The 72,089-nt window shown below is 38.1% G+C and overlaps 1 protein-coding gene and 1 long non-coding RNA gene across 5 annotated transcripts in view; one reads left to right on the plus strand and one right to left on the minus strand.

Moving 5' to 3' along the window:
- Positions 1–5,552: 5,552 nt before the first annotated feature.
- Positions 5,553–31,892, plus strand: LOC148677025 (uncharacterized). Of its 2 annotated transcripts, XR_015929535.1 has the most exons (6): positions 5,553–5,696; positions 17,646–17,778; positions 20,583–20,685; positions 29,147–29,338; positions 30,451–30,579; positions 31,280–31,892. It is a non-coding gene; the product is annotated as an uncharacterized LOC148677025 (long non-coding RNA). The 2 variants fall into 2 exon arrangements; XR_015929536.1 differs by lacking the exon at positions 29,147–29,338.
- A 23,827-nt stretch (positions 31,893–55,719) lies between these two features.
- Positions 55,720–72,089, minus strand: part of xxylt1 (xyloside xylosyltransferase 1) — a 50,372-nt gene continuing 34,002 nt past the window's right edge. For all 3 annotated transcript variants that reach the window (XM_088616755.1, XM_088616747.1, XM_088616765.1), the window contains exon 5: positions 55,720–60,688. In XM_088616755.1, coding sequence (XP_088472881.1) covers positions 60,292–60,688 — 397 coding nt within the window. In that variant the 3' untranslated portion in view covers positions 55,720–60,291. The remainder of the gene's footprint in view (positions 60,689–72,089) is intronic.

The raw sequence follows: 72,089 nt of genomic DNA on the forward strand, positions 1-72,089 counted from the left end.
TGATTTTTCTTTGCTGCATGAGCTAAATGAACAGGTCCTCCATCTTTATTTTGTGCCCTAGGGAAAGCTATATACCATTTTTCTTGTTTTACATAAAAATAACTGCTAATATACCCAAATGCGTAAATAATTAATTCTGCTTAATGTTGAGACAGTAGAATGAACTTTCTAACCCACAAATTTCTTTATTAGAAACATGGATATGTTTCAGATACCACTGCAAATACAGGCTAGACCAGTCTGTGCTGAATTGAAAGTTTACTAGATGTGGCACATTAATTCTTTACTCAGCCTAGCCTGTTGGTATCACAGAACAATAATAAAGGCAGGACAGTTAATGTAGACACTGAAGCAAACCTCCATACCGAATTTCATACTGTATATGCTTACTTCTGATACACCACAAGCAGTCCAGTTCCATTCTGTTAATTGCATATAAAAGGTTCCAACAGGGCAATGTGTCACAGGAGGCAGCAGTTCTGTCCCTAATAAAACCATCATGTGATTTTCCATATGGAAAACCAGGCACCTCTAGAGGAGAGGGATTTCAATGTTACTGTATGTTCATCTTGCCACCACTTATTGTCATTTCTAGTAAGACTCTTTTGACACACACCAAGGTCTGTGAAAAATGGATTAATTCATAATTTTACTGTAATCTACTGAATATTACAATTAATTTGCAGAATTAAAGTTATACAATTTCTGCCTAAGTATGAAGTGAATCAGAACCCTCAAGAAATATTATAAATTAGCACTTTCCCATAAGGCAAATAAATATCAATAAAAAATCCTGCATTTTAACTATGAACATATAATCCTGCAGCATAAAACCTCCTAAGGAAGTCTCTTTCCTCCTGCACAGGTTGTACCTTAAATAAACCACATAACTATTGGTAGGGCTACCTATACTACAGTTATTTTTTGCAGGCATTATTGTAATAGGTTACGATGTCCTTAATTAATCTCAGCTATTTGACTGGTACTGTACATTCACATACGACTTTCATTACAGACCTCAGGACTATCACTGAAGGACGAGTACATTATGAGTGATCGAGAGTGCTTTTTTTCTCTCTCCGTTTCATTCTCAGCTTTTAAAACCAATTTTCCTTTCATTTGAGTTAAAGAAAGGTTTCAGAGCCTTTAGCTTTTAAAACCCAGACGTACAATTCTATGCATTTGCCCTTTGTCTCATGTTTAAAATCTGTGAGCATTTTGACAAAAGAGTGAAAAAAATATTTCAAGCAGCATGAAAAGAAATCTATAAAACAAGACAGCAGAGTGGTGCAAGTTCAACTTGAAACAATTTGGAATGATATTCATTCCTCCTGGGCATATGGCTAGCCCTGTTAGAGAAGCCAGCTATCAGATAAAAGGAGAAGAGTGATCAGAGTAGTCAAAGTAATATTCTATGTAAATCCCCAATGACAACAGGATACACCCAACAGCCCCTGGAAGATCACATTATTCTTTCCCAGAGCAGTATTTTGTTCAGCCATCACTGGCTTTGATACTGCTGATTTTTGTTTTACAAAATCTTTTAGCACTATACAGTATGTCTGATCATCATTGGGAATCCTTTACATATATGAAAATGGCTCTCTCTCATCCTAGCGTTAATCCCGCATCAGTTGGGTCCGCTTGTCGGCACGCCCGTCTGAACCAAATCTTTGAGCCGACGTCGCCATTAAATGCGACCGGGAATACTCCAACCGGCGCGTCGCTCCGCCTGCCGTCGGGGGGGGGGGGAGAACAAAGTAATGTACAGTAGCCAATTCATAGAGGGGATTATTAGGAGGCATGGGAAATTTGGCCAGGACGCCGGGGTAACACCCCTACTCTTTTCGAGAAACGCCGTGGGATTTTTAATGACCACAGAGAGTCAGGACCTCGGTTTTACATCTCATCCGAAAGACGGCGCCTGTTTACAGTCTAGTCTCCCCGTCACTATACTGGGGCATTAGGACCCACATGGACCACAGGGTGAGCGCCCCCTGCTGGCCCCACTAACACCTCTTCCAGCAGCAGCCTTAGTTTTTCCCAGGAGGTCTCCCATCCAGGTACTGACCAGGCTCACACCTGCTTAGCTTCAGTGGGTTGCCAATTGTAAGTTGCAGGGTGACATGGCTGCTGGCACATATATGAAAATGGCTAATTTTCCTATTTACAGTACCAGCAACTACAAGATACTTTATACTGTATATATATATTGTCTTGTTCTCTCTTGCATTGGCCCAACCACCACAATTTTGCTTAAAGTTCTGGGCATCATGATTGATTAATATATTATAATGTATCTAGATAGATTCCACAGATATGTAGCTTCCAATATGCATTCAATTATCTAAATAGATATAATTGCTGCATTTCTTGAATCAACAAGCCTACTGTGCCACAGTCATAAATGCAGACCATCATTATTCCAAATATTTTTTAGATATGAGCTCATCTGTTCTCCAGCTACAATGCAGCTCTATATTTTGTGCTTAAAAAGCCTTTCACTTTCACTGCCTATAACTCTGAATTAAAAACTGTATTGAATCCAAATTTAACAAGGAAATGCCACTGAAATTAGTATCTCTTTCAGAAGGAAGGCTTTGGGATTTGAGAAAAAGAAACAGATGTTTAATAATATCTTAAATGCATGATTACACCATTCAGAATAAATCTGATCAATCATACTGAAGCAATCAATTTAATTCCAGCTCACATTTTTTATTCATTGTAACTAATTACGCAACTGTTTTAAAATACTACGTGGTTTTAGAATGGGTACTTGACCTTCAGGAGAAGAACATTTTTTGTTTCTTTGCATTTGTTATCTTTTTTATGTGTTTTACATGTTTGCTACTTTTAATGCCACATTTTGACTATATGGGGTGTTGCCGTCCTGGGTGTGTGTGTGGGAGTGATGCTTGATGTACCACCGTTAGCTGTATTCTGTTTTTTCAAACAATTAAAAATTACTCACAAAAAAGAACAACATCCCTGGACCAACTCATTCTATCAATAGGTTCCAGCAGCTGCATCACATACTGTATCACTGCGACATGTTTTCCAAACAAAGCACATGAGTTTTCATGTTAGTCATTGAGCATCCTCAATTTTAGGTTCCATGAGGACTATTGCTTGATTGCAGTACAAGCAAAACGGCACATCAGTTGCTCTTTAAAGAAAAACAAAATTGACAAATAAACAAAGATTCCTTTTTATTCTCTTTGGCATGTGGTCTGTTGAAACAGGGGATAGGAAATAACCACACATAAGCACCTGGTTAAAGATATTTGGCTAGACAGAATTTCATTTTCAATTCTTGATTATAGAAATAACAGTAACAAGAAGAAACTCTTTAAAAGCAAAGCCCACAAGTTCATACGAATGCTGAGTGAATATCCCTGGAGCAGCACAAATTCGGAATATATGAAACTCTACGCTATCACCAGAAATAAGGATCTTCACAAAATAACTAATCTAGGTTTTAACAGTATGCATAAAATGCTTCTAAAATATATTGAATATATTCTTGCTGCAAAAGAAAAACTGTCCTTGTAAAATTGAGGAAGACGCACACAGAGCAGACCCATTTTGGTTTCTACGAGTGACAGAGAGAGTGTGTTAGTGTTTATAGTAAAGAAGAGAAGAACAGAGGCTGCAATCAGTCCTGCTGCCCTGAAAGGGTTTTAAACAGTTTCAGCTCGGCTGCTTCCCTGGGAAGGTGGTTAAGGAGGGCAGTATATTTGAGAGCTGTAAACATACAACTGACAGCAGATGAGTTCAGCCATTGAACAGCAGAAGAGCAAAGCCAGAGCCTAATGAAACAAAGAACTTTTTCTGTTAGCAAACTGATGACTAGTATGTCTGAAAGCTGTGAAGACAAAGCAGAACAAACAAATCTGTAAAATGTTCCTTCGTTAATTGGAATGTGCAAAAATTCTTGGGATCTCCTGCATTGAATCATTCAGCAATGTGGACAACTTGAACCCAGAAGTGAGAATGGAAGTACTTGTTTGTTACATACAGTATAGTTTCACCACACTTCATCTCAGCCAATAGGTTGAAAAGCTATCCTTGAAACAGCTTATCTCACTATTCAACAGAAAAAATAGCCACTTGCGGTGCAAAGTGCAGGTGGGAGTCCCAACTAACAGAGGCCAGTAATTTCAGGGTGAGAACCTGAGGCCACAGACCCAGATAAGTTCCCATGTATCCCAGCATGCTCTCTAGAGGCTGACATCACAAGCCCCACTGTTTGACTGTTCGGTGCCCCATCAAAGCCTGATGAGGGCTCTGCAATTCATTTCTTCTATCCTCTAAAAAAAAGTGGTACAGTACGTTAGGCTCCACCGCCAAAATGTTGTGTCTCTTCTTTTCCTTTCAGCATGGCATAACCTATACCTGTTGCATTGGGCGATGTATTTTGGGTAATAATAATGAGGCGATATCATGTAGATACTGAAGAAAATGGACTGGAGGCTTAAGATGAAATTAATTATCATCTTATTGATGTGGTTGAAACTACACATGGTTACAGGAGGAGTTCCCAGTCCTGTTCCTCATGATGCACACACCTGCTGGTTCTCTTTCCACTCGAGCTCATTACTTAATCGAATCCTTAATTGAACTGGAAGTTGCTTGATTGGGACTTTTGCACTTTTTCTATTCTAAAATTGGAGATCTTAGGTTATGAGACGCAATAGTTAGCGACACTGAATTACAAGGTGATATAGTGCAGCAGCCAAATATATCAGGTTTATTTCAGTTGGTCATGAAGGATCAATTATCAAAACAATGCCAAGAAATTTGTAGCAATGTCCAAAATCTGCATGCTTTTTTGTTCTTAAAAAACGTTCATGCAAAAGAGTTATAGCTACAGTATATTAGGAAGCTCAGCATGGTTATTCGGGATAGAAAAAACAGTGACAACATTTTTCTACTAATTCCTCAAGATAGCACATTCGCATTTAGAGCATATTGCAACAAACATATTAAAATGTGTAAAGGACCAGTCAGCTAGAATAAAAATTAAATGTATTTTAGGCATCCAAGAAAGCACATATTATATATGTGAAACAATTGTGTTAAAATTCTGTCAATGGCTTGGGAATGCTAGCCATGGTTGTGCTTGAAACCTGGTGAGTCGTTAGGAGAGTTTGAAGTTTACGTTTTTGGATTAGGACTGTAATTTTAAACACATCACTCTGGTATTATATGTACATGCATTTTCAAAAAATGTCAGACTAATATTTGAGTAAAAATAATCGAGCAAGCCTATATAATAATCAGCATCCTTTTTGGAATCACAGCATTTATTGTGTAAACCTAAGCCTTTGTTTCTACTATTCAAAAAATGTTAGTCTAATTACTAGAACTTAAAGAGTCATTTAAAAAGTATCTCAAACTGTCTCAGGGGTAAAGCATTCCTTTCTCAAGCATTTGCAGTAACATTTTTGTTTCTCAGTGAAAAAAGATTATTGACTTAACACCTGGACAACATTTCGATGTACAGTACAAATGTGAGTGAGTAGGTATGCAAAACTTAGCAGTTAAACCATTTGTGCTCCAGTCACTGACACACACTGACCTCAAATACTTGGCAGAACATCAAATTCCTGCACCAAACAGTTCCAGCACACGTCTTAAGGAAACCATCACTTTAACAAGACCGCAGCAAGAGACAGGCTACAAAATGAAAGGTCTGTAATTTTCATACTTATATATTAAAATTAAAACTGTTATGTACTGATTCCATTCATCTTTAACTGGCATTATATTTGTGGTGTATATATGCAGTAAAAATATACCTTTTACTCATTAGTAGAGCTATAGCTCAGAAATTGTTAAAGCGAGACAATTCCTTTTTCTTTATCAATGCAACCCCAACCAAATCTTAGGCAGACAAGGGTTACTGAGTGAAATTAACTTGAAAGAGGTTACTTGCACAGTTCAGGTCTGTTGATGCAAACTAAGAGTTAATACATTGCACTTCTATTCAGACAGGTAAAAGAGGGTTTTGGTATTATAACTTTTGGCCCAGTAGTTGAGGAGGAAAGATCCCTCCTGTTAAAATGCAGAAAAGTATCAGCAGATTTTTCCCACCCATGTAAAAGTCAGTTAAAAGCTGTTGTCTCCAACTGTGCCTTTAAAGCTCAGAGGAGTAGACAGCCTTACAGCAGTAATTGTAGCTTTGCAAAAACAACTCATTAGGACATGTATTTCAGAGAAGATTTAAGGGTACTCTTTATAACTTATGGAAGAGAGGCACAGACAGGCTGACAGATTCCAGTTCTATAACAACCACTTTCTATGGTTCAATCAGCTGTTTCTCCTCAGGAGAACTTTAAAAAGAAAATAACAATTTGCTGAATAATACAATATGAAAAAACAGAAAGCCATGCCATGCAGTCTGGTAATGAGTATATTCAAACATGTGAAGAAAAGTTTTAACTACCCTTTATAGAACACTAGGTGTGAGAATATTGTTACTTTTTGATACAGTAACGTGAGTTTGAAAGTCTATCATGTATAATGTACGCTATCTAATGTAATGTATTCGCTTCACATAATAATAAGAGTTATAAATAAAAATCATTTTTTAATCCATAGTAAATCTAATTTAAACTTTGCTTACATACTGGAAAAATATTTTGAGAGCTGTCTAATGCCTGTATTGAACTGAGCTGTGAGTGAAAACAGAATATACTTTATTGGAAGTGAAGGAAAGGTCAAGCATGGTGAATGATTGGCTCTTATGGAAGACTTCTGGGAGGTGATGTATTGAGCAGTGAGGTCAAGGGGTAATCACAAAAAAATATTGCTGCATAAAACACACATATTGACAGTCTCTACAGATGTGTTTTTTTCATCAACTCTGCTTTAGCTCAAAGGACAAGTTCTTCTGTGCTCATTTCGATGCTCTCAAAACTATCAGCGAGTCTGGTGTTTATTAGCATGTATTAGCAGCAGTGACATCCTGCATTTTGCAAAGTTTAGCACATTACAGCTGAAACTACCTTTCCTCATAACTACAAGACCCAGCTGCTGTGCAGAGCTGCTGATGTGATGTTGGTTTTTATTGTGTTACGTACTGTATTGTATGTGTACCACTAATCACTATTTCACAGATCATGTATCTTCTATGAATGCATTCAGGGCACTCTAATTCTTAAAGCTTCTTCAACTGCATTGACACATTATTAATTTTCAAAGAAGGATGGCCAGTAGCAAAGAGAAATTATACTGTACCATAAAGTTTAGACGGCATAAATCTGGTTCAAAGAACCCCCCCAAAAAATAAAAGAAAAATACTGTCCAGTAACACAGTGACTCAGCTGTTTTTGGTTATACAGTACATGCAAAATAAATTAGAACAGTAAAAAGAATTCTTCCTCTGGCATGGAATGGTTTTACCCTGATATCAACTTAAAAAAAAGCAAACAAAAATGCAAGGTCTTATAAAACTGCTAAAGCACAGATAAGCATGATGAGATATACTTCTGAGGTAATGACTTTCATTAAAAAACAGAACTGTTGCACAATCAGAGGATGCATACAACCTCCACTATAGCAAAAAGATTGTACAAAATCTCTTTTTGAACATCTAGCTCCAGGTCCAGCTCCTGCTTCTAGGATAAAAGGTTGCAAAGTAATTCTCTTTCACAGAAATGTCGACACATCACAGAGTAACTTTCTCTGTCCTATATCACCGTCTACATCAAAGCACGAGAGAGCGATCTGCCTCCAGACACCTCAATAATTACTCAGCAGGGACCAATGCAGACAGTAAAAGTGATCAAATATTCATGAGACATGAATCATTAAATCCAAAGTAAAAACAGGAATATTGAGAACAAGAGTGATATTTTATTGAGTGCCCAAGTCATGTTGTCATGGCCTGCAGTAGAGTACAATAACTATGATTGCAAGAGTGACATATCTGACATTTATCACCTTAAAATACTAAGGTTTTTAACTAAGGAAACATCATTTTCTGATTCTGAAATACTATCAAGAATGAACCTAAGAAGAATAAAAAAAATAAAAAGATAGTTATTCAGTTTTTGCCCCTGAAGAGAAAGTAGCATGAAAAAGCATTTCAGTGGTGCTCTTGTTTTAATAGTATATTCTCTGTTGCTTAGTATAGGACTTAGGACAATAAACATCCTGAGGCATATTCTCGTCAGATGCTAGAATTTAAGAAAATCCTGGCCTGGATAGTACTTGAGAATGAAATTCAAACTAACGGAAGTGGTACTGGTAGACCAGTAGGTGGCAGTCTTCTCTCCGGCCTATAACAACTATAATAACAGGTAGAATGGATTTGAGTTTTTTTTAGGAAGAATGATACTAAGCTGTTGGGAATCCAACCTCCAGTTGAAACCACAGCTATCCTTGTCTATTGGGGATTTCAATGACTACACTAGCTATATAATTACATGTTTATTTGTTTAAATTGTTCAAAGGTACCAGTAAAATTTAAAATGCATTAGACATATTTTGCATGCATAAGAATAAACTGGAAAATACAGTGAATTTAATCAAATGGTTTGCACTCTTTAGAAATGCCCCTTTTCTATGAAAGCTCTTAGCCTGACCTTGTTAGACCTCAGAAGCTCAGCAAGGTTGGGTCTGGTCAGTACTAGAAAACTCGTCTGCTTGAAATTCCATGCCGGTTCTCTGGTATGGTGACGAGGAGCAGACTGTATAGGAATAGGGTCATAGGAGGTGCCACTGATCTTAGGAAATGTTAAACAGAGATGCTCACTGAATAAATGTATTTCCAAGTGTAAAGGTGTTAACCCCTTTGTCCTGTCTAAATTACACATTGGGCTTCCACAATCTAGCTGCCCCAAATCTCCCCCAATTCACTATCTAATTGGTGAAGTAATTTCTCTCTTCACCATCTTTTCCACCTTGCAATGGGTTTGCTTACCCAGGTACGTGCTGCACATCATTGGTTTATGAAAGAGATCCCCTTCCTAATACATTAAACTATTAATACATAAATACAGCCTACAAATGCAAGCAATTTGATAATTCAATAATTATTATTCATCGGACCATGTTTATCACAGTAGCAAAATGTTTTTATTAGTGGTAGGAAATATTTGATAAAGTACTCGTACTGTAATATCAAACGGTACACTCAGATACATATAAATTAATGCATGGATAAAATCTTCTTTATCGGAGATTTTCCATTTATTTTCTAAGATTTTCTCAAACTACAAAGGTTCCTGCCTTTAATAATGCCAGAGGCCAATGAATGAGAGTGTATTTAAATCTGAAAGCTTTATGACATGTGAAATTGAATCTTGTTTGGTGTATAAAATTGAATTAAATGTTGTTCTCACTCACTATATAGAGCTTTTTGCATGTAGAATAGATACAGCAGTTCTGCCACACTAGTGCAGTGAAATTGCAAGAGCTGATTAATATTCACCCCCATAATTTACAGCAATCGCAAGTTCTTAAAAAAAACACAACAGACGTCTAAAGGATATCCTCGTAACACGCATTTATATGTCTGCTTCACTGAGTGGCACTGAACACTTGCAATGTCTTGCTGAAGTGCCCAAATAAGGGTGTAACACCCTTCCATGAGTGGTAACTCTGACTTTACAGTACATAAGAAAACGATGGAATTACAAGGTCTCCCAAGCGCAGTCATATGACACATTAATTCACATTACTTTTAAACTACTTGTTTTATCTCTTTTTTTACTAGAAAATCCTGTAACTTTGAAGTATCCTTCTTGATGACATCCATTGTTCTTTAATCTGCATTTTATTTTGATTACAGTGATAGCATAACAACCAGAAAATCAGACAAGACCATCTGGTTCTAAATAACACAGGCTAACCATTGTGACAGTAAAGTGTTTTCCAACAAGCTTTCTTCTTTTAGAATAAATCCTGAATAAATGCCAAGTTGAATTTGGAATGAAACTAGGTAAGTAGCTCAAGGTTTCACATTCAGAGATAATTATCCTATTGTGTCAACCTGAATGTGTATCAGAAAAGACCATCTCCTGTCCTTGAGGGCTGGGTTCTACTGTGTTTCTTGGGTATCTGTAAATCATTACCTGGAAATATAGAAAAAATAACGAGTTGAACAGGGTGATTGGCAATTTAACTCGAATTTGAAAGTCCCTGGCCTTTACAAAATTGTTCGCTTCTGATACATATAGATGGGCTTTGGATCAATACTTAACCTCTCACTGTAACCTCTCATTTTCAGTGCCTCGCCTTAAACAGTTTATCAGAAACATCACACAAGCTAGAATTAATCTCAGACGACAATCAGCAACAAACGTTAGGTGAAGTTGCTTCACAGAAAAGTTGTCATTTGTAACTGCTACCAACCGAAGAGAGAAGAGAACGCAATTAGAATTTATAGTGGAATAGTGCCCATCCACCTGTGAACTCATATCATTGATGCTGTTCTTTGCCCAGACAATCAGCTTGCTGTAAGCTTTTTGAAGAGCCTCAACCTCTGTATTATATAATGAAATTATAAGGTTCTTGTTTTTAAACCCCATCTTCAATCCATTTTCCAGCTTCTGTCTGTTAATCCTCAATCAAACTGGAATAATGCAGAGTCATGAGAGGGAGTTGTTTTGCAGACACTGCCAAACACATTCAGCTTGATCAACAAAGACGTTGCATTCTGATTTGTTCAAGCCGATTTTTAGTAAGGATCTTAAACACCTGAGAAGACAGGCACATAAAAAAGCTGTCTTTTCAACAGGACACACCAAAGAAAGATTTATGCAAGATCGAAGGGATTTTGCGGACTCCATTGTTCACTCAAAGAGAAATAATTTTTCTTTGAAAAACATTCATCACAGCCAAGGCTAGAAATGTTTGAAAAAAAATATTGACAAAAGCTTTAAAATAGTTGTGCACTGTATTTGATATGATTGTTTTTACATACAGTATAAAGGGGGACAGGCTACATCTAATAAAAATAATTTCAGCTATAGGATTATTATCATTATAATAATCACAATTGTGTTATACATAAGTATATGTTATGTTAAGTTATGTACGTTATGTTATACAAAGAAGTGCATGATGCACTCATTGTGACTAATATGTATAACTATTTTCAAAAATGTTTGAGCCAAACAGCCGGTAAGATTTCACCTGTTAATCAGATTTCAGTCACCTAAAGATTTCAAGCACTCAGGAGTTAATTAAGACCAAGCGTGACTTTAATCTCACCAAGTATGAACTTAATCTTCACACAGTGGAAAAGCTGCAAAGAGGAAAAACAGAAGGCCCAGTTAGAAAAACACTTAGCATACAAATTAATTCCAATTATTTCATTCTAGGTGGATCAAACCTATAGTTGTATATATTGTGCATAGGGTAAACTTCATGCATATGAATTATTAAAAGTTACATTGCATTAAATAATTTGTGGAAGTTATTCAGATGGGATCCTAAAATGGTAATATCCTAATAAGGATATCCTAAGATGTTAAGATAATACCCCAAGGACTTTCCTCAATGTTAAAGTCAAATATCTTCAATACATTTTGGATTCCACCCATGTCAGGAGTCGCCTGAAGTTTAGGTGTTTTGTCATTAAAGCAGTGATGGACTAAATCTACAGCAGCACTAAACGTACTTAAAACAAAGCAACAGGACTGGAAGAACAATAACAAAGAATGTCCAAATGCATACAGAAAATATAGTCAATGCAGCAATGTATAGTCTATTTTTACACTATACTCTAGATGTATTAAACATATTATTTTTTAATAAACCTTTCATAATATGCACCACTGTGAAAAGGCAATACTTGGTTGTAGGCATTACATTAATCTTAAAAATCAATTCAAATTTGGTTTTGCTCCAGATAAAAAATGGGGCATGAGCAATCCCGAGTAAAAGAATTATTGTCACGGTTGTAAGTGCCACTCAAGACGGCAAAGCCTGCATCCTTCTCCAGCCATCTATGAAATGACTATCATCTCTGTCTTCCTACATTTCTCCTGTGACCTTTTCCCACCTAGGATGTCTGATCATGCATTCTGTTCAAGTCCACATTCTGCATGCACAGAGTGGCAGTACAGATAGGGTAGCACGTCCTCTCAAAATCTATAGGGTTTTGCTTTGCTAGAACAAGAGTGGCTGTTTAAAAATAACTACGAAAAATGAAGAAAAGAATAAATGTAAAGAACATTTTAAACCCTTGTATTGCTTGTAAGGGTGTAATACAAGCTGCTATACTTTCCTAAGCTTTATAGGACTTTAAATATTTCTATGTATCTTAAAGTCTTGTTTTCTTATCTGCCAAATCTGTTATTCCACTGGGTTAAATCTAGTTTGTACAGGTAGCTGGTTTGGTAGAGCACAAATACATCAACAAGCCAATACCCTGGCATCTCTTAAAAACATCAGGATTCTTGGATAAATTAGCTACTTAAAATATAATTAGATGTAACATGATGGATGATAGATGTAACAAATAATCTTCTTTCATTTTAAACCATTCTTATAGTCCAATCATTATTATACTACTCCAACAGGCATTTATTTTGTTTATCAAAGACATCTACAATTCTAGAATCTATTCACAATATCAAACTTTAGAAAAACTCCAATGTATGGTACAAACAAATAGCCCATTTGTGATTTATCTCTGATCAACACTGATCAACTTTTGAATGTTATTGTGCACAACTAATATATAATATAGCTCATATACGTTATTAAATAAACATGTACCTATTAAGTTTAAATTCCTTCTGAATAAGTGGTGCACACACAAAACGTAGAAGCCCTATACAGTATTTCAAAGTTTATTATGTATGTGAAGTATTTATTCAGAATTTAAAAAATCATTGAAATTAAAATCTTCTGAAATCTGTTCAGGGGCCTTCCTTAAGTACTTCGTTGTTTTATGCACGATTGGACTGTACATGTAAGTCTGAGGGGTTTTTTTTATATGAAATTAGGTGCAGGGAATTCTGAAATCTGTGCCAAACACTGTTAATTAAGGGGCATTGCAGTACAGCTCATCCTTCATGCCTGTCCAATTACTGGGCTCTTTCCAGGTAAACAGTTAATTAGCACCAGTTGATAGGAGTTTAGTTATTGCATGCTGGACACATGCCACAATACAATTCAGAGGCATTCTAAAAGCCACATGTCAGGAAGAGTTTCTGTCACCTCTTGACCCCCCAGTTCAGAAGTACAGGAGGCTCCAATAATTCAGGCTTTTTTCTTGCCAAAATTGAGGGCCAGCCTACTTTCTCCGTCTTTTGTCCATTAAATACCACTACCAGTTCAAAGCTGGCAAGCCAATTCAGGAGCCAATTGGCATTAGCAGGCAACAGTATTCAGTGCAATAGTATATGTCTGTTAGCTTAAAAAGCTTGAAAGAAGAAAAAAAGCTAAACACTGCCGATAATAAATGACAATGAATATCTGGGTTTTGTTGCTCTTGCTTAGCCAGCAATAAAAATAAAATTCTGTATTTCTGTAAAGTACAGTGCTTAAATGTTCTAGAAAGGCAGATGTTGAAGTACTAATTCTTTATTCTTGTAATGCGTACAGTTGAAAAGAAACAAAAACGTTTTCCCTTGGGTGAATTGTTAAAGTGCAACTCTGAAATATAAATCATCATGTGTCTCTCTGCTCTTCTGCCTTCAGAAGTCTGTTCATTTTGCTGACAAATCAGATGAAAGCTACAGAGAATTATATAGAAAAAATAATTTAAATGCACAAATCACATGACATTAGTATAAAAATACACATGACATCACACATCTTTAAGGTCCTTAAGGTATGTTGATGATTTACAGTGACTGACTTTATTGTCATACTGTATGCTTGCTTATCTATAATGCCTTTTTTCCCCCTTATATCCTTATATGATCTTGTGAAGTGTAACATAATTATAATAACAGCAGGAAAGTGTTAATGAGAAGCCCAGTGCAACCTCATTGCATTCATAAAAAAAAATTAAATAGCCAGTATCCTTTCTTCACCTGTGCATTAGTGTTGCCTTAGTGTGTGCATGTAAGTGAATGGAGTCATTTTTATGATGGAGAATCTCCTATTGACCCACGAAGGATTTACAGTGGTCCCATTGCAGTACCATTTCACAAAAATATTTTCAAAACATTTTACATACATGATTGTTTTCTGATCTTTAACAAGTATCATAATGAGTATGATTAGTAAAATAGATTTAAATTGTACCTCTTTTTTGCTTTTTTATGTTGAGGCACCATTCTGATCTGAATCTTGTATGCCTGGTTATAGTTAATATTCTGAAGGACACTGGCTCTTAGTTCTTAGTCAGGCCCTGGGTGCAACCAAGTGCTAATGGACTTTAATTTGACCTCCAGAGCTGCTTCCTAATCAATGCCCCTTTCTGCATGGAAATTAGTGACTAAACAACTCACCGAGTCACACGTGGGCCTATTTCAGCCTGGCCCAGGAGCTGATCGATTTCGTGATGGAAAAGGCGGGTATTGATCATCGCCAGCATGCTGTTAAACAGCTCTCTCACGATGCGCCTCTGTGTGGAGGAATCCACTTCAGCTTCTGGAAGTGAAGAGAATGAGATAAACTGTTTATTGAGCCTAACAAGGAAACCAACCTGTATTTTGAAATTCTCATGGCTAAAATGAAGGAAGATAAGCCTCACTGATTCAGTGAGCTGCAGTAAAACGTGGTGAAGGTGATGTTTATGTTTTCATTACTCTCGGCAAAATAATTGCCAAACGAAAATTGGTTTCTCTCAGTGATCACTTGGGCCACTCAGCTCCTGTGTATATAAGGCGTTTTGAACTGTTTTGTTCTGCCAGAAGCCTTCAAACACAAAAATAAAGGACCACTTTGACGTCCGCTAGACTGTGTGACTGTAAATGGCTCTGTACTGCATTCATGTACTAAAAGCAATCCAAAATAATCATTCATAAGCATAAACATGTCCTAAGACAATGTACTGTTTTGGTAATTATTTTAGTAATGATCCACTGATCACAATGTTCTTACAGCTGCATACTACTTACGATGAGATGTGTCAGTGCTAGCAGTAATTGCAGCTGTAGAAGCATTGCAATATACGTACTGTAGATGGAAGTATCAATCTCGTGAGTGAAAGCAGGGACACAAGCAGGTACAACACCATCATGCCATTTCTGAAAATAAGAAATAAGGGTGAAATAAATGTGTTTACTAGTTTAACACAAATTCTGAAGAGACAATAGTTTAAATGAAAATATAAAGGAGCACACATGCATATTATGTTTAATGAAGTCTTACTTGGCTTTAACATATCTTTGGCAAAGGACATGAATGACTGTGGTGGCAGATTCTGCAAAGGGAGGTGAAAAGAGTGTGTGTACTTTTCACCTATGACAGTATCTAGAATCCCTGAGGCAAAGTAAGGGCTGATCAGTTAAAGAGCATCTCAAATCCCACAAGACAGAATTGAACCATATTAAGAAGTATGAGTGAAAGACATCACTCTGCAGTTTACAGTCAGCTTAATCCATTCAGTGTTTTCAGCTACATTACCTCCTCCAAGCTGTAGTCCTTAATGGACTCTACATCGTAAATGGCTGTCTTTGAAAAGTTTGATATGTAAGTTAAACTGAAAAGCAACTCTGTGAATCATCTAGCAGAGACTGTTACTTAATGGTTATAATGTTTTCCATGACGGGATCACAGTTGTGACCCTCATTAATGGTTGTGGCAACAGGCATATGTCCGTGTACCCCTATGAATTCCAATGTTCTCCTTCATTACAGCCCTGGTGGAAATAATGAATGCAGACAGATAAAAAGAGAAATCTAGTTTCCTGCCATGCAGTGCCTATCAAATTACTCTGGAAGGTAACTCTTTGCTAGTATCACAGCCTGCAGCGGGAATGTACTATATATTATCACCGTCTAATTATCAGAATTGTGGAACCTCTTATTGCAAAGTTCATTTAACACACATCATGTGACATTCTCCCACAGACAAGCCCAACCTAATGAAACGTGTCAGTCTTAGAAGAGGTCAGGAAATTCAGATTGATGAAAGGGAAAACTTGCTGGCTGAGCACAATCTCAACATCATTGAGCATCATTATTGTACACTGCAAAAAGTGAAAACGTCAGGAACTTCATTACTGTACTTTGTTTTAGTTTCATTTCTCCAGAATGTATTGACAACAGCAATTATACAGCAATTTCCTAATATAGTATCACTTATACTAGGCCTACAACCAGGATATACAGTATATACTGTATGTCATCTTGTAATTATTTTATTTTGTTAGGGCTTTTTTTCCTGTTTCAGAAGAAAGAACTTTAGTAAATATCTGATTAATCGATAAAGATAATGATTTCTTTTTTCTGGGATTAAGGGTAGCATGGGTGATTATATTCAGGGGTACAGTAATTATCATATTGTTTTATGTATACAAATTCTTGTACCTTAATAAACAATAAACATATTGCTAAAAAACAGCATCTGTAGTCAACCCTTCTGTATAGAAAAAGTGTTTATGACAGGAGGTTGCTTGAGAAGAGCACTGATACTGTATATACTGTATTAACACAAACAGGGAATAAATAAAGGCCATTAGCAGCCCAGGATGTCACCTTTAATTGATTCTCTCAGTTCACAGTTCAAAATGTGCAACAAAAGCATTTTATTTTTAAATCATATTATAATGATATAATCACATTTTATCATTTAACTTGTACCTTTTTTTTCTTTGCCTTGAGTACCAAAGGTTATAAACAGAACACTGAAGAAAATATTGATTGATATGTATTACTGTATATGCAAATCAAAATTCTTTCACATTATTAGGAGTGGCAGTGATAACAGCACTGAAATGTAAACTAAGAGCTCTGATTGTCCCCTAACGTGAATAACCACAGGAGGAGAAGTCTGAGCTGTTTATCTTACCTCTGAGAGCTTTAACCTTGCCTACGGGTATGAAAGGTCCCTTTCCTTTCTTCAGTTCAGTCCAGTTTATTGTCATATGCACAAGTGCAATGAAATGCTTATTTGCATGTATGCTCCAATACAAAGACATTGAGGAAACACCCAAAAACAAACATTTAACTTGCTGTTGCTGCTGCTGTTCAGTAACATACAACTTAAAAAAACACCAGTGTGAGCCAGTGGTGGGAGTAGAGTTCAGTAATCTGACAGCTTGTGGGAAGAAACTGTCTCTGAACCTGGAAGTTCATGCCTTTATGCTCCTATAAAGCTTACCAGAGGGAAGGGGGAAGAAAAATGAGAAACCAGGATGACTGGTATCCTTAGCGATACTTCCAGCCTTCCTGGGACACCGAGTTTTGTTTGATCTAAGAGGCACAGTCACTTTCAAAAGAACAGCTAGCTTTGATCATCATTTCCTACAAGCTGGGGATTCATACCATTCAAAAAAGCAAGGGGTTAAAATACAATATGAAAGTAAAAATATTCGCTTTTGTGATGTTATCTACTGCACTAGTGAATTAGCAAAGCAACTCATAGGGTAACTTCACTGACTGTCTAATTGCAATGCAGACAGCTGATGCTTACTGCACAATGCTTCTTTAGTACAGTATGTCATTCAGCTGCCAAAAACTATGACACAATTATGAACATTTTTACATTTTTTTGTATTTTTATAGGTCTCCAATGGAATGCAGAGGGGTTCTGATGGAGAGATATAGAGATATAACCATCCTCCTTGGAGCCATTCAAGCAAGGGAAACAAGGCCAATGTCTTCAATTTTATTTTGAAGCGATGTTTTTAAAAGACCAGTGAGTTTTCCATTATGATGTCTTTTAGTCGGTCTGTACTACTAATTATTGCTGACAAAGATCACAGTCTCCACCATTTAAATCTATCTAATAATGATATGTATTCATAGGCTAAAATGACTTGAGGTAATTAGCAAACTTGTGGAGTGCCATGTGCACAGTATTTAGCTGTCCACAAAAATCATTTAGACAACTTCATTTCACAGCTAATTCTGTGCCTAGAGGAAAGTTCATTGCACTGTCGTTAAAGGGTATTAAAGCTGGCTGATAACTCAGTACAGGTTCCAAACAATGCAATTATATTCATTAAACTCTTATGAATATGTATAAGCTATTTATCCCCAGAATTCCAACACAATGATTATTAAATTGACTGTCTAAAACTTGCAGCACAGATCTTTGTGCATAGCTTACAAATACTCCCATGAATCTATTGTGAAACAAAAACAGTTTTGACATTTGTGTCAGTAATGGATAATTGCATTTTAAGTAATTGTATAAATACCTACTGTATATACAGCAAGGTATGGCTTGCCAAGACACTTTTGTATGGCAGAGAAAAAGAAGCTCCCTGTACTAAAAACTCCCTACTAATAAATTATTCTATTAGGGATGAATAATACACAACCCACAAAGGACTAAGGGCATATAATTAAGTTATCCCTATTAAAAAACCCAGGTATTTTATAGTATATTTATTTTTAGTTAAATTATTTAGCGAAAATTTATACTATGATATATTTCATAGTATATTTAGCTATACACTATGTATAAATAAATAGTATGTTAATTGTATTATACAGTATACAACCAATTTGCTCAATCACTTGCCAACATTTGTGTCTATCAGTGGTACTGTTTTACTGGTTCTGCTCTTATCTGACTGGCAGGCAGCATTTTGTTTCCTTTGGTCCTTGTAAATCCCCCATTACCCCAGCCTATCACAGTGTGCCATAGAGTTCAGTCTTGGGTCCATTTCCTTTTCTTATTTATACTGTATGCTTCCTCTTGGTCAGGTTATAAACAAACAAGGTCTTCAGTTTCACTGTGAAGAAGATTTTAGTTCTTCTATTCAATCCAAGATTAAAAATGTCCCTTTTACCAAGGTCTATACCTGATCGCACTACATTCCATCTGTATAAAAATATTTGCTTTTTTTCTTATTATTACCTTTTAATCTATTTTTTTTGTCTTTTATTCATCACTATTTACAGCGTCCTCAGGTTTGGAAAGCTTTAAACATTTTTAAATAAATACTGTATGATATCTATTGCCTTGCATGCCTTTGACTATTTCCTGAAGGGATTGGTATACTGTATGTTTCAGCTGTGTGCTACAGGAGGAAGCAAAGTCAGTACTGAAGAAAAACAACTGAAATGTCACAGGATCCAGTTGCAATCTATCACCAGAAACTGATGGCTATTGGGCAGTTGGGTATTTAAAAGGAAAGCAGAATCTGTTAATTTCTGCAAAAGGCAAATTTTAACAAACAGATGCACAAGGCTTTTAATTCTGATATGGAAAGCCCATCCTCAAAAACTATTTTAATTACCTGCCCAGGTCTGAAACCAATTAAAGTAGAACTGCAACGCTATATTTCAGGGTTCAGCACCAATGCGTTCATTTCAAACCACAACAAAAGTAAAATGTACACAGTAACCTAAATAGTCTAAAAATAGACTACATTTCCAAGAATGAACAGCACCATATTCTGCGATTCAGAATGAGGCCCTATTACATTGTAAACAAGCAGGCTTGTGAATACTGTACACCTCTTTTAATCCAATAGAAATATTGCTCTCGACTTCCAGATGGTTTTGCTGACAAATACTTGTCATACAAATCACTTTGGGACATTTCTGCAGTGAAATGTCTGCTGCAAAACCTGTACTTATTTGCTCATACCTCGCATTACATTAGTCACTACAGTGACTAGTGAGCAGGAAGGGCTGCTTCACGTTGCAATTCATACAAACTCTCAATCTTACCCGTGGTGAGACCAGGGGTTTGTGACAACATGGTGACTTACAGTACTTCCACAAAGTTCACAATTTTGTGCTTATTCCGAATTTGTCAAATGTTTCTAAACTGCCAATGAACTTTAATACCAAATAAGCAGTTCCTGGTAATTGTGTTCCTTGGGATCAGCACAATGCATAGCATTGTCATTCCTTCAGAGGAACTGTTCTTTCTTATAAGATATTTGTATACTAAGTCAAATAGCGTTCTTGGAGAGGGAGTACAAAATGAAAGTCAGAGATGAAGGAATACTTTGGCAGCACTTAAGACTCACCAATTATCAAACAGCAAATTTGTTCTCAGATCCATATCACCTTTGGTAATCTTTCCATACCTCACCAATCACTTCTGTAAAACTGGGAAGGCTGTCCATATTCAAATTCACTGTGCTGTTCATTTTCAGTGTATTTTCTGTAGGGCCTATGGGGAGCTACAGTGGATCTTGGACAAGGTGCAGCCTTAACGTAAGCTGTTATCAAGCTTACTGTCTCTTTTGACTCACATTTACAGATGGACCATTGAAAAGTGCAGTGGGAGGATGGCTTAGAGAAAAGTCTAACGTGCCACCCAGTGCTCTATGTGATCTCCCCACCCTTCACAGTGTTGAATTCCCCAAGTGCCCTCTGGGTCCAGGTTCTTCCACAGGAGTGTGCCGAGTGAAATATTACTCATAGGTGAGCCTTATTGTGGGCAGAGCATAAAGGAATGAGAGGCAGTCAACAAGGAGCAAAAAGGTAATTTTGCTAACCGAAAGAGAGTGAAAGCTGCTAGCATTTTCTCCACAGAAGAGAAGACATGGATAGAAAGAGAGAGGAAAGCCGCATGTCCCTAGCAAGAAAGAAGAAATGAGAGACCACCTGAAAACAAGCCGCGAACCTGCCAGAGAGGGTGAGAACAAAGATCCTCCCCAAGAAGACAGAGACCAGAGAATGAGTAAAGGATGAATAGAGGATGAATAAAGTGTCCCTTAAGAGGCGAGAGAAAGCCTAACTCTTTTCCATTAGACCTTTGCCTAGATAGGCCTAGGTACCTACTGTACTCTCTAGCAGCACTGTCTAAAGCAATTGGGTTTATGTTTGATGCTCCAGCCACGAATGTGCTAGGTTCAGAGAGGACACAACCTCTTAGCTGCTTACGACCACTGTCTGAGAAAAAATTGACTTATAAGGAGCATCTCACTTCATCGTTTTACATCACCAAAACCACAAAACCGTTACACAAAACCTTTTATCGATAAAAAAATACTCAACTAGAGCTTCACAAAACTGTTTTCAGAACAGAAAAATTATTCAAATTATGTTTGCGCGCCGCGTAGGCGCAAGCGACCACGGTGTAAGTCAATATTTACTTTTGAGTCCTGCGTCATATTTTATAGTTTTTTACCAAAAAAAAAACAAAACCTTTACAGAACCTGTTATCAATCGAAAAAGGATAACCGGAGCTTTAAAAAAAACTTGTTTTTTTTTTTAAAACACCAAGGCAATCAATCATAAAGATTTTCATTTTATCTGATGATGCAAAAAAAACTAGACTAACCCATCTCCAGACCTGGAGGAAACTGAACGTTATTGGCTTTGGAACTGATATTTGAAACAGGACCGCCAGAAATAAGGTGATCTGATTGGTAAGAAACGCTGTCATTCATTGTATTTTCGGCCATTCAGATCCCTTAGGGGGTGAGACTTCCTCTAGAAGCCTCAGGCTGCATTCCACCTGCCTTCTAGCTGTCAATCATTGACTCAGAAGGGGTTATCAATCAGTTTCTTATCAGTGGTCCTTTTTGTCACACCAGAATGCAACTCTGAGGTTTTTTTGCAATGCCTAACAGCAGAAAAAGGCTTTTCATATGTTTGTCTGCTGAGTGGACACATTAAGAAATAAAATAAATTTGACTGTTCACACTCAAAGCCAAAGGGGGTTTGCTTCAATTTAAGACCTGAACCAGGCTCCTGTTATGTTCCGCTGCAGAGATATAACAAAATGTATAAGGGGAGGAAATTCCAGGCGGACATTGACTAAAAGGGTCTTGGACAGTACTGTGCTAGTTGTTATGAATAATTATGGGTTCTATGTTACTGTGGTGGACATCCTTTCTTCCTTCAGATCTAAATCCCTGGAGATCTCGACATCTTTTTTAAACCCTCCCGTTCTCTAACGGGATACTGATCAATGACGTTTTTTAAGAAACAGCTCAGTTAAATCTGTTATGTCAATAAAATTATTGTGGATTCTAACGGCACAAAAAGAGAGCTCTTGTGGATCTAGAGATGCAAAGCTGGTTACCTCTGCTCTCTGATGGGAATGCTAAACAGGCCAGGGGGTTGGGGTGGGTGCTACACCACCAATAGCCGCTGTGTGTTTCTGAAGAGGCCTCTGCTCTGACAAAGGTAGAAATGTAGCAAAGGAAATGAGGAACTGTGGAGTGGACCGCTTTAAGCTTGTACCACGGGTTGCTTTCGTTTGCACTTGCCGAGCTATTTTAGCATAAGGGACATATTAGCACTGGAATGTGCACATTAATGCAAAGTAAACAGTGGCATGGCAGGGGTATGTGGTAACGTTGTTCTCAGACTGTGGGGAATAAATACTGAGAGTGCAAATCCAACAGGTCTTAATTTAGAGACCACTCTCAAAAAAATCAATAAAAGCCACTGCACTCTGACATACTGTATGTGTTCAGAGCGCCTGGTCCTGCAGCCTTTAGATAACAAAGTGTGATTCTAGATGACAAAAACAAACACATTTAAATTGAAAAGCATTATAAAATTTTATAAAAAGGGTTCTGCATTACAGTACATATATTAACAATAACACTCAAATACTTGCTGTAAAATCCAAATAAATCTCCTAAATCTTTAAAAAAAACAGAACTCATCTGCAAGGTAATACAATAATAGCCATTCATTATCAGAAAGTGGTTTATTCCTGAGACCCAAAGCCTGTGCCAGAGGCAAAGGGCATAATGCCAGACTACACCCCCAATAAGATGCCAATCCATTGCAGGACAGACACACACAGGCACACTGGCACAATTTAGAGATACCAGTTAACCTTCATGTTCCTGGCAGGCGAGCGGAAACTCAAGTGTACAGTGACACTACAATTCGTTTCAGACACATAATTCCAGGTTTAGACAAAGTTTCTAAGTTTTGGAAGTCTCTGATGATTCATAGTAATGAGGTATTAACTGTGTCCAAACATGTGCTATGAACTTTCAATCTGCTCGTGGCACAATTACATAGTAAAAACCTTAAACAGTGTTTTATATGTCATGTTACATTTGAGTCATTGGATTCAAATGAGTGTGAGAGATGCATGTGAGAGACAGTAGATACATGCTAACAGCCTGTTTGGCTATAGTAAGTTTGTACTACGTTTGACTCTAGCACACATGAACACACAGGTAGAATGATAGAGAAAGCCACTCCTGATAATACATTTTAATTAAAGAGCAATAAACTCTGTCTGGGTGAGTTAAGGTTTAAATTAGGCTCCTGTCTGCCTTATTTTATCATATCAAACCACCTGCCAGTGGTTTTATGTATCTAGTGGACCAATTACAGTTGTCTCCTACCATTTACGGCATGTCAATATCCTCTCTCCTAGGTAAAATATCATGAAATGTAACCTCGACACCCTGAAAAAACCCTGAAAATGTGCTTCAGTATTATGTGTATGACTTAGATTAAACTCAATACTGTGTCCATCTTCCTGAGAGCAAGATTTGCAATTACAGTGTATGCAGTTTCTTCAAAACAAAGCTACTGTATATTGCATTAATTGTTGGCACAAAAAAGTAGATTGTAGATCAATAACTGGCACATTTCTAATGAAAGTACCTTGGGCTTTAAGAGGATGAAGGTTACAGTTTAATCTATGTGCCAGAGAAGATGCATTATATTGGAGAGACAAAAACAAAAGAATTATCCCAGGTTTGAGAGGATGGGAGATATATATGTACAGTACCAGATGAGTCTGTATATGATTTTTTAGGTTAGGTTATGTTAAGGTTAGGGTTACAGGAACCATTAAATATTGTCTGCAGCTCTATATTTTATTACACTTTAAATGATGAAATTAAGATAATTTATACAGTAGAACGAGTTATCTTACAAATTTTGATCTGTCTCAGTTTTGGAATACAATTACATTACAATGCAATATACAGTACAATAGGAGCAGCAAAAAGTCTAAGAGAAAAAATTGAAGATGGGGCAAATTATAACTAGTCCTGTAGTTCAGGTGGGACCCAGAATCCAGCATTGAGCGCAGAAGATGTCTCAGTGGTGTGGGAATACTAACCCTAACCTAGCCTGGGTTTCAAAAGAGCAAATCTGCAATCTGTCTCTGAGCCCTTGAAACATCAGATTTCAATGTGTTCCTCAAGCCCAAAAATATGAGTCTTAAGTGATCAAAACCACTGAAAAACCTACTGGAAAGTTACTTTCTTCAATACCGTATCTTCTTTAGACATGTTTTCAATAATCTGAAACAGGCGTTAAAATTGGTAATTAAATGAGGCTGCATTTAAATTCAGAGCAGGGTTAGGGTTACAGGAACCGTTAAAGGTTGTCTGCGGTTCTGCGTTTTGTTCCATTTTAAATGACGAAATTAAGAGAGTTTACACAGTAGAACAGGTTATGTGATACTGTACATGAGCAGCAAGAAGTGTCCGAAAATAAAAGTTGAAGTTAGAGTGAAATTACATCTCGTCCTAAAATTCAGGACATGGGAATGCTAACCATTCCACTCAATACTTTTACTATACAGTGCACTATAGCAGAAAGTGTCAGAAAAAAAACAAGTTGAAGATACAGGCAAATTACTGTAAATAGATATATTAATACAGAAACAGTCTCCCTTTAATGCTGCCGGGAAGGAAGGGTGAACCGGAGCACTTTCATTTTGGTTTTTTATCTCATAGATGAGTTATCAGTTAGAAGAGGAGGGAGAGAGAACATCAATAGCTTGAATCGCATACGGACCAGCTCTGTCTAGAGAAACATGAATTGGGATGAGCTGAGCAACATTCTAACAAGTCTTATATGGAGACTCATCATATGAGAAATCTCTATGTTGCCTCCCTGATATTACAAACCTGGAATTGATCCTGGAATGAAGACTATTAATATACAGTTCTTTGGTATTACTATTTTAGCAGTGAGCTACTACTACTGTACATCACTCAGAGATTTCTACCACAGCTCAGTAAATAAGCAATCTTCAAAAAACTGAAAGAGGTGTAGACGTAATGAGCTATACAAATTATGGCTGATGTCAGAATGTGTCATATAAACATTATGTATATATGCAATTACTTTCAAATAGGCAGAACAAATTATTTAGACTATACAGTACATTATGTCATTAAGTATTGTTCCTGTAATTAAAAAGGCATTTCCTTTCTCTGCTCTTATATGCAGCAGTGCCAAGGTTCCCTTGAAACAGATAAAGCACATTTATCTTTTGGATATCAACAGGGTTTGAAAGGGATTGATAAAGTATAGATTAAGTTCTCATTTAAAAAGCTTGTGCAGTTTCATACTGTATGTGACAGATACTAACCTCAGTTATTTGTCTTTGAAAGCAAGCACAACAGAATTGCTTACCTAATACTGGCATACTGGTATTTTGGTCTTGAAACTCTAATGTATACAATTGCACAGGGCTGTTTTTAAAACATGCTTCTTTTGTACAGCACAAAGGCCATGTCAACCAACCAATGATTTACTATTTTCCAATAAAGCAAACTGTTACTCTTTGAAATACAACCCCACTTTATCCTTGTGACCAGAGCTCTTAGTGATGTCAAAGGCTGTGATTGTACTGTAAATACATTGAAATCTGAGATTGGATTCAGGTCATAAATTCATTCCTCCTGTTTGTAATTCACACAGTGTATGTACTGTAATTCAGTGACATTTGGCCTAACGCGACTGCCTGAAGTGGCCACAGGACCCAGCATGAAGAGTGAGGAATGACCAAGGGCCAGTTGCAAATGTGCAGATAGGGTGAGGAAAGACAAAGTTTTCATATATTCTAGTACATACTACTCATACTGCTTAGCAGCTTTGCTGCTGCTTTTTCAGATATTTTCCAGGCGTCTGTAGCTGTAAAACAGCTCTTAAACAGCTGCTTTTTTCAAAGCATACAGAAGGTAGCCAAGAAAGTCCCACTTTTAACACTGCTTGTCACTAATTTATATACTGTAGCTTTTGCATTGATTTCCCAAAGGCCTTCACTGTGCAGTAAACTCACACAAAAAGTATGAGCTAGTAGAAACAGCAGAGATATTCCAATGATCTGATGGCTGACCAACAGTGAAGCTGCCTCCTGGGAGAAGTCCATAAAAGGCTGAGAGGGTCGGGTCAGGTCTGAAATCCCATTGAGCAGCATAGAAAGTTTTTTTTGCCAGGATAGTACACTTACAGACAAGACACTGCTGCTCACATCTGACAGAAAATAAAATCAGTACTGGTTAACTGAATACTTCTTTTTTAGAACAAAATGATAAAAACTGGAACTTTCATGAAGGAAATATACCTATTTGCTTAAAACCTCCAGAGTCCAATCAATTAGTCTTGAGATCAGTATCTCTTGTCTGGGAATCAATCTTTTCTCTTTTCTCTTATGGTGTGCTGCATGCTTTTTAGACAGTTGTCCTACCTCTGCTTCCCTAATGCAAGTCTTTTTTTCCTCCATAAAGGTAAAAAAACAACAGCTACATTGTTTTAAATTTTTGATAGAGCACTTAGTGAGATGGACAGAAATTTAAAATGCACATCCTGGCCTTTAGTGGCTTTTTTTTTCTTATCGTTTTTGAAATTGCTGAGAAAATTGCATTCCCTCCCTGATAAAGCCAAGTGGTTTCACGCCATAATGAGTTTTCCTGGCCTCAGAAACCAACCCCTAAATAATTCAGCGGCATTGTATGTTCTGGACATTACCTGAATACTCATATTTTTCTTCAGGTAAGACTTTCTGTGTTCAACAAAAACAACCTATACCTTAATTTCATCATAAGCCAAAATAAATTAATTACAGTCATAAATCAGCAATGGCAGTAATGTAGTTGTAATTCAATAATAACTGATCTAAACTCTCTGTTATTCTACCTTGACGTCTTGCAGTAACTCAGTAGTGATAGAGGACTAAAATGTACAGAATATGGTGGTCATTCAGCAATGATTGTGGTCTCTGCTATACTGCTTGCTATGATAACTCAGTAATGACATCTACAATTAAAAAGAATATTAAGTGTTTAAAAACTGCATGTTATACATACTGTATGTACTTGTTGATAAAAGGCAGGCATTGTCCCTTATTTGTCACTTTCTACACACTGCACGACCAGTCAAAAAGACTTCTTTCTGTTTTTCAAGTCATGTTGGGCTCAATAAAAAAATTCAAAGGCATTTCCTTGGCCTTTATGTACACTTTTCTCCCCAAAAGAGGCAAGTAGCAGACAATAATGATAATCGTCAACATATGAAACATCTATATTATATACCTCAAGACTGGAAATAAAAGAAAACAACTCAGAATTCTCACCAAAGATAAAGGTCACAGACAAGGTATTAAAAGAGATGAAGCTGAACTAATGGCAGGCAAGAGAACAGCAGAAAAGGCTGAAACTGTCTAGAAAATGAAAAAGGCTACTTACTGAAAATGGCTACATAACAAAGCAGAATATATGATAAGACATCAATATATAGTACCATTTCTTTCAAGCAGGCCATATATTTGAGGTTTTTTTATGAAACTTTGAGTGAGAAGATAATTCTCTAAACTAAGTGGCTATGTGTTTGCAACTATGAGATGATAAAGTACATCACCGGGCTCCATCTGAACTTAATATTCCGAACATAATTGCCTGCCAGGCACGGCTCACTATCTGGTTCTCCTGGCATTAGGTCTCACATTTGATCTCGATCCAGACAGTACCATTCAAGGATTTACATTTCCATGCTGTATTTTTAATACTTCAAAATCCAGATGATCAGACTTGCATTACAGTGGAAGCGAATTGTTCTCTTCCTGAATCCTTTTGCAGCTTTGTTGCACTGCCCGGTTTAGGAATCAGGGCCTGCTCTGCTGCTCTGCTCATTCTGTTTTCTTCTGTAAAAAATGAACAAATTAAAGAAAATTATTTCAGGACCTTAATCGTTAAGTGTTTTAACAAACCACTGTGAAGACGAGCAAAGTCACTTAGCTTCCTGCTGAGTGCAATGACAGAGAAATGAGTCAACATTTCCCTGTTACTGGAGACCATGCACTGCCTACTTAACTGGATCAAATCCCCTGTCCAAATCCATTATGGCACAATTTCAAAAACCACCTAGCAATCACATAAATTACTGTGCTGTATTTTTATTAACTTTTTATTTTCCCATAATGAAACATGTATTTCATTTTTACGGTTAGCTCATGCTTCGCAATATTAAAACTGTTGCCACACATTTAACCGACCAGAATTTCTTGCTTTTGTTCCATGTTTAGTTGTTTTTTGTTTTTTTGTACTGTAATACTACTTCTGGAAAAAGTAACACCAAGGTCAGTCTGAATGTTTTTGAGCTATAAAAATACATAATAAACCTGAAGATTAAATTGCTAGCAAATGTATAAATATTTTCATTGTTATTTATTTTCTTCATATTTGTATTATTTATAAGCAATTCAGGGTTAAAGTTCATACAGCCTTATAAATGTTTTTTTTTTTATATGGTGGATCCTCACTTCTTAAATTATAGAATCTACAAAGGTTACATTATAAAGCTCCACAATAAGATGACAGTTCCATTCTAAGCAAATAATGGATTTTCAAAAGCAGTTTGAATGGATGTTTCTGCATATTGGGACAGGGTGCGAGTGGGTGTTTCTTTCTATCATGACAGGGCTGTGTTCAGAGCTTATAAATTGGGTTCCCTGCAGTTTTCCACTTGATGGACAAGGATCCAGTAGCTCTGGAAGTTGAGCTCCCAGCTTGTACAAAAGGGACAGACCTGTTACATTTGTGCATCATCCAGATTCACTTTTCTTGTTTTGTTAAAAGCAGGAGGTCAACAGCCATGCTGTTCTTTTGCACTATACCCACAGTGTTATGTGCTACCGGCAGGTTACATGGTAATTGTATATGGGTCAACAGGTGTGCAAGAAGTCTCCACATGTATTCTGTTACAGGATTTAACTCAGAAATAAAGCCTTTAACAGTGTAATAGACTGTTATACTAATTCCAAAGGAAGTGCTTAATATAATTTTTTCTGTACCAACCCTGGCAATTGGATGACACAAAACTAAAGATTTTCCACACCAGTTAATTTCGATTCCATTTATATTTCTCTTTTTCAGGGTATCGCTGGGTCAGCCAAGTGCGGCCACAAGAAATGATCTTCCGAAAATGATTTCCTCCTATGTTTTTTAAGCAATTTAAAACCAGGGGAGTGTCATGTAACAATCACTTCTAACTAGGGCAAAATCCCCCAAAAGTACAGTCGGGACAAATGAACATTGAACAATTCATTAGTGTGGTATGCATAGAAGGTAAGAATGATTGTATAATGAAAGAGAGGAATACAATTGGTATTGTAAACACAGGTAAATGTACTGTAAAAAATTTATGGTGTTCAGAAGAAAGAAGGTGGAGATTTAAAACATATTGTGCAATGAGGCTTACAATTATTACATACCATAATAGCTATTAATAATTAAACTTTACTAAGCATGATATTTCTCCACAATCCACACACCTACTTACTGTCATTTTCCAGGGTGAAATCACCTGGCCAAGACAAGACCCAGACAGACTTCTAACAGTGAGGTGATGAAGCCCAGCTCTCACACTCTTCACTGCTTGCTTGTACTGAAAGCTGCCTGTTCTTTGAGCATGCCAGATGGATCAACAGCACCCTGGGCAGACTAATCTGGCCGTCTGATCTTTAGGAAATGTGGTGAGAGAGACTCAGTTAATGGTGGGGGACATTCAATTGTCTCCGGCTTTTAAAATGCTCATGCGGCAGATCAATCTGTAAATAAATTAATAAAATTCAAAGATTACTAAAATAATGGCTGTCTCAAAGAGACTGTGGTAGCCCCCTGCAGGGTATTTTAAATACTACTCTCTCTTGCTTTCTGTGGCAATGGGTGTGGGTTTACTGTGTCACAAGGGAGTATTGTGAGGCTGTGTAATAACACAACATTCGAAAGTCTTACATAGTGTAGGACCTGTGAAACCAGCCTTTGAGCAGAATTTCTCAGTTCAGTGTTCATGCTGATCTAACACTAAGCTGGATTTCACCTGTTTCAAGGTACTTTAAAATCATTTATATACAGTATATTGTCTTCGCCTTGTGGCACAACATGGTATTTTTAATAATTATGTTTTAATATACAACAAATGAAAGTGTGATTAATTAAAACATCGAGGAACATGCCTAGCAGGAAAGGACCCAGTAATGTTTCTAGGATGCGTTACTGTGAAACACAGACAAAACGAATTTACTGTATGACAGCTATTAAAGACAGCTATTTACATGAGGCACAACATTCACGTGTAAATCTGTAATTTAATTATGGAATTGTCTCAGAGCAACACAGGCAATGTGTTATCAGTAGTGCTTTGAACAACGACAGAGATTGTTAAAACCTTGTTCCAGCTCATAATCAGCAGCAACAGCTGTGGCAGAGGATCACAGGAAGAATATTATGACATAATCTCGCTCCCAGGGTGCTGCCTGCAGAGAACTCAGAACAATAAAAGTTTCCACTGTCCAAGACAGCACAAGGTAAGCGTGGATGAGTTTCCAGAGGAGGGGCAGGAAAGGAAAAGTAGTTTAAGCCAAACTAAAAATGAAGAAGAAAAAAATATTATTTCACTATTGCACTTGTCACTGTGCTCCACTAGCTCAGAAATGGGATAGATACTTTTTGCAGGAGGTTCAAACATTAATTCTGTCTAGCTTGTCTGTCTAGCTTGCAAAGACTAACACTTGTCTGTGTAAATCTCTTTACACTATTTGCTTACCAGCCACGTTCACATTCGAGCAGTGCCAGTGCTATGTATGTACAGTATATATACAGTATATTGTGATTTATTATATCACAGAATGCAGTGGTTTTCACATTATCTGTGACGTGGCAGTACTGTATTTTGGTTTTTGATCACAGCATAGCAGCACTGCCGAAAATGTTCAGCCCCATCCTTTCAAAATATATTATTGGTGTTACTGAATCACAAGGAATGTATCACTCACAACTGCCACAGATTCACAAAGTTATCAGGAAAATGTCCTTCTTTTTGTAGCAGGTGCACTAACTTAATTAAAACAACATGACAAGTAAATTCATTCTGCTGATTAACATTTGTCATCAACCTCAACTGGGTACTACTGTAAACGTTACAGACTACTAGAATCCAGGCTTTATACAGTATCTGCCACACATGCTCTGCACCTGGTTGAAAAAGCTGTCCTATTCTTCTCACAGGGCCTGGATAAGCATGTGCCTATTTCCTGATCTCCGAGTCTTGGGTGCAGTGTGTCACGCCAGCTCACTGAGACTCATGTCTGGTGAGCAAGTCGCCCCTGGCATTGCTACAGTATACCACACATCAACTCCTCTCAGAAGAAAGCCATAGTTACACAAGTACTGTAGCGTCGAATGGATGAGCACGCAGGATGGGCACAAAGTGATGTGACAGGACATGATCAATGTACTGTAGCACTCTGAAGTCACTACCAGTAGAGTTCTGCAGCACACAGACACTCCTACCAAGACATGCACCCTTGGATCTCCCCCTCGATCTTGGAGAGGTGTCATGACCCATGGTCTCCCAGATTGTGACCTGTCATTGACGGACAACATTTGGCTGTGACATCTTGCCAATACAGAGACTCCAGTCTGTGGACAACCTAGATGACAAGCAGTGGTGTTCTGACTTAGCCCAGCTTTCAGCTTACCAATGGCACAAATGCATTGCTCTCCTGATAAGCCGGGGATATTGGTTTGTTTCTGCATTCTTCTTTCTTTTCACCAGGCTTGACATTAAGAAGGTTAGGTCTAATTCCCTGAATCCAATAAACTCTCTCTAATGATGTGATCTGGTGCTATTCCTTGACTGAATCAATATCCAAAATCCATATATTTTATTCTTTTAAAAACATGGATAAACATAGATAAGTTTCTTTCGATGGCCAGTATACATTTAAAGACTTTGGCTTAATTAATTAGGCACTTAAATAGAATCAGAGAGGTGGTTATATAACCTTATATAACTTTTGGCACTGTTGATTAACAGTTTGATTATGACTTACATAGTACTCATATACTACTAAATATACAGTAGTATATATAGTATATAGCACATAGCACTAAAAATATTGATACTTGAAATATGGTTATTGATTGAGGTCATTTAGTACAAATCTTTCCTGGGAATATTATGAAAAAAAAACATTCAATTTTTTCCACAAGTCTTCCAAGTCTACAGTATACTAAATAAAAGGCAAGCAGCTTTTTTTGTTGACAGCCACTCAAGGAAAATGATGCACTGGGGTATTAAAAATAAAACAGATGCTATTGACTCCAATACTCATCTGTTGCATGTTTAATGCCTCCCAGTACAGTCACCTGACCAGCTGTTTCAGACAGTGTGTGTATGGATGTGTATTAAGTGCGAAGTATAACAAAGCAGAGGCATGAACTCAACTAATCCATCTGTCTCAGACACCAGCTGAAGTTTACACTTCACTGTACCCAGAACTCTGTGTTCACTCTTTAATGAAGAGGATGTTTTGAAGGGAACAGGCAAGTAAGTGCTTTTATTAAGGAACAGCAAATCAGCCCCCTCAGATTCAGCTTTGGAAGAGACATAATTGTGATAATTACACCCAAAATGCATCATGCATTTGCGCATGAGGCTCTTACTTTCTTCTCAGCTTGATGCACTGATCATTTATTACCTGCTGATGGGATGTGCTGAACCACAAACTGATACTTCGTTCTTAACAGCAGGCACATACATCAAGAAGGAATGTGACTGATTATTTCAATTAAAAAGAGGATGCACTAATATGATACATAAGAGTGCATTACGTAGAAGGCCAAAATATTATATATTCAGATTTTTACTCTATTTTAATAGTTTTGTTGTGCTGTTTTTGTGGGGTGGGGTGGGGTGGGGGGGATGGGGAGTCTCATCTTGTCTGTTATAGTAAAAAAACAGCTTCATGTTCTTATCTGCTCAGGCAAAACATAGGATTTAATTTCTGTTCCTAATAGAAACATCTACAACTTAAGACAGAATTTGCTTGCAGGTATTACTGCACTGAAATCACTTCACACTGAAGCAACACTTCTTGTATTCTTTTAGCACCTTCTAAGCGGTGTACATTTACTGTATAGTGATTGCAAACTTTTTTGCTCACATTTTATAATGGGAGAGAAATATATTTGTGACAAAAACTGGGATTCCGAATCAACCATATTGGTGGCTTGACTGTATTCAAAAACCTTTTCAAAATCTTATGAACTACAGCACCCACTGAACTGAAACTTTGTTGATTTCAACAAGAGTGGCACAATAACACAATAGTTGGCATTCCTGTCTCACGGTGCTGGGACTCTGGGCTTGGCTATCTGTGTGGAACTTGTACATTCTCCTCATGTTCATGTGGGTTTCCTCTGGAAATTGAAAATAAACCGTGCAGTTAATTTCATGAATAACTAAAGCTGCTTCCAGTTTGCACCTCACATTGCAGTACTAACCTTTGTACTTATGGCAGTTCATCAGCTGCTTGGTGAAACATTTTCTCTAATGGAAACATGGTAGGAAGTGAGGTGTGTTAGAGGGTACAGTTCTTTACCAAAAGATTTGAGGTCATAGTGTTCAGTCTCAAGACTCTAAGCTATCATAACAACCATAAAGAGAACCTCAAAAACATATTATGTCATCCACTTCAATCCTCTGTTATGATGACATTATTATAAGACATTAAGTGTTTGCATCGTAAGCTAATGACTTTTGTGTTGCTGTTAATTTTCAGCTTTAATCAAAAATACAGCTTCCAATATCAGTTAACATTGGCTGAAGTAATACCCAAATATGGATTATTTTGATCTTTTTTTTTTTAATAGGCTGCGTGCTGGAGGAATACATTAATAGAGTTGTTTGGTGAGAAAGACAAAAATTCACTACTGTTTCAGTTTCCATGGTAACATAGCCTTCATGCACATATCAAAATAGCCTGGCTGATTGTCTAGAGAATGCTGAAATACTTCCAAAAACAAAACTGTCAACAAACGATTTGGTCACATATGTCTTTTGGATGGTTTATACCCACAAGTAAGGAACCTGTTTTTTTTTTGTGTAAAATACAACCTAGTGTTAAGATGCTATGATTAAAATATATGATTCTAACACTGATTTCATTTAGAAAACATACCAAAGGCAAATATTTCTCAAAATGTGTTCAGTGCTGTAGTTATGTTCACTGATACGAAAGTAACACAGTTCTTAGACTTTGCTGATGTGATCACTGATACCCTGTGTTACGCATTTATAACACGTTTGTTTCATTTATTTGCTCAGTAAGGACATTAAAAAATTAAAAAAGCTTCTCAAATATACTGAAAAATCAAGCTGCACCTCAGTTACAGAGACTACAGTATGTGGGGTTCTGGCTACATCAAAATCAGGAAATAAAGACTTGTATGTCTTTTATCTCTCAAAGAAGATTGCATTCACATGACAACAAAGGATAAAATAGATAATTAATCAACCAGTATTGCTTCCATCTCACTGATCACAGCTGGAAGCCTCATTTTGTTTGCCTGAAAAAACATACATCACCTGATTGTTTCTGATGCTGTTTGTCTACTGTACTGAACTGCAGTCTTTATATGGGATTGGCTTAAAAATATCAAATATCCAGTATTGTATTCAGCATTATATTTATTTCTTAAAAACAATTATTTAGAATGAAAGAAAAACCTGAGAAAAATGGTGTAGACCAGATGTCAAGATATCTTGCTTGACTTTTTTACACAATTGTAAACATTTTCTTCTTGAAAGGGATTCTACTTCTGATCTAAGTCAAGATACGTTGTGATGTGTGTTATGAAGAATCTTATTCAACAAAATTAATGAAGTGGATTGGAAACAGACAAAGCATAACCTCGCAGTATGTTATCACTTATACTGTATGTGTGTTTTCATTATATCCCTGCTGTATCTAAGCATGAACAGCTCTGCACTAAGTCTAATCTACTAGCACCTGCTTGAAACTTTGCTTTTAAATACAAAGTAAAAACACCCATAACAGTTCTCTGCATTTAATGACATTTCAGGAGTTACAGCGACCAAGTTCTCCTTCAGCTCTCTTACTCTAAATCAGAACCCTGCATGATGTCACTTCCCCAAAAGCTATAAATACCATAGCAAATACCACTCTTTTCCATACTGTACTGCAGCCCTCCTCTACCCCTTGTCCACCTTTGCAAATATTCCTCGCTTAGCTCCTCATTTTGAAGGGGGGTCCTAACCTCTTTGTCCTTTAGCCAGGGGACTGACACTCGGACAAACAGGTTAAGACAAAGCTCCTCATGTCTGACTTCCCGATAAACTTTCCTTCAACACTTTTTCTTATTAGGCTTTATTAGGCCTTGTGGAAAAGCATTTATTTCACCATTGTACAGTGTGGTAAAGCCTTTTGCTTTTGTAAATTCCAGTACAAACACTTGTCTACAAGTGCAAGTGTGCATTCCATAAGCTACTTAAAAGAATTCCATACATGTGTTGCTTAAGTCCAGGGCAGGACAAAGACGCTCTGTTCTGTACATTGAGTCAGTTAAACTGCTTACAGCTGTAGGCTGGCATGAGTTGACAAGAGAATGTGAGTGTATGCTGTGTGTGGCAGTGCCTGTGGTGTTCCCAGGACTGTGGAGTCCAATTTGGTATGAAGAGAGAGACTCGAAGTCACTGCCACTGTGAGTGTACAAGCAGCCGTTACAAAAATGCAGTCCTTCCAGTATGACCATGACCACAAACTGGGAATCCCCACACACATTGACTAAAACGATGGATCTCCGGACGCGGCAACAACAGCCTGTCACATTTCCTGACCGGTCAAACACACTGAGCTAGAGGTCAGTTGGTATGAAGACCTCTAGCGCAGAGTCATCTGTCATTGTTGACCCCTCAGCGACAAAAAGTAAAGAGTTCAATAAGATATTTTCTCCATGAGGAAACAGATAATAAATCAAGTACAGAAACCATATCTAAAAGCACAATATGAGTCTCATTGTTTTCAAGAACAACCTTCATTCCTGCTTGATTCGACGTTTGCAAAATTTTCTGTCCTCCCTTCTTGTACCACCTAATAATTCCAAACATTTTTGGAGCTTTGGTCAAATCACACTAACGTGCAGTGGAGATGTGTGACAGCCTTTTCTACACACAGTGTGGGCCGAGACAGCAAATTCCCAGTTTGGGATTTGTGTTATTAAGCCGATATGAAATTTGTTTTAAAAACATCAGTCTGTAATATTATAAGGTGCTGTAGCTTGTCAGCACACCCTGGCTGTGACAGAAGAAGGAGCTACAGGTGGCCACAGGTGAACAAAGACATACAAATACTCAGAAGCATGTGTATATATTGCAGATCCATTAGGGCTGACATTATGTTTCACTAGGAGTCAGTGCAACATTGTTACTCATGAGAACGTATTCTGGCCGGAGGTTAGGCCGGGTGGCATGCCACTGTGTTTCCCTAACAACACATCACACTGGGCTGGCCTACGTCAGCAGTGAGGAGTCACGCAGTGCCAGTGTTTAGTCGAGCACATGGGAGCCAGTGAGCCCAGCAAGGGACATAATCAACCCTATTTCTTATTCCGCTACGTGGTGAGCTCTAGTTCTCTTCAACTTAAGTTGACTATTATTGACCAGTAAGTGGCATATGAATTAAAAGTTCACACAACATTGAAATAAAAGTTTGGAAGGAATAAATGAAAAAGTGATGGAAGAAATATTGGCTATCAGAATGTAGCTTAGAACAAAAGCTGGCACCGGTGTGAGCGTGTGGCCAGAAAAACCCATGAACAGAATGGAGAATGAGGTCAGTGCAGCCTTTGAGGATTAAGTGAGGAGAGTTATGGCCTATGGCACTGCAGGTAGCAGATAGACTATAAAGGTCTACCTACAGGTGCCAAAGAGCACCGCAAGAAATGAAGAAAATGGTATACCTCTGCTTCCCCATCCCCTTTGCCATGTTTCAAAGACATGCCATTGTGCATAAAGGGGACACAATGCTCATATGGCTTAGGAATTTTTACCATCCGTGTCTTTTTTAACTTTATGTTAATTAAGGATTTTCTCACAAAAATAACAATGAAGGAAAAAGACAATGCTTGACAAACAAGCTCCCCCTCCTTCCCTGGTCTTAACTCCAACGAGTACTTCACACACCGTTGGCAGTTTGCGGTAAGGAAAGATAAGCATCTTGCTTCGCCTCGACTTTGAACCGCGGGATGGGCCAGCCGTGGCGCGTCAGCCGCTGGCGTCATCATCGACCTGTCTCCTTTTTTCCGGCTGCCGCAGAAAAAGAATCACCTGGAGACTCAGAGCAACAGGAGCTCGTTAATGACCACGCCTGTTCCAGGCGCTCCTCAGAACAAATGTTCGTCGGACACTAAGTTTCAGCACTAAGTCTCTGGAGCTTTGTCGCGGTGTTTTCCAGTGTTTGGCTTTGCTGTTGCTCTTACTCCCACCCCACCCCCGGCTTTGCTAACTTGTAACTCTCTGGCTTTCAATTTGGGAAGAAACTCAACTCGTGGATTCGCCACTGTGCTTTGCTACAGAGTCTCCCCGGCTTCGATCTTCGCCCTTACAACCACGGACTTTGACTATTTCGCGTTCTCCACGCTTTGGAATCTCCAGCTAGCCACAGCACCATTGTTGATGGCGCGCGTGGCTACTAAGCTAGCGAGTCTGCAGGCAGTCTGCTCCATATCTCCAGAGTGCGCAGTCCCCGATCCCCCAGGCCTGTTTGCAGGCTTCCTAACCCTGCCGCCTGTTTGTCCAGCTAGTGGGTTCTTAACATTACTGGATAGCTCTCTGAGGCCCACCTTGGGAAGGCGTCTTTACAATAAATAATTAAAAGTAACAATTGAGGATTTCAAAATTTACATACAGTATAAATAGGCATCCAATATCATGTACACAATGCGTCAGTCAATGCAGTACTCAATGCAGAGGTATGAAGTACAGTTTGTAAGCGTTTGCACATGGAGAATCCCATTGGGAAATAGAACAATAAATAAATGAATAAAAAGGGGGGCTGTGATTTAGGAGAAGAGAAAAAAGAAAAGGTCTTATATTATGTACTTTGATGCAGCTGAGGAGAATTAATAGAGCTTACAAAGTCAAGAAAGTCACCCCAGATCTTTGAGAAAACAGATGAATGTCTTTTTCACAATATCAAAAATGCAATCACAAGTGCATTAGAATACTAACACACCATTAACATTGAAGATACAGAAGCACATGGGAGAAAATGTTAAGACACTAACAGGATGTGTGCATTGCACAAAACACAGGAGGATCATAGTTCGCATTGTTTCTACACTCCTGACTGGAAGGTTGTGGTTTCAGGTCGTATGTAGGGACAATAGCGTACTTTACCCAGGCTGCTCCAAGCAGCCCTGCTAAACAAGGGGTAATCCAAATGTGTGTATATATAAAGACAAAATGTATATATAAAGCCAAATTAATAGAAGATGGGCCTTTTTTTTCTCTGTGATATTTATGATCAAAACGTCATAATTTATAGAACAACATTACTGTAAAAAGTTTAAACCTATTTTGATATGTGCATAATCACTGTGAACAACCAGACCCTCATAGACGTGTATTGAGTTGGATTCCAGAATGGGATGCCTTCCGTATGGGACTTGCATATTCATAGACAGTAGGTCTTGGTCAAGGTGCTCTGGTTTACCTGTGCTTCTCAAAACCATGCTGACTAGCTTAATGTGTGTCTCTTATACAGCACACACAGGGGACGATGCTTCTCCTCATCTTTATATTTCTGGGTTGCTTTGTACTGTAAGTGGCTTCCTAATAATTAATTATTGAATGGATGGATGGTTTTCTAGAAACTGCTTCAGTGACATGAGGCTTGGAAAGAAAGAGAACAGCATCTAAAAAGCTGTAAAACTGTTTTAACTTACCAGTGCATTTATATATCCTTCATGCAGTTTGTGTTTTTCCCCTGCTCGGCTGCTTTATCAGCAGGCAGAATGAGAAACTGGATTAGCCTTTACAGCAGCAGGCTGTCTCCTGCTAATCCTGTGACACTGTCAAAGCACTTACAGTATCCTGTATTGTACTGACAGAGTAGGCTTGGCACACCGATAAGCAGGCTGAAGCAAGCATTAACACAGCCTCTCCGTTTCTCCTGTCACAGTGCTTCTTTGAGATCAAAGTTAAAATGTAATGTAAGTGTGCCTCGTAAAATTAAGTATGTTTCAAGACATGACACAAAACAACATCCGAGCAAAGGCAGGCAGCACCCTGGTATAACCCAACAGACGACAGGTCTGCCTCCCTGACTGCCTGGGGATCCCTTGAGAACCTCTGAATGACATCTCCCCAAAAACACAGCCTCAGGAAAGAAACGATGCAGACCAGCAGAAAATGTTACAGATTGGGGTCAACGTCTGTAAGAGTTTTGCAAAATTGTACATCCTCCTATCAACAGAAATAACTTTAGGAAAAAAGCTTAGGAACAGAATTTCTCATCAACATGGGCTCCATGCCCAAACTGTTCAGGATAAATATAAGTTCCAAGGCACCCTATTGTTGGTATAAGTATGAACTTAAAAGGGCCCTTCACTATCAACCACTCCCTACTATCTCTTATAGAATGTTTACAGAGTTTAGATAAACTTCGGATTGATTCCTTTGGAATTTTAAAGCAAGACGGCGCAGCTTCCAAAAGAAGCGCAGTCGTTTTCAGATTTGCATGTCCATTAGGATAAATACTGGCATGCAAGCTGGAAGCAGCTGCAGGGAGAACATCAAAGGCCTGTGGTGGCCTATTCTATTAAGGTTGGCACCGTGCCCCACTGAGACAAATGTAGGCCAGACACATCCTGTATGTGCTGTGTCCTTTTGCTAACGCCAGTGAGAGAAGTCACTGCATATAATTAACTGTGCAGACTCCACGCTGAGGAATTTCATGCCTGATGGAAGACCTGCCTGTGCCCATCTGCACATATCCACTGAGTATCTATTTGCCATGTGAAGGCAGCTGAAAATGGCTGCAGACAGCGTACAGTATGTGTCCTGCTCTATAAAGCACCTGTGGCATATTTATGCTTAAGCATTCCACACGTCTGTTTAATAATTTGACCAAGAAATCTTGCTACCTTACAATATTTTCTGTTCAGTGGATGGATAAAGGTGCTGAGATTAAGGGGTTGTTTTTAAAAGGCCAATTTTTACATATCAGTTAATTTTGCTTCAGTTGTATATTTTATATAGACAAGGGCTCAGAAAGCATAGTGACCAGGTGACTAACACTGCTACCTCACATTGTGAGTTTTGGGTTTGTTACCAGCCTTAAGTGCCTTCTCTTTGGAGAATACACAAATTTCGGCAGGTGCTCTGTGGTTTCCTCCCAAGGTCCAAAGACAGGTGTAGGTTAAACTGATAGCTGCATATCTGTCTCTGACAGTGTATCCCTTCAAGGGTGTGTGCATTTATCCTTCCTTGTGTCACTTGCCTGCATGGTTAGTCTCTGGCTCACCAAGATACTGCAGTTACTAAAAGATTGATGTAAAGTTCTCTTTTATTTTGGGACAACGAGCAGAAAATTTTAAAATGCATATTCTGTTAGAATCAAACAGCACCATTCAGCATTCAGCAGTCATTACTTGATATTTCACTGTTGCACAATCAGTGTGTACAATTCAGTTTGTTTACTGATACAAACATACCTTCTTTATGGCCATCCCAAATACACAGATCAAAGTTTAAAGTCTGAAATTAACAACTGTATATATGCAGTTTTAAGAATTTTATTGTAATTGACAGTTTGCATTTGTTACGGTTTTCTATACAATGAGAAATTCTGTTTTGAAAATGAAATTCAACTTTGAACAAAACAAAAACTAAACACAAGAGAGTAACATTGTGCCTGAAACTGGAGAGAATATAGAGCACAAAACTGACACGTAGTGAGGAAGTGTCACAACTTCCTCTGGTGAAGGAAGGAAGCAAAGAAGAAAACAGACCAATCAAAACAAGATGCTCAATTATTAGAGGTCATTAGAAAAGTTACAAGACACAAACAGAACACTTTCTTTAAGATAACATGTGCAGGCAGATGACATAGAGTCCTAAATGTAAACATGTAAATTATCATCGCTAAGAGGCATTAAGCTATTGTTACCTAGCAAAGGCCTTAAGCGAAACATTGTAGCTCAGAAAAAACATTCACTTTTTAAATTTATGGCTTAACAACCAAATTCTTCTTTTTGCTGTAACTTTTAATAGAAAGCAAAGTAACTTAAAGAATAAATCGGGTGAAAAAGTAGGAATATGAGAAACGGATTGAGGCAAACAAGACTAGATATTATAATTATAGTATGGCACTACTACAAGGGAACACGTTTTTTCTAGGCTCTTTTTACCAACCTGCAAAAGGACATCCTAAATTATAGCAGGTTACAAATGCTGTGTGTCTTCACCTGGGACAAATTTCACTGGAAATACAGTGCGTTGTATATAGCTCTTGTACTCTTAGGTTGTGCCAAAGTGCACTATAAAATACTGTCACTTTATTGTATACCATATATTGACATGTATGAGATGCAAACATCCTCTTTTTCAGTTGTGCTTTGAAATAAAAAAGGTTGTTTATTAAGAAATTAATAAATAAATGCCTCTGCCACATGCGTCTTTGCTGACAGAATTAAACTCCATCATCCTGAAAAGAATTGTCAGGGGCTGACCTTCACACATTTTTCTCTCTCAAAGCAAGACATAAAAGAATGCACCTCCGTGTTTTATCCTCTTTCTTCTCCCAGATCAGGGGTGAAACAAATCATTCAAACACCAAGCATATGTTTTTTTGTTGCACTTAACACAGCAGACAATGGCAACCATGGATGTTCTGTTTCACGCCACTTCTGCTGTCTGAAGGGTTTGCTGTCAATGACCCATTTACAGAAAACCCGAAAGAATTAGCTTAAAAGTCACAGATTCTGAAGCACGTGAAATGACTACACGTGTCACAGCCCGGCCTGTATAAAATCAACAGTTTAGAAAACATTTATTTCTTAGGGAGCTCAAGAGTGGCGTTAAATCAGGGCCAGTCAAGTGGAGGCTAATGTCAGCCCACAAATCCATTCCGCAACAGGATTTCTGTACAGGTTGTTCTTTAGCTAGAGGAAAGTACTGTAATTCAAGATCAGGTTATAGCAAAAGAAATTGGCAACAGCTAGAATCTCTAGAAAGTGACTTCCTCTGGTTTCAGTGATCTCAACCTTTTTGGAGGGCTCACTCTAAACTCCCTAATTCTGGGCTTAATTTATCCGTGCAATTAAATTGCCTTTGAAAAAGAAAGTTCAGATTCAGAGTGCTGATACTCTTTAAGGTTGCTACACTGAAATGTTTTGCATTGGGGAAGAATTCCTGCTCTCCAAAACACAAATTAACATAATAACCTAATTGGACCAAATTACAGTAGCCTTTGATGTGTTTTTTAAACTGGAGCGAGAGAGTTTTGATAGTGCTGGTTAAAATGTTCTGGTTCTCCACTTCTTTTAACCAATTCTCCCTGAACGTGACAAACTTTTAAGTCTTCAAGACCTGCCAAGTAATGTTTTGAAGATTTGTTTAACCATATTTAATTATTCCTCTAGATATCTTCTAAATTGACACCCTGCAAAATAATGTAACCGTTCAGTGTTTCCACAGTACAGCCCACAATCCCCACCCAGTGAGTGGTATAAATATCAGTCTTGTAAAGATGTAAAGGAAAAGGGGCTTGATATGGACTTGTCGTGTCTCCTCTGTTCTATGCTTGGTGATTTATGTCCACTTCAAGGCTGTGCATTTGAATTGGGCAGAGCTGACCACTAACTTTGTGACTGAAATCCAAATAATCAATCATTTGACATTCCAAACTCTCCACAATAGAAACTTAACATGTCGGATTAGTCAATATTTGAAACCACCCTGAGATTCATGTCTCTGCTACTGCTGTACAGAAACCTTTCAAAATATGTCTAAGAAAGCTGTTGTATGAAGTGAGATTTCTCATATCAGTTTAACCTGGAGAAATGCTGTTTTAGTCCTAAAGAATCACTGGTAGTGTTAAACAGAAGTAGTTGTGTTCCCTCTCTGGGATGTTTTGGTACACCTATGCTAACTCCCAAAGGCATATTCTATAGTTCTTGCACCTGAAGAAGTGTGTATAATTAATGGGAGGTTTTGCCAGCTCCGTGGAAAACTGAAATCTGATGAGTAGGAAGCTTGTTATGCACTGAAATAAAACACATGGAAAATTAAATGTGTCATCAAGTTCTGAAATAACTCACACTTTATACCGTCAGGTGGCTGTGGACATCTGACTGGTTAATGGACATCCTGCTTTGCTGTCGCATCCAGTTAAAGGCTCTGGAGGATTCAAATCAGTATCCTGTTCTGCACTGCTAACAGGAGTCATCTTTGCAAGAGTGTGTGTTTTATAGAGCAGATGTCAACAAGAGAGCAGGAAAAGGGTATTATAAGAAGCCATCCTGAGATAACTTCTACTGTTTGAATAGAAATCAATTCATGTACAATTTACTTAAAGAACGGGACCATTCTTGGAGTGTCCTAGATTCAGGTGCTGCTCTTTTTTGTTCTGATCATTGCTGTCCTTTTTTCCCTTTTCAAAAGAAAGAGGAACACATCAATTACCCCTCTGCCTGTAGACTTGTGTGACCCACTAACTCTGTACGTCTGTTTTTATGCTTTTAACAGAGTTGTTTAGGCCAGGACTACACAACTAATCAACAGGAAAACAGATAATGAGGTCAGGGCGTCAATAATCAGATAGACACAAATGGCTATCATAGCACAAAGGCCATCAGAACCACTCTCTTCTGCTTTGTTGGTTCATTAAATGCATTTAATTTGAACACAAATGCCAGGTTAAATTTACTTATGGATTTGTTTTGGCTTACTTTTTATATATTACATTTTAAGTGACTTGCCTTTGAGGTCTCTTTTGTTAGATTGTGGGAATCCAAATGCCTTGTTCTGGCCGTACTCAACACAACACAGAGCTCACATCATTGGACTTCCTGCATCCTTTGGAATGTTTATAATGTGCTGAATTGAACTCTGGGTTGAGTTCCGTACCAATTAAGAGTGCACCATGGCACCAGGCATATGCAAACAACACATATTCTCTTGGCTCAGAAAACGAAATACAGTCAAAGCAATGGTAATCCTTAATGCTTTAGCTATTTTGATTCTAAATGTTTCCACTTGGCAACTGTGTAAAAACAAATAACTCCAGAAACAAAAATGAAGTCAGGAACATAGGTAAGCGTGGTGATTGTATGAACAATCTGTGGGTTTTTCAGGGAGACTCAGATTTAGAAAATCTAGGCCAAATGTGAATGAAATAGCTGCCCTGTTGTCTAAATTGCTAAGAGGCACACTGTTCCACACTAGCCTGTGTCACCTACTGTACTAACGTCACAGAAACAGTCACAGTGTACACGTTAAGAATAAAATAATCTATTCCACAATTATTCAGTTCAATCTCCAGAGCTCCAATACCCTTTAAGTCTCCCATTTTAATCATTGCTGATCCTCTTTCTCTCAGTTGTCTCTGTCTCCCAGAGGACATGTCTGACAAAGGGCTGCCTGTCTCAAGGCTGAGCTCCTGATCCATCTCATTCAATAACCCAGAAAGGGGTGAAAGACCGCTAATAAATTTAACCTCTACTGTCAATCCCCCAAATGCGTTTTCAATTCATGGTAAAGATAGACGTTCTATACACCAAAATTAATTTAAAAAAATTATTTACCTCTGCTTCACTTTCTTGTATGGAGTATTTGAGCCTCTGTTTGAAAAAACAAAAAGGACAACTGATGCAAAGAGACCGTTAAAACATTAAAAAGTATCTCTTACAAACAGCCACAGTGAGTCAAGTGGAGGACTGCTCAACCTGCAAAGGCTGTGTTTAAACCACCAGACAGAAAAATGAAAGCAGCTAGTAACTAAAGAGTTTTTAATGACTTATTTTTAATCTGTCATCCCAGTCTGTTATGACATTTTCTAATGATTACAGTAATGTCTCATTGCTATGAACAAATGCTGCTGTTCCTCTACATGTTAACTGCGTTCACAAGTGCTGTGAAAGCACGCATTGTAATCAAGCTGCCTTTCTGAATTGCACACCTGTGGGCAATGTTCTATTTCTAGAATCGTCTGGAATAGCAGGATATCAGTGGGCACTGGTGAAGCTTGTTTTGAGCACAAATAAGTTTATCTTTCTAAAAAAACAAAGAAACAAAAAATTCCTCCACAAAACAGATCCTAATGATAATGTTTCCAGTTCTGAGGTCAGAATAACCCAAATTTAAAACAGGCAAGTGAGCCAGACAATAGCATGACCCCATACTACTTAACTTAATGCATCTAGAGTATGTCTTAAAGCAGAGCGACTTCATTAATCTTTTAAAATAAAGCAGACGCAATTTAGGTACTGAATTGCATGAACTATAAGCAGATTAGCCTTTGTAAAAGTAAGCCTTATTGTATCTGTTGGGTTTTCATTTCACATGCAGTAAATCTTGGGGAGAAAAACAACCAAAATAATACTTCAACTGCCAACTTTTGGGAAACAATACTACTGTATATATACACAATACAAAACAATACTTAATTCTATACCCCATACATGTCCCTATGGGGTTTATATTAAATTTACGGTCTCATGATTCTCCTTGATTACAAATTGCATCCTTAAAAACAAACACGATTCCAGCAAATACTGCCTTTTGTCGGTATCAAGGAACACACAGGGAAATGAAAACTCTTCCAGCCCCAATTAACCTTTAACCTTCAGCTGGCACACAAGAAGAGCTGTCCTTTTATAACTTGGGAAAATGCGGAGGCCAATATCTTTAGAAAGACAGAGACCTTGACCTTCTCATGCAGCAATTCATGACCTCTCCAGACAACCCTTGCTGTTTCCTACAGGTTCTTCTTGTTTTGTGCAACAGCAAAAAAAAAAAGAAAAAAAAAGACAGAGCCATACAGTAGGTCTTTGAGCCACAGAGCAAACAAAGCTACCCGAAACCAAACTTTTGTTAAATTAAGATTACAAGACTGATTTTTAATGCTCCCTGGGCTTGGTCTAATGTCAGCTACAATTTCTGGGTCAGAGTGACAAGGCACTTGAAACTATATTTACATATTTATATATTTGCATTACTATAACTGCTTCACATGGTTACAATGAGAAATGCATTGAAGACAAAACAATGATCTGGTTATAAAGCTGCTCAATGCACTACTTATGTTCATGTGATCAGAAAAATGCGTCGTAAATGTATTCAATAAACAATTCAACAAAGGCATCCAGTTTAGCAAAAATAGAACCTTTTTGAAGAAACTTAGTAGTTACATGATCTGACATCACAATGTTTTCTACACCGCACATCTGCAGTGACTAGTTTCTTGAAGCATGTGACTTCATATATTATTGCATAAACAGTAAAGAGCTTTAGACTTGAGTGTTTGAACAGGCTTAAACTGTAGTTTAATGCAGTCTGTTAATTTCAATGCAAGTCATGTGAGCTGAAATGGTTTTAGCAAGACAAATGTTATTAATTTCCACATAATAAATGTAGGAAGAGTCTGACCCACTTTAACTTGAACTGCTATTATGTTTGTTTTGTTTTTGTTATCTGATTTTGTACAACTAAGTGGAGACTGCCCAGAGTGAGAATCGAAGCATCTGATTTATTTCCCTCTCTAACTTGCGTCAGCACCGGCTGCAGTTTGACCCAGTTTCTTCTGGGAGATGTGTGCAGACGAGAGACCTGCTCTCTCTTTATAGGGATTCCTTTCTTCTTCTGTGCTTTCACCTTGGTCACAAGAGGGGCCTCAGACCTGCGTACATTTCAGCAACCTCATCTCCCTGTTAGCCCGTGCTCTGTGTTAAGATACAGGTCCGTTTCTGACGTAGTGGTGTGGTTGATTAACACTGGAGCCCCATGTCTCTGGGAATCTGGGTCTGATTCTGGCCTCATGTGGCCATGTGCCTCTACGGAGTTTGCATGCTCACCCCATGTTCCAGTGGGTTTTAACAAGGTGCTCTAGTTACCCCTTTCTCCAAAGATAATAATAATAATAGCTTTCACTTATATAGCGCTTTTCTGGACACTCCACTCAAAGCGCTTTACAGGTAATGGGGACTCCCCTCCACCACCACGTGCAGTATCCACACATTGACGGCAGTCATAGTGCGCCAGAACGCTCACCACACATCAGCTATCAGTGGGGAGGAGAGCAGAGCAGAGCAGAGTAATGTAGCCAATTCATAGATGGGGATTATTAGGAGGCCATGATTGGTAAGGGCCAATTGGAAATTTGGCCAGGACACCAGGGTTACACCCCTACTCTTTTCGAGAAACGCCCTGGGATTTTTAATGACTGCAGAGAGTCAGGACCTCGGTTTTACGTCTCATCCGAAAGACGGCGCCTGTTTACGGTATAGTGTCCCCGTCACTATACTGGGGCATTAGGACCCACGTGGACCGCAGGGTGAGCGCCCCCTGCTGGCCCCACTAACACCTCTTCCAGCAGCAACCTTAGTTTTTCCCAGGAGGTGTCCCATCCAGGTACTGACCAGGCTCACACCTGCTCAGCTTCAGTGGGTTGCCAGTTGTGAGTTGCAGGGTGATATGGCTGCTTAGGTTGACTAGCTACTCTTTGTTGTTCCCTCATAGTTAAACCCTATGAGAAGAGTGGCCTGTTATCTTGCTAGAATGCAAGCAGTGTGGCTTTGAAGTCTCTCTCTGCCCAGTTCACAGGAAAGCAGGCAACACAGTCAGAATACCAGGAATCTCAATCATCATATTCAGCTAACAAGAATCTGGTGTTTCTTAAAATACAAAACAGTTTTTCTTTTACATTTACGGTATTTATTTTACCTTACACAACCACCTCCTGCAAAGAAAGGAGCGGATGAATGATCAATTTTCAAAACTTCAATTATGAAACAGTGACTTATGAAATGAAAAAAAGAGAATGTAAATATCAAATTAAATAACTGCAGGATTCTTACAACCGAGATTACAGTATAATGTATACTGTACTTTTGTTTGCTAACACGTCTCAGTGACAGAATTACCTTAAGATTCTTTCTTATTCCTTTTTTTAGATACTTAAAATAAGTCTCTGGTATGCAGAGTAACCCAGATATTTTCTTTGTCCCTAGCTCAGACAGGCAACTCTTCAAATGTGTAGATAAAAGAGCCAGTGCCCTTTAGGGTGAAATACTTTTAATATAACTCTGGATGGTATTACATTAAAGTCAATTTTAAAACAGTGTTTTGTACATAGTGGAAACTATAACTTTGTAATAATTTCCCATTCATATAGTATTACATTCTGAAGCAGAATGTAACATAAAAAATACACAATGTCAAGTGTTCTTTCCTTAAGGCATCATAGGATATACATAAAAGTAGTGTAAAGATACAATGGCAGAGTAGAAAATGCTGACAAAATCAGGAAGACTATTTCAACTGCTTTTCTCTTTCAGTATTCTCTCTCTTTTAACAAGGCACTAAGAATAAAGGGAAAAAATGCTGTAAGACATTAAGAATACTGAAGGCATTCATCTACTGACTTGAGAACGTTTTCTTTCTTTGCATGAAAACAGAACCTTAAAATCACATGACTTCATCATAAATGAACGCTGATGTTTGTCTGGTTCACTTTCTCCAATGTCAAAAGCTTCTGAGAGAGCACAGTGTCATTCTGTTTCTCATTGCGTGATTTTAGGAAGAAATAGACTAGACTAAAACACCTTAAAACGCAGAAGTAAGTGGATCGGTTATTTGAACCCAAATGCTGTATGAATGCCCAGAAAACAAGGTTTTACACCTGACCATCTGAATGTTACAATCAAGAAAACATCTATTATCTATTATATAAGATCAGGAACTAGACAGGCACAATATCTTTTGTAAGAGAATTCAGATCTGTTTTTGATGTCTTTCAGAAGTGCATATGTATATTGTATATAAAGTACATGGAATGTATATAATTTTGAAATAAAGAATTTGCACACTATAAAGATAATTGCTTGTCTTAGCCAGCACTCGCACAGCAGCCACTGTTTAGCTTCTTACATGTCTAAGATAATCTGAAGACAAGAATGTTTCACACTGGGACAGGAAATCTGCAGACTGGATGAAAAAACAGCTAGGCACTTTCATCTGTTAGAAAAAAAAAGATGCTATATGGAAATGGTCCCCATTTTCAACAAGCAGTACAGAACGTAAGCAGACATGAAGCCTTAAGGGGTAGTCGCTAAGCAAATGGGCTATTTTTATATAACGAGAAATGAGAATGAAGGAAGTTGGGGCTGTTATACTAGACAGACCCCCTATGAGAGTCCCTTGCCAATTAGATCAGCAGTCATTTTCAAGTCTATGGCCAGAGCTTTGAGCTATTATATATCATTTGGTAATTTTTCTACTTAGGTGTTTATTTACGGCTTTTATTTTTACATTTTGAATGAGAAAAGCAAATAATATAAGTATATACTCATATATATATATGTACTTATATACCACAGCATATACAGTACCAAAATCAGTATCTTGGAATACTGTTTAAAGCATTGTACTAGATTATGTGTATACATATTTATTAAACATACAACCATTTCAACCTCTTCAGGCAAAACCCATAGGTCAAGGTCAATACTTAAAAGTCTCAATTGTGTTCTCATGGACACAGAATACATTCTGTACAATAAGCTTTATAGCAGCCACAGCATTGCGCTGGCAGTCAATTATGCATGATTAGAAAAACAGGCTTTTGTCCGTTCACACATCTGAATTAATTGATTCTTTCAAAATTTTGTACCATTTGCCATTTGGTAGAGATCCACCATTTAAAACAAAAATCCAAAATCAAATAACAGAAAATGTATTTCATAGATTCTATAGCATGAATTAATTTTTGCTAGTACTGCATGGCTAGTGAAGCATTAAATCAAGTCTTTCTGAAAATTTTGAGGTTCCTTATAACGTAATTCTCCAAAGAGACAATACAATATTGCTTCTGTTCACTAGCAGCTGCATAAGTCAGCATAACATCAGCAAAAACTGGCCAGATCTCAAGAACTGATATTCCCACTGTTTGCTGGAAAAAACAGGAATCAATCCAACACACAATTTACTCAGTTGAGAGCTGATGTAAAAGTTGCACTCTTTCAATGGGTAATACTACCATGTAATGTTAACCTTTACAAGTTACTTTACCCTGTTATAGGATTTATAAGGTTGAATCTCAACAGCCACTTTGAAAACAAAAGGAAAAAAACAAACAAAGTACACGCAAAACAAAGCAAGTACATAGTGCATGTGGACACAAGGTAACAAAAGAAAACAAAATGGAAAATTTGCTGTTGCCACAGAATTAAATGCCAATTATCATAGGCCTTTATTCTAAATGCACCTCAATACAATGTATCTTGTATATTAAGAAGCACCACTGTACAATACATAAACACATGGATTGTCGCATTTCTTCTTCCTGCTCATTATACAACAGCAAACAAACCAAGTTCCGAGAAAAAAAACGATGACTAATTCTGGACAGGTCAAAAAAAAATTAATCAACAGACAACCTGAAATGCTGAAAAAGAGTAAAACAGAACTCCACTATAAACCTGAACTTGACCCCCTTAACCTGCTTGGAGCTGCTCTGAGACGACTGGCTCACAGCTGCAGAAGAACAATGAGTCAGGACCAGCTGCAGCTGTGGGCTGTTGAGGAGGAGAGCAGTCAAAAAGCTGCAGCATCAGCATCACAGCCATCTTACAGTGTATACAATGTCCCTGTAATTACAACTTCAATACAAACAATGCTAGAGACTGCAAATGGTGGTCTTAGCCCTACTTGGAACACAACATGTGCACAAAAGTAGTATATATATCCTGTACTGTATATTCCAAAAGCAGATGAGGCCGGAAACCAAGTGGCTTAGAATAATGGAACAACGCATATAACCGTAACCATGGTAGCAACTACTCTCTCCTAAGCTAAGTCAAGATGGAGATTTAAAATTATTTTTCTGAGAGTGATTATCAATGCTGTTGAACATAAAAAAACTGTAGGGAAAAAGTCAAATGCATGAAGAAGAATGTTACAGATTTTTATCTTTTGTCTGGTTCCTACAGTACTTCTTTTATGACCCTGGAAAACGTTTCTTTCATATCTACTGCTCGCTAGCGCCCGAGAGGTTTGCTGACCTCCTTTTCGTTTGTCTAGCAGTAGTAATCGGCTGTTTCGGCGTGTTGCATTTGTTAATGCCTTCATTGGCATTTTAATTTCACAGCCCCGCTGCAGAGCTGCCTTTGACAGCCGCCGTTCAGTTTTCCTCGCGAGGTGTCAGCTGTGCCCTCCGGCAGCACTGCCATGCCAGCACCGAGAACGGAAGAATGCCATCTGGCATGGCACAGCCTTTTACTAAACCCAAGGAAACATTGTGGCATATTTTCACATTAGCACCTGCATGGTGCCACAGTCGCACGCAGTCACGTATTAGTAACTAGTGACAGTTGTTTTTTCTAAAAAAAAATAAAGCTTTGATACTACTTTAAACAGAATTTAATAAAATACCAAGAAGTTATAAACAACTAAAATGGGTGGTACAAAAAAAGGCCTCTGAAAAACGGTTGTCTTAATTGAAAACCAAAGAAAGCAGTAGAGAAAAACAATACTTCCAAAGTGAATAAGTGACTTAGTAACATTGCCTCCAGACAAAAGACGACAGTAGGTTACCAATACTTATGAATACTAATTAGCTTTTTCAGCTATAAGTACAGTGATACTATGCTGATGAGTCCTAATTAAGGCAGAAACAGCTGCCCATGGATACTTACTTTAAATATACATGAGTCAGAATTCAAAGTCTACTTTATACAGCTCTACTTTCAAACAGTGTGAATAGTATTCCTATAATTATATAACTTTCTTGTGTAACATTGTGATAAATATATAACTCATGTTATGTTATTAACAATTCATATTGACTGCAGCTCTTAGACGTATAACACTGACTGGAGTTTCATACAGTTAAGATTCTTGTGTTTAAAATAAGCTCTTAAATGTAGTATCTTTAATTCTTCATATATTAAATATTTTTGTCATAATACCCCTTCTGCTTTTCACTCAGCTTAAATTTGCTTTTCATTTCATGCAGCATGTCTGCACATGAAGCTGGACTCGAAGACTAAACTTGTAAAGGCTGTGACAGCTTGACACAAATCCCGTGTTATTGCATTTAATAACGTTAATTGAGACAGGAGGGCTGTTTTTTTCCCCACCAAAACATGTAAGGCCGAGCACAACAAAATCTGAATGATTCTCACGGCAACTGTCTATGCTGCAACACTCTCGGACATATGGACCGACTGTCAAGTGTCAAGTCTGTGAAATTGTGCCGAGGTCAGGCCTTGTGCAGAAAATAACGTCAGATTAGCAGACAGCTGAGCCGAATGCACTGCAGGGCCAGCTTCGCTTTCCACTCATGGGCTGACTTCACAATCTAAAGAGGAAGGACGGAGAACCACTTTCAGAAATCCCCATTTAATGGAGTTATAACAGAAATTCAGGAGGAAGGTTAGATCCTAATCTCGCACACTTCCGCTCTCCTGGATATACATGTCTCGCACCCGGGACTTTCCGGAGTGCATCTTTGAAGTCAACAACAATTATATTAAGGAAACATTCTGATCTTGTAGTTCACTTATAGTTCACTATGTAGCAGCTTTCTGATTAAAAAAAATTTAAAACCATCCAAGAGATATTATTAATATTGATAATTGAAATATAATCTCCATCCATAAACAGAATTATCAAAATGTTTAAACAATACATTCTGTTGCAATTGTTTGTAATAGTTCATGGGTTCTGTCCAAGAAACAAAGTCAGTTTTTCTTTCCTGCTTTCAAACAAGGATGGGAATGATTCGCGGACAAACAGGAAAAAAGTACAGCCTCACCACCTCAGAAAGAAAGCACGTAAGATTTTGTTGACAACGACAGAAGAATACAATGAAACAGCATGGAGCTTCTGATATCACCTTCTACTTGCAGTATTTCATAAAACAGTGTAATACAAAATCATATTAAAGCATAAAAAGCAATCAACGTATATGGATTGTGATTTTGTGAAAAATACTTTTTCCCCTTAAAAAAAAACAACTAAATTTCTACGAGCTTGTGGTTTCGGCCTGCAAGTTACTGTGTACACACACACGCACACACAAATATCTTCTGCTTCAAATACACTCTTGTGACTTTCCCTCACTTTGATCAGAATCCAAAGAAGTCACGGGGTTTGTTTCACAATAACACAAAACAGTAGAATGCAGTAGAATGGAATGTCTCATTCATACTGTTACCTGACCGTCCCTGGTGGTTTCATCACAGCATTTTCTGGAGTGCACTGGCCCCCAAAACTCTGGACCCCCTCAGGCACAGCTGCCATGCCCTATGTGCAGTACAGACCCCCTGCCTTCCACCCAGCTTCACAGCGTCAGGCCCCGAACTGCTTTCTCCAGTGCATGCATTCCTTCACAGAAGCCCAGATGGCTCGCTCGGGCAATGAGCGCAACCGCTTGGATTGAGCGCAGGAGAACAGCACTTGCCAGAAAAACAAAGCAAAAACAGGCCAGAGCCCAGAAATACATGAAAAAGAACAAAAAAAAATAAAAACGTTATTCCTTCGATGTCATTTCCTTTTCTGAAAGCAAGAGGCCTTTATATAATTCCAAGTCAGCTTGGCTTGGCTTGCATGTCTGCAGTGTTTTTTTAGTTTTTTTATCTATAGTACTTGGGAGTATTTTTTAAATATCGACTCAATTCGGAGTTACCTAGTTTTCGGAGTCGGCCGTTTCACTCAAAGCTGAGAGGATCCTGGCTCCACCACCCCAGCAGATCTCAACCCCACAGTCAGCCACTGATGCTCATGGTAAGCCAGCAACATCGCCCAGGCTCACACTGGGACACAAAGTGCACCCGGGGGTCAGAGCAAGCACCTTTATCGAACCCCGCAGGAGCTTCGGACGTTTCGGCAAGCCGGCCGTCACCCGGCTTGCCGACTTCGCTTGAAATGTCACGAATTCCACCGGGGCAAGGTCACCGAGTTTCGCATGTTGCAGTTTGTGGGGTTGATTTGGCCTGACCTCATGTCATTAAATCCAGTCACCCTGTTCTGCTTTCTTCTCGAAATTATCATTCCTATAGTAAACATGAGAGTGGGCAGAGGGGCTACTCAGCCACTTGTCTTGGGCACCCCAGGCTATTCAGGGCTCTCGCTAGAATAAAACATCTCATTTTACTACAACTAAAAATTACCCTTAAGGAAAAAGAGAGGGATAATTGCACACAAGAGGGCAACAGGGACACGGCCTCTGGTTAAAGGATATGGCTTTGTGTGACTCAGATGTAATGTCATTAGAAAGTGACTGATTCATTACGGCTCTTGCCATCCTAGCTAAATACTACAATCTGTTCTATAGACACTCGAGCAAAGCTGCTCAAGGGCTCCTCAAGCGAAATTTATATAAATGATGTGCAAAAACTGGTATTAAACTGGCAATCAAGTATGCAACATGAGCAGGTAATGTAGCTACAGAGTGCCTAAGCTTTATAGATCCTGGTTTTCAGTTCAGTATTGAACACGAATCCATTAGAAAATCGTAGTTTTGAATGATTCACTATCTGCTAAGGATAGATCGAATAAAATAAAGACCTTCTTGGCAATAAAACCAAAATAATCATACAAGCAATGAGTGCAAGTAATAGGCAACATTCATGACTGGAATATTTGTATTCATAAATAAGGAGAAGTAAAATTTCTCCTGTCTTGGACAGGATATATTAAGTTTTCTAAATCAAACTGAAGGTCACATAGAAAATACATGATATTACAAGAGACCAACTTAAACAATGGAAAACAGTATATGAAATTATCTTTTTGAGGAGTTGAAGAGAAAGCAGGGAACAAGTAGATTTTACCGATTCAAATGTCACGTTGACGTGCAGATTGGGGTTAAAAGCTGTTCTTAGGCAACTTTTCAGACATGATCTTGGCATGAAATTTACCTCTGTTTCCCCCATCGCACTTTCTTTTTACCTTTACTTGTTGATTTGACCTTGAAGCACACTACATGAATGCTTCTCTAGTGTAAGTTAATTTACAGATCTTTAATCAGGGAAAAACAACCTTCCTATGTGCACAATCTATTGCAGTTCTCCATCTCATCTTACAATTTAATTGAACCTTTCAGGAACAAAATTTGTTCTCAGGTGCAATTTATATCAATTAGTCACTGCTAATGAGCAGAGTAATTTGCAGAATAAGCTGAAATTATTCAGCTTCATATCTGAAGGCTTTGATTTGTACAGTTATTGCTTGATACGTGATCATGTACTAATATGTTCTATAATGTACAACATTGTTTTGTTCACTGAATGTGTACTCAAATGATTACCTGGTTAAACAAAGGATAATACAGATAAATGCAACCATACAGCTCTGTACACTGAAGGAAAAATGGAACCTTTTACCTGTGCATTCCTAATATATACTCGACAGAAATAGCTTTGTAATAATAGGAGATTTATTTTTCTCAACAAACTGTCTGCAGTTCTAAAATGTAATAGTATGGAGAAATGGGCATTAAATTAAAATAAGAAAAATATTGAAACTCAATTAAATGCATATCTGTCCTTCAATGCAAACACAAGCCTTCACAGCAAACATCATTAATTCACAACATTTTGTTTAGCTCAATTTAAAAAAAAAAAAAAAAGATGTTTATGGAGTAGCAGTCATCTCTAAACTTAAATCAGGAAAACCACAGCTTTTGAGATACATAATTACCTTTCAACATAATCAGTCACATCAGTGTTGTGACAATTACAATTAGAACATTTCTGGAATCAAAAATTTCGCCTCTCAACTTATTAGTGTTATATAATTCAAACATTGAGAAACCTCGTTTTAAAATAGAACTATACATCTCTAACACACACACATTCCTGGTCGATGTCTTAATGCCAAACAGCAGTGGTCTTCAAATTTAAATAAAAAGATTTAATCTTCTGTCATACAATTCTCTGTAAGACACTCTAGTACTTGTTTTAAGATTTGCAAGTAAGATACTACTTGTTTCCACATGGTTTTCTGTTCTTGACCCAGTTCCTGCAGCAGTGTAATGTTGCAAAGAAAGCTAGTGCTGCTGGTCAACATCACAGCAAGTTTCACATGTAATGTAAGAATTTCCTATGACCTTTTTGTAACATGATATAGGTACAACTGAACACTGATAGCAGTTTTCATTAACACTATTGTGAATATAAATTATCCTAAAAATAGACAAATCAACTGTGGAAACCTGTAATTAACAAGATTTATTGCAAGTTAAATTTTGTGCTAAAAAATCTTTGATATATTTTTTGACACAATCATTTAAATTGTTTATTTTGGGTCAAACCTTTGTTGGAAGAACACAATTTCAGTAGGTCCATATTTTAATTTTTTCATTCCTTTGTTCTCCATGGTTATCCAGGCCTAATGTGCGTCAATGTTCACAAACCAAAAAGGACACAAATGTTAAAAAACTGAGATTAGTTGTCATAAAGTAGGTTTCATGCTTAAAAAAGCAAAGCCTCGCTCTGATTTTTGATAAGGCTGTCATTTTAAAAATGGATAAAAACACAGCACTCTGTCAGACTCCAACATCCACGTTTTTTAACATGTCTCCTGAGACATACAAAAAATGATTTATGAGCTCAGCCTTTTCTGATGAATCATGAAAAAAAATATAAAAGTGGAAATACAATATGCACAGACTGATGACTTTGCACTCCTTTTTACACAGCCCAGGCATTTCCATAGGATTTTTCAAGGTATTTCATATTAAGAAATGTGCTGCAGTGATCCATCAGCTCCATGCAAGAAATGGGTGGGTGACAATGTGTGGGATTGTAATAGAGTTCTCACAGCTTCTGCAATCAGTACATGACAGAGGGGAAGAAATAAAAAAATATCCCTCTAAGCAAACCTGAGTCCTCCCAATGCTCTTTTCATAGCCTATAGCTTAAACCTGAATAAAAGCTTAAATATATCAAAACAAATCCGAGGCTACTAAAGAAATTGGGAAAATCAAAGCATTATTCTCAATTCAGCCAAAACACATTTCTGCGTGTCCAAAGGCAGCACCTACAGCTCCACATTCTTTAATAACTTTGGGTCGAGCAGCCAACAATATACCTGTCCCAGAACTTAAACAGCAAGAGACTATGCATAGAAAACTTCAGGTAGGACCTTCAAGGCTCTGGAATGAGTTCTTTCGTGCCTTCTCCTTCATCTAAATCTACACAGAAAACTAAGAAAAGGGGAGAAATGAATTGATTTTCCCGTTTGAGCTCAGAATGCATTTGATTATTCTTGTAAATCTCACAGTAATAGTACGCATTTTACAGGCAATACTGCTGTCAATACAATGGGGTCAGTCTTAAAACTAACAAAACGTTTTTTAAAAGTACTGTTCTGAAGTTGTGAGAGAGTGAAACAAAAATAGAGTGAGAATAATACTGAACACAGATAGGAAATATCATATCATAGCTCAATTAACTGGAAAAAAAACAACAAAAACTTAAGCAGTTTATAGATGGAGTCTGTAGACCATTAGGAGGCACTCTTCCTTCCAAACTAATGTCCCAGTAGAGTACTGTGCCGTGAGAGGCATCACCTCTCAGACATGAAGTTAAACCAAGGTACTGACCACTTGGTCATTGCAGATCAGCTCGCAGTGACTGCAGTAGCAGGACTGTAAATCGGTGAGCGAGGAAGCCTTACTCTTTTCTCCACCTGATCTGCTGTGCAGCGTTCAGTGCTACATGTCACCCTGGGAGTGTCACCACTGCAGCACTTCTGTGGAAGTTGAAATGTGCTCCTCCTGCATGTATAGTGCTTTGGGGTAAAACATGCAAAATAAATAATAATAATAATTTCCATAATTGCCTTTTGCTTTCTATTTGAGTGAAGTAAAAGATACAGTACACTGGCTTTGAAGCACTGGAACTAACCAGCAATTCTGTCTTCATAATCCCACTCTCTCAGATTGATGGTGACTTGTCACAGGAGAAGCAAACACCTCTTTTCCTTGAAAGATTGGAGTTAGTCTATCAGTTAATGCTCCATGACTTTTTTTTTTTAACATTCAACATTTTCCTGTTTTGCCAGTGGGAAATGTTTTTCAGTGCTACTTTAGCTTCGTTACATACCTTGTGTATCGGTGCCGTGTTCTAAACAGCAGAAATTATTGTAAGACATGGTTCAGAGAAACAAGTCCACAAGAGAGTAACACAAATGTGAAACGCATTCACTGAATCCCGTTTGCGATTTAAACCACTTTTGTGATTTGTGGATTCTGGGGAATATGACAACAATCTAGCTTTTTTTTGCATTGAAATACATTTGAAAAGATATTTATAATTTAAATACATAATGGGAACATTTACTGTGCTTTTTTTCTTTATTTATTAGTCCCCCATGCAATCTGTGCATGGCAATATTATAAAACAGATGACATATAAAACTTGCATTCAAGAATACAATGTAAGTAACACTATATATCTGTATAATAACATTCCTTTCCAAATGAGGGAAAGGTGTTGGGAATTTAAACACGGAACAACAGATGAGGTACCAGGAAGTGCAAATTTACAACAAAAAATAAGAAATGAAGACACCCATCACGGGATAGGTGACAAACAGTACTGAATAAATCATCTCCTCATGACCAGGTCTGGTTTCTTTGGGTTTTAAAATGTTACGTTCATTGGTCTCAAGTGACTTTTTTTCTTCCTTCACTTCAAATTCTATTGCTTGCCATCCTTAAGAAAAAGAAGAATTTTAGAATCTCTTCTCAAATTTTTACATCCAGTTTTTAAACAATATACTTAAATGACACTTGATAAAATTACATTTGGCAACATGAGGACAAAATCTCAAACACAACACTAACGTGTTTTGTACATGTAAAAAATGTCTTGCATCAATCTCGATCAAGAAGGGGGTTGGAGGGATTTTATCTTTTCCAAAAGCATCGGTTCAACCAGAAAGGTGAAAACCAGTAGCTGCAACCCTTGAAAACTGGAATATGTTTACAGTTTTATTCCTAGTTCTTCCATGCTTTCATAAATCTTATTTTCATACTTTATACGCAAATTTGTCGAGGTCTTAACTCAATTTCTTTAACATGGAACCGGATAACTTTAGTCACTCCTTAATAAAGCATCAAGCTGGAGAGGAACACAAGTTTTTTTTCAAATGGAACTATAATGGAACACTGACTGGCTAACATTGCAGGTTGACTACACAAGTGGTATTTGCTCTAAATAAAAACTGCACAATTAAAAACCGTGCAACACAATCATGGTGAAAAATGAAAATTCCACATTCCAGAGCAGCAACTAGGTTAACATTTAAGCTTTAATTTTCTTCACAACTTAATGACATAACATAATTAAATGCTTGATTGAATAACAGGCATTCATATTGGTCTCTTCTTCAGCTGCAGTAAAAACTTCACACAAGTACTATATCCTTTGCATTTGAAAAGGGTGTAGGGTGTATCAATGACTATGTGCAGTAGGGTAATACTGCATTTATCCGTGTCCAAATGGAAAAATGACTAAATGGAATAATGACTTTACTGTAGCTGCTGTTTGTAAAGCTGCTCCATTTTAGTCAGCGTCTCCCTGGTCTGATATTTTATGGTAAACCAACTGACTCTTGTGAGCAACTTGCTGTTCAAAATTAAACTGCCATCGTTCATCACCACCTGCGCCCAGTTGGCTTAAACTAGTGGGACCTGCCTTCTGCACCTTATTGCTCCACACATACTCTGCAGCCTGCTGGTGTTTTACTAGAGGCCAAACTGAGCTGAAAGACTGGAGCCCAAAACATTTTCACACCTCTGGCGGAAAAGTCTTGCTGCAGTGAGCTGGGGTCAGGAACGAGATCGGTACTGGAGAAGGGACTGCCACAGAGCCCGCACAACGGAGCAGCAGATTTCAGAAACGCGGAGCACGTGCCGGCTGGGCTCCCGTTTCCGAGCTCCCGCCAGGGTGAAGCCGGCAGCGCCTCGGGCAAACCGAGGGGCTCAGTCGTCCGGGATGGGGGTGTTGCAGTTGCCGTGGTAGATTCTGACGGGCAGGTCGCACCGGTAGTAGAGCTGGAAGACGTCCCCGTAGCCGTGCTCCCTCCACCAGGTGCAGAGCTGGCGGTTCCAGCCGCAGTCCAGCGCGTGGAAGAGGCCCGGGTGCTCCATGCCGATCATGGTGAAGAAGTCCTGGTCCCCCAGGTGGCCCTGGAAGTGGTACTTGTCGGCCAGCAGCGCCACCCTCGCCGGCTCCAGCAGCTGGTTGTAGAGCGCCGAGCGCCGCATGGCCTCCAGGTCCAGCAGCATCACGCCGCTGTTGAAGCCCGGCTGGCCGTCGGGAGGGGGGCCGCCCACTGCGGTCTTCGGGTTCTCCCGCCGGTATTGCCAGAAGGTGTGCCTGAAAGCCACCGAGAGGGCAAAAGCGCAGTTCAGACAAGAAAAAAACCAAACTTCCACCTGCGTCACTTTCAAGAGCAGCGCGTCCTTATGCGACAAGGCTAGGGCTGCAATGCCCAAATCCTTTTTTTCCTGGGAGAAAAAGGAAGGGAAAACCCAAGACATTCTTACGGTCGGCTTCCATTCCACATCCATCTCCTGTTGTGCAAGAGTGCATGTCAAGAAAGACCAAGTCAAATGGTATTTTTCACCAAATCATTCATAAAATCAATTTCGGTCTCATCTTTCACCAACTGTCCTGCAATATTTGTACCCTCTGCATCACCAGGTACAGGTACTCACGATGTTGGAACATGGTTCAAGGTGATTACAAGCAGATCAGGTCTCAGATATTATATGAGTGGTACTCCTTGCCTTGGGTGTAACACGGTGAAATAATCAGAAATATTTTTACATCTCTGCTAACATTTGGGAAGCAAAAAAAAAAACTGTTTAAATAAATAACCGCTGAATCCTTTTTATCAAAAGCGCATTTTACTAGGTAGACTACAATAACATGCAGCAGCATGACACTTTTGTTTTATGAAAACCACTACTCTGGCATGTGCAGGCACCTCTATTGCCACCTAACACCGCTTCCTTAAAGTCTTGATTCCCTGCAGACTGACACTTTCAAGCTGTGCCACATTGGGACAAAAGGACAGTACATTTTCTAAACAAATGAAAGATTTGGCAGTGTTTGGGAAACCAAAAAAGCAAAAACCACACAAGTTATCTTATTTCAAACAGATCTGCTTTCCATCCCAGGCCAGTAATGGGGGGGAAAAAGTTCCCTCCACAAGACTTACTGTACCATCCAGTTTGTTAAAGAATTCATTTCCAATAAAAAGAAAAAGAAAAAATTCTAAATGCAAGTGTATTATAATAGTAACAGGAAATGAATGATCAAAATGGTGGGATTCTCATGGGCCAATTTCTTAAGTCTTGACCCACCTACAATTACAATATCAGACAAAACGCAGATTTGCTAAACCTTCCCGTCCCAAAGTAAATATTGTGAAGTGGACTTAAAACCACAATTGGGAGTTCAGAGCTAAAATTCAGTTGCAAAAATAATATGACAAGAAAAAGCCAAAAGGCCCAAAACACTGTCAAAGTTCTGCATATATTAAAGGAGAAATTCTATTTTTTGTAAAAGCCAGCTTAACTGTGTATTCTTTAAAAGCTGATTACGAATAAAAAGCATTGCGCTATCCAGACTGTTTTTTTAAATATAAGAAATATTAACTGATTGCTACTTTGCAAACAGAAGACCAGAGAAAGTGTATGTGGGTTGAAAAATTCCACAAAATTACTGTCCCAAAACAGCTTAAAATAGGTAAAACACACAAAGGCAATTCAGCAAGATCCTGTAAGAGCTGTTTTACATGATGGTGAAAGACATCTGCCCAGGAAAAGATGACAGACCCCTTCTCTTTTTGAGAAACGCCCTGGGATTTTTAATGACCAAGAAGAGTCAGGACCTCGGTTTTACATCTCATCCGAAGGACGGATATTATAAAATATTATTTTTGTCACTCATAATATTTCCAAATGTTGCTTTTTTTACATTTCATAATCAGAGATGACAGGAAATAATTAAACAAAAACTGTTTCTGGTTTAACTATATATACTTCCCAGAGCTTGATTATTTTTCATTAATTTCATTAAACTCTGCGAATCCTTTACAAATCCTGTACTGGAGTCCTGTTCAGTGAAAGTGTATAATGCCAGATATTGCCATTGTTATTAAAAGCCAGAGCTGTGCTTTACCAAGAACACTTGTCGTTAAGAGGTGTCCAATATTACAAGCATTCAGAAGAATCTAAAGGAAAGGTTGAATGTTAAAGCCCTCAATTTTTAAAAATCCACAGTACGTTCTGTTCTGTTCTTTTACACTGAGGTAGGTGAATTCAGCACAAGCCATTTACATAATTCTAATGAAATCCAGTATGATGCATCTAATATACATTTTAATGACTATTATTAAAAGTAAAATAAAAATGAACCACCTTCAAACACTGAATACCCCCCCCAAAGGAAAAAACAGCTAGTTTAAGAAACAAAGTATGAATTTAGCTAATGCTATAACTAAAGGTCAGCTGAAGGCTGTTAGATGATAATAAAACAAAAAAGGACCTTGGAGCAACAAGAGAAGGCAGAAGTAAACTAATCACCCACTATTTTCAACACTAACAGAAAGAAGCTTAGGATAAAGTCATCCACTCCAACTCATTTTGTTGTTTGAACTAGCCAAAGTCTATTTCAATCACTTCCTCTTCAGGTTCAACAGTATGGTTGGATAGCTGTTAGAAACATCCACAACTCTTTGTACAAATGTCTAGAAAGGGTATGAGCTTCAAGAATATGACTGGACAGCTTGTTCCATACTTTCACAAATCCTTTGGGTAAAGTGCTTCTTGCTCTTGGTTTTAAATACACTTCCACTTCGCTTTCACTTGTGTGGTCTGGTTCATGTTCCAGTCTTCATTCTGAAGATGTGCGCTATGCTGCGATTATACAACAGCTCAGCCAGGAACAACTCATGTGAAGAGATCAATGACTAGCAATCCTCAGTTTCTTGTTCATGCAAGAAAGTTCAGTATTCCCTCAGTTAAAATACTGCACTTTCTGACATGTTCAGAGCTTTTAGAAGCTAGTCACTGACATTTACATAAAGGGTCTTCTCTGTTATCATGTTTTTCCTTTCTGCTTTATTTCATGTGGGAAAAAAAAAGTTTTGTTGGGTGATACGTGCTGCACTCGATGAAGAGGAAATAGGTTTGCAAAATGGAAAATCCAGAATAATTTATACCGTACTTAAGGATAAAACTGTGAATGGTATCTTTACAGCTAGAAACAATAACACTTAAAATATTTTTTGAAAAGAAGTTAACAAGTTTGGCCTGGAATCTTTTTTAAACTTAACCAAGTCTCATATTGTGATCCTGCAAAAGCTTATTCTATTACAGGGAAGGGTATAATTTGAACACCACGTTCCTAAACTCAGGTGATAAACAGGTCATAAAAGAATTTCCTAGCAACAACACATTAATTACAAAGACTGGGCCAAGATCTGGAAAACCCACACTTAAAAAAAATTAAATAAAACTATTTTAAGTCCTGCATGTTCTTTTCACGTAGAAACATGTTTGTGCAACACTTAAAAGTCAAAAACAAAAAAAGGCGAGAGAGGAGTAACCAGTGTTTTTCCACCATGAATACTCTAGGTTAATTTCATACTCGGCTTTCTAGGGAAGTGATTTTCTCAGAAATGGCAACAGTACTCTGCAAGGCACACCTGTCAAGCAGATGCTTTTCATAAAGATCTGCACTATAAAACCCAGTTCTTCAAGACTGGGGACAAATATTCAAATATAGGGAATCAGCAAGCCTCCAGAAGTAGAATATTAATATCAGCACACTCCATGGGCACATTCTAAACGTAACAGTGTTGCCTAGATGTGAAGGTCAACTTTCAGTAGGCAACATTACTTACAATTACAGTACGTTCAGTTCCAAAACTGAAGTTACAATGGAACATTAGTGGCCCCAGCTGTAAATAAAAGCAGACGTACAGGATACATTCATTCGATTTGTATTTGCAACATATACTGAAAAACAAAGGATATGCCACAGTCGGGTCCAATGCATTTAATTGAATTATTTATTTTAGTTGTCAAATCACAGGAAAAAAACCCAACACACATAAAAGATTCCTGTATGTAACGCATCACTCACTACACTGAAATTACCCACATCATTACACTTCAGCATAAGTAACATCTTCACACACATTGCCTTCTGTCAGGGTTATCAAGGACAAAATAGTACTTACCTGTACTATTTTACAGGTTTACATACACTATTTTATAGGCCACCAGCACAAATACCTTCTGGTCCACAGAAGATGAGATTTTGTCTCCCAGATGTGCACGTTGCTCCTGAGTGGTCTTCGAGCATGCAAACCATTAATGCATCATTGGTGCTTTACTGGAGTCTTACGCAGACAGCAAGGTACTAGTCATTTTGCTGAAGTGTGGATCATTTCTTCTTATAGTTTCTTCTGCTATAGCAACTTCTGTCTCAAGAAACATCGGTGGTCTTGGGCTGGCTTGGTGACCCATTAATGCTCAGGGCATGGCCTGCTCAGCTTCCTGGTTTGTCCGGACAAGTCGGCAGACTTCTGCAGCTCAATTTTTGGGTTTATCAAAAACAGGACACCTTAAATTTTTTCAAGCTGGCCATCTGCTTTAGTCACATCTACAGGGTTTTGTTGTATATTGTACTGTTCTTACATTCATTAAAGTCTTGTCTTTATAGGTTCTTTACAGAAATTCTGAACTCTTAACACTGAACATCTCATTCACTTACGAAATTGCAGGACTTCAACTCAGTATATTGTTATCTTAAGGAACAATGCCACCAAAATAATCAGCAAGCCTCTGTGCTCATTTATTTGAAATATTTATAACATTATACATGTGCCCAATGAGCTACTGATGTAAAACGCACTTGCATTTGAACCAGGGCTCAGTGACACTGAGCATGTTACAGAAGTGACATCACCCCCATGAACCCTAGACAGTATAGAACTCTTCCACAGCTGAAGACCTGCTTTGGAGAAGTAGAGGTCTCCCCTGTGTAGTTAGTGATGCATCAAACCCACAAGTATCCAAAATCGAATCCCAACTGGGGCACAATGCAGCAGAATGGCATATATTTAATCCCACATCACAAGGATGCACAATTCTCCACAATTCTTATCATAAAAACATACACTACCCAAGTCTCATACAGTGGACATGCACATCATGTACTTAATGTTTACACTAACAGCCTAACAAGAGCCTATGTAAGGCTGCCTGTGAGCACTCACAACATTAATGCGAGTGCTCACAGTGAGCTCTAACTGGGAAAGCAATCTGAGGTGCTTTCATTTCCCCGAAGGACAGGGCATGTCATCTTTAACGTCCAGTTCATATAACCGAATTACTCTCATATCTTTGACAGTGTGTTTTTTAAATGGGCTTTTGAAGGGGAGGGCATCTACAGCCAAGAGACTGATGGCGGAAATCAAGACTGTGACATTTGCCAACTCCAGCTGCCATTTCACAGTCACAGCTCTGAAATGGACAGAGACTAGGCTGGGTCTGAGGTTAGCAATGATATCTTCATGCACCTGAAACAAAACATTTGTTATTGCTGACCTGGCGTCTGAATTATCTGAAGAACCGGAGCGCGTCTCAGACATCACTGCATGTCATACTGACCAGAATGCAGCTAATTTCACTGCATGCGAAATGAGACTGATGGCTCATCACTCATGTGCCTACAATTCTCACAGTTATAGAATTAAAAAACACTGTATTCTTAGTTTGAGTTTAAAGGGTAGAGGAAGAAATAAGAAATGCACTTAACTACACACTACCCCCAAGTCAAAACTAAATGGATATGAAGCCAGTTATCTAAAAAACTGGGACAGACTTGTTCAACACAGGAAACATTTGAAAAAAAATCATTTATAAGTTCTATATTAAGTTGAAGGACTTACATGATGGAGAATTGCAAAACGCCAAATTGTCTTCAAGAATTATTGTGCTGCAACAATTTATGTTTTTGCATTCCACCTACGTGAATATGCATAAAGACTTAACCAATTTCACATTAAATTCCAATAAGTCTGTTCATTTGTTTTTCATGATATGCTGAAGTCGTTTGCTTAAGACTGTACTGGCGTGAAGCTGCTATCAGAAACAAACACACTGAACCGCAAAGGTACAGTCCAAGCAGTCATCACACTGAAGGAGATGAACGCAACGCCTTGTTGAAACTGGTTAAAACTGTGCTTTTTGTGTGTTTTACCACTCTAGTCATAACTGATTGACCTTAATAAGCTGCTCAGCCTCAGATGCGTAGGGATTATAAAACAGCACGGCTCTCCAGCAGATCACAGCTGGTGCCGAAGAGGTAAATACTTCTCACGGGCCACTCAAAGCGAAGGCGTGGACACTGTGCACCACGCGGCGTTCTCTCCACATGGCTCTGCTGACGGAATGCAAGAGCTATGAAATCTGTCCCATCGCACGCCCTGCGGCAGGCTCCTGCGCAGACACTTCGGGGAGAAGCGGGGAAGGCGTGCGGGCGATTTCGACAGGCCCGATCCATCACAGAGGAAAAGATTCCCGGCTTGCTCGGCTCATGAAAAAGAAAGCGAGGATGTGAGTGCATCAACAAAGTCTTGTGTTCCCTTGGCAACTGTTTAGATACACAAGAAAAGTAGGGAACTGCAACTTGTGAAGCCTCAGGCCAAGAAGTCCCCAGAGACAAAAAAAAAATAGGACAAGATTCAGCAGGGAGTTCAGAACCAAGGCATTATCTGAGCCAGCTTTTTAAGAGCAGACTTGCTCTGACTGGGACTCCGGGGCTTAAAATAGTGTGAGATAATGACTTATTATTTCCTATAATTTCCTACAACCCACTAATGGAAAGTGCTTTTAGAATAATGAGACCGGCCCACTGAAGCCTCGAGTCCAGGACAATTTGTGACTTTTGGTCGTCTATTGAGCTTTGCTTTGTTTCTTAGCTGAAAAGGCATATTGGCCCTTCAAAGAGAATTTGAGAGCATTTCAGTGCATGCTTCTAGTCTCGTTTCATTACAGAGGAGACATCAAATTTTTGATAATCTGCGTAATCAAAAAACCAATTACTTAAGCATACCACTTGTTAAGAAAAAAACCCAAAGAATATTAAAGAGTGCATAATCCATATGATCTATGATCTGCAAACCTTCGTGATTCTTCACTTCAGAATGAACAAATAAGGTCAGAATTGAGTCCATTCTATTAAAAATATTAGCTTGTAATTGTCTTATTTCTAGAAAGTAAACAACTATTACTTGCAAACTGCAAAAAAACTGATAATATATGATTAAGTAAATTGCCTCATAAAATTATACTGGGTCTCTATCTTCCTACACACTGTAAAATTTTGCAGAATCACATCAGATCACTGCAAAAAGACCCAAAGTTACCATGTTTGCACATACTGTATGATCAGCAATGTTTTACTGTGGAAACTTCTGAACTGTTGTTCGTTTCAGGCAAGTCGGCACCTGTTTGTGATGAACGCAGCCTTCCATGGTTTTCATCCCAGATTTTTGTTTTCCCAAAGGTTGTTACACAATACACAAGTTTTCTTCGAAAGAAAAAAAATTCCAGACTGGTCCAAATCGCCTGCCCTCCACGAGTTGGGGGGGGGGGGGGGGGGGGGGGGAATCTTTGGCAAACACCAAACAGCAGATGTTTCACTTTAAAAATCTTTTGAAAAGCTCTGGACATTTGAGCCAAATAATTCCCTGTGAATAGCATCTGCGGGTGCAACAGTCCGTGTTTTTGTTGCAAAGTAACAGAGCATTTGAACCAAAACATTTCAAGGATTCAGAGGTTCAGTTCAAGTTCTTGTTATCGGAGGAATTATTCCAGGATTTCAATGTATTAAAAACATGCAGCATGTAATAAATGCATGTTTAAAATATGTTAGGGATTTAATACCTTCAGATTTGTTTTCATATCTATCTACAGTATAACAGCTGTCAGATCCTCACAGCTATGCACAGCCATCAGTGAGGGGGCTGCCTAGGAACAAACAGAGGTTAATTTCATGCTGAACAGTAGAAAGATGAAAGTTTTTTAACTTTCTACTTTTCTGGGTGGAATTAACTGCAACCTTTTCCTTTGCCATCATATTGATATGGATGGAAGAGCCACACGTTCTTCACCCCCAAACTGGCATTTGATTTAAGCCCATACTATCTAAAAGGAAAATAAATAAAAAGAGTGTGTGATATTTTTATTTGCAGCTTAAATTACAGTTTTTAAACTAAGGTAATAAATATTGCAATATAAACCTCTTGTTCCATTTGACATTTGTCCCCCCCCAAAAAAAAACATTCAAGTTGGTGTAATTTCATTTGAAAAGATTTGAGTGAAAGGTATAAACCCATTGCTCTCTTGGAAAGACAGGCGTACAGCAGCTACCTTCAAATTAACACTCAGAGCTGTTCTCATCTCAGGCTGGAGCATTGCCATTAATGGCACATTCGTTGAAAACACAAAGCCAAAGGGAGGAAAAATGGTAATGTGTATGTGCACAGATGATAACTACGACTCCTTAAACACAAAGTATCTTATTACAGCACTGTACCTTGTGATCTTTGTGGAAAACATGAGCACAAAAACATCTAAGCCTTACATTTCCAGCAAATGATGTTCAAGACAATATTGTATCCAATTAATCTAACAGTTTCCCAGACAATTCCACAGCCTCACACAACTTCAGACCTGATAACAGGCTTTTTTGTTAACTGAAAAAAACAAATAGATCCATCTCAGTTATACAGCACACATACCACCACAACAGGTCCAATTATATGGAAAAGGCACAAACTTAAGGAAACAAAAAGCAAAATGCAATTTAATTTCTTGCAGAATTTTTTTGTGAATCACTCAAGATGTTTTCTGAGTGATTCACTTCTGCTATTTTCTCCATAAATGTCAACGTGCTATTTTAAAGACTTATCCAAGATATCCTGATTGCCAGGATGGGCTCAAGTGATGTAAAAATTAACAATGAACCAAGCAGCAAAGCAATAAGCACTTAAGTGGGTGTAATCCATATAGACCTCACCATCTTCCAAGAGTGAAAAGACTGACTTCTGCTAGGCAGTGCACACAACAAATGGGAAAAAGTCACAAAAAGGAACAACACAAAAATGTGAAGTACAGAAGCTAGGTAAATAGACAAACCCAAGGTTAACACAAAACAGGAAATCAATGAAAATATGGAAATAAATATTCTTACGTTTCAGGTCACTACTTTCATCCCAAAAGGACACACTCTGCCAAGTACTAGCTAACGGCAGCATGAGCTAAAAGTCTACGATCCTTAGCTATACGTATGTAGTATGGAGAGTCACTGAATAAAATATTTGCCATTTTGTTATACAAAATACACAAAAAATGAACCCCTTAAAAGATGCTTAGAGAAAAAGGAGAGTTTTAGTTCCGGATAAGATTCAATTTTTTTTTAACAAAAAAACACAAAGTTTAGGGAAAGCTGCAAAATCCAGCACCCACAGTACTTCCACCTATTGTTCAGCATCACATCAGAACAACTCAAGTTACAATCAGTAAAATTTAAACCCCTGGGCTATCATGTGGCATCTTCATAAGTACAAATTCAATCTGCCAAAAGCAACAGAATACTGTAAATTCCTCCAAGACTTGAAAGCATTGGAAAACAGCCACTTCTTCAGCTAAAGTGTTATATGCTAGTCTGTCATGAATATGAATCTTCAAAATGGCTCAAAGCAAAGGGAGAACACTTCACAATTCAACAGAGACTTCTGCTTCCTTTTTTCCCCAGACATCCTACAGAAACCCATAGTTCTTCTGATTTTTCAAAAGGACCTCTTTAATTTGAAAATCGGAATCGGGACTAGGAAGTGCTCATTGCAGACCACTTTCAATAATAATAAATCCTGACAATTTTCAGACTGACACGACAGCAGGAGTGATAGAGGAATGAGTGGGGCACGAGACCCTGTTGGTGGACTGTTACATTATTTTAACTGAAATGTTACTGCAGCTCCTGTCGATAGAAATATGTACACTTGTATTTCTTATAGCCGATACTCTGCCCCTCCTTCAGAGAGCTTGTGAAGGCATGCTGGCCCATGGTCTTCCTCAGAGACCGCTTCCTCCCCACCTACTGTACTGTCCAGTCTATCAGACCAAGTCCTGGCTTGAAATATGTGACATAACATTAGCATATGATAGGCTGCAGTATTTAAAAAATTAAAGATGTGGCTCTGGCAGGCAAGTCAGACATAACATTTTTTTCTATTATGAATATTTTATTAAGTATACGTGCGTGGCATACATGCACAGACAGTTCTTCAGTTCTGCATAATGCAGCCCATTAGGAGCCAGTAGCAGCACTGAGAAAGATGTAGCAAAACGATGCGGTGCTGGTACAAACTTTGCATATTCTTTTCTCTTTTTTTTTTTTACAGGAGAACACTGATGGGTTTGATTAACATCGAGAAATCCTAGCTAGTTTTTCCATTACCTTTTTTGGTCTTAAAAGGTATAATCTGTTTCAGGGAATAACCTAGGAGAAAATACCATCGATTTGTCTGTCTTTTAATGCAGCTAAATCCTTGCAGCCAAAGCTTATTTCTCATAAGAAATGTATTTGCAACCCTGAAATTCTGGCACCAGGATTAAATTGTGAGTGAGGCAGATGCTATATTGGCAATGGGAATGGCTCAGGATTAAATTGGCCATTTTGACCAAATGACCTCTCTCCAGCTTCTTAAGGTTACAAAGGTATGATGCAACAACAAACTTTTGGAAAAAACCTGTTACTGCAGAAACCACAGGTATGTCATTCAGCATTAGATGCAATAGACCAATAAGCATTAGTAGCCCATTGGTTTGTTAGAACTTAATTAAACTGCATCACAAGAACATCACATAATTTAGCTATGCAGTTGCTACTCTGTTAAAAGTAATCACCTGTTCCCAGCACGCTGAATTTCACTGCTTCCCTCATTTTGTCTAGGAAATAATTAAACCTCATTTCTGGGTTAAAAAAGGCTGCATACTTGAGTCAAAAGTTCCTAGAAGTAAGGTTTTCCTGAATTCTGAAAACATCACAACACTTTTACTAATATGCCCTACATGCACATAAACCCCTGTTGCACGAAATGCAGAGGCTTTAATAAAACCATGACGTGTGCTGTCTGGGATCTAGTTTTTGTTTTTTGGTCATTGAGTTTTCAGCAAAGCCTACACTGTCCTCAAAACGCACGAAAAGTGTTATCTGCCTTAGAGCAAGACTCATGTGGCACTTTTTTTCCTTGCTGTATTAAGGCAGCCTTTTCCTTGGCTCACTTTTGTTAGAATTCAATTCCTAATACAGTGTGAAAGGCACTTTCCCAAAATATTATAGTTCTGCCAGTCGGTCAGTTAGCACCTTCCGGACTGAACCAGGTCTGATTTATTTGACACAGTCTGTCTATCAGTTTGAAGGTAAACCGGTAGAGGAAGCATTTGCAAACTTCACACACTTCATTCTTTTTTGTTTGGCGATTGTAGTGAAAACAAAAATAATTCACATTTCCTAAAGATTTCCAAAAAGTTTTGATTTGTTCCCTGGCAGCTACAACCTCTAACAGCTTTACAAGTGAGACTACTTGCTAGTCTGCAAGATCTTGGAAGATGTCACAATGGGAAACGTTTTAATGATTAAAGTGAGACCAGCAGAACACTGGTCCTGGAACACTGTGTGATTTAGT

Source organism: Lepisosteus platostomus, chromosome 2, assembly GCF_059453375.1.
Source record: "Lepisosteus platostomus isolate fLepPlt1 chromosome 2, fLepPlt1.hap1, whole genome shotgun sequence".
NCBI lineage: Eukaryota > Metazoa > Chordata > Actinopteri > Semionotiformes > Lepisosteidae > Lepisosteus > Lepisosteus platostomus.